The 69,239-nt window shown below is 41.5% G+C and overlaps 2 protein-coding genes across 2 annotated transcripts; one reads left to right on the forward strand and one right to left on the reverse strand.

The window, feature by feature from the left end:
• Positions 1-1,485: 1,485 nt before the first annotated feature.
• On the forward strand, positions 1,486-18,116 carry LOC104546479 (amine oxidase [flavin-containing] B-like). Its single transcript, XM_010191884.1, has 12 exons — positions 1,486-1,584; positions 2,309-2,400; positions 5,223-5,364; positions 6,664-6,813; positions 7,464-7,623; positions 9,059-9,155; positions 9,924-9,977; positions 14,129-14,186; positions 15,182-15,279; positions 16,260-16,371; positions 17,195-17,257; positions 17,667-18,116. Exons 1-12 carry the CDS (start codon positions 1,516-1,518, stop codon positions 17,820-17,822), a joined length of 1,251 nt encoding a protein of 416 aa, XP_010190186.1. The 5' UTR covers positions 1,486-1,515; the 3' UTR covers positions 17,823-18,116.
• Positions 18,117-31,475: 13,359 nt separating this feature from the next.
• Positions 31,476-60,743, reverse strand: LOC104546480 (amine oxidase [flavin-containing] A-like). The gene is made up of 16 exons (XM_010191885.1): positions 60,615-60,743; positions 58,640-58,718; positions 57,956-58,050; positions 55,299-55,436; positions 48,308-48,412; positions 46,974-47,065; positions 43,809-43,950; positions 42,219-42,368; positions 40,733-40,897; positions 39,392-39,483; positions 37,782-37,835; positions 36,337-36,394; positions 35,809-35,906; positions 33,657-33,768; positions 32,104-32,166; positions 31,476-31,631 (listed from the first exon to the last, which is right to left on the reverse strand). Exons 1-16 carry the CDS (start codon positions 60,741-60,743, stop codon positions 31,476-31,478), a joined length of 1,728 nt encoding a protein of 575 aa, XP_010190187.1.
• Between the last annotated feature and the right edge of the window lie 8,496 nt (positions 60,744-69,239).

Below are 69,239 nucleotides of genomic sequence, written 5' to 3' on the forward strand. Positions count from 1 at the left end.
GCTTGCTTTGTGACTTATTTTTCAAGATTATATCTCATTTTGCTATTTCTAGAACAAGTTTTGAGTCTTTCATGATCCCTTTTGTGCCCTTTCAGTATCTCTTCTGGTGCTTGTAAACACTAAAGTACTTTCCAGGTTTGAGCCCTAAAGATGATGTCTCCACCTGTGAGCACAGGGACTGCAGAAAGGATGAGGAGGCAGGAACAGATCTGAATAATGTGCTCTCTGTCCATTCTTTCCCATTATTAATAAAGAGGCTGAATCAAATCAAGCCTGACACTTCTTCGAGTAAGTGGTCTTTGGATACTTCTTGTCAACAAGACAAAGTGGTGGTGGTGTTGTTACTTGGTTCTAAATATTAAATCTTGACACATTATTTCTTTTGAAGCCAATGTAAATATTTTTTCTGTGATGGGTTGGTGTGGGATTGCATCAAATATCTATTAAAAGTTAGTACTTCTACCAATTGACATTCATGCTGATGCAGTGCCCACTTAAACAGATAATTTAATATAAGTTTTGAAAAATCAGCTGTGGCACACAGTATGGCCTTTATTGTTTATCTGTTTTATGGAGTCCAGAATGCATTGTGAAAAAATGAGTAAGCACATAATGCTAATTAGCATTTCTTTGTGAATTTTTTAAAGCTGTTATGCTGCCATCCATATAGTCAGCCAGGGAAATCCCATGTTAATAAAATAGCTCTACAAATTACCTGTCTTTCTTCCACTCTTAATTCGGCTAGACTTTCTGAATATCAAGTAGTGGATATATAGATATATAACTATTAACTGCATAATGATGTAATTAGGATATTACTATTGGCCACACTATCGTTGTCTGGAATTTATGGCCAGAGGCATTGGATTGGAAGAACGAGTAATTATTAGTAAATGCTACATTTTTTGTAGGGCTGGGGATTTTTAGGTTAGCTGAAATCAGTTTTTTCCAGGATGAAAATGCTATGATTTAAGTATATAATAAAGCTCATCACAACAGCTTTTGTCTGATTCTGAAAGGAAAAAAAAAACAACAGTAAATACAATTAGTATTTAGTTCAGTCTTTTCACGAGCATTTAGGAGAAAGAATGCAACATAAGTTTTTCTTTTTCAGTAACAACCCTTCTGCTCAAGCAGGGCAACCTAGAGCAGGACCGTGTCTAGGTGGCTTTTTAGTATCTTCAGGGATGGAGACTCCATCACTTCTCTGGGCAACTTCTGCCAGTGCTCGTTACCCTTACAGTGAAAAAGTGCTTATTTACATTCAGAGACTCCTGTGTTTCATTTTGTGCACATTGTTTCTTGTTCTGTGTGCACACACACACACATGACCTGTCAGGAGTTGTCACATACACTGAATAAATTTGTGCTTTCTTCTAGTGAGCACTTTGCCATCTGATGCAGCTTCCCATGCATAGATGCCATGATTATGGTTGTATTTAGTTTTTATGGTGTTTTTGTTTGGTTTTCATCTTCTAGGGTAAATCTTACCCCTTTAAAGGTCCATTCCCTCCTATGTGGAATCCATTGGCCTACCTGGACTACAACAACCTCTGGAGGACCATGGATGAAATGGGAAAGGAGGTATGGCATGAGGAATTGCAGCTGACTATCTCAGCTGAGCTTTGACTCCATGAGGGGCAGTGTGAAGATGGGACTAGGATGCAGATGGGCCACACTGTTCTAGCTCGAACAAACCTGGTACTAGCAAGAGCAGCATCGTGCCGTACATTTTGGTACGCAGAGCACATGTTATAAGTGGCATGGCATCCTGGAAAGCTTTTTCAGCAGTCATACCTTCGTGTTTCTGGATATATGAACATTCGGGTTTATGCATCTGTTTTTTAGCACTTTGCCTGATGGTTGGCTAAGTAATATTTTAAGAGGCTTGTAGACCTCAAACATAGACTCTTCTTCACCCTCAGATTCAGCTGAACTGTTTTAGTTTGTTACCAGTATTGTATGTTTTCCATTGACTGAGCTACAAGGCTTTGAAAAGAGGTTGCTGTTACTTGCATAGGTGAATGGGAGAAATATGGAATACATCAGAGACATTCCCCAGCGCTGTGCTTTACATTTCCAGGAAAAGTTCTTAACTCTAAAATTTTTTTCTATTCTTAAATCTAAAAAATAATTTTAAACCAAACATCAGAAAATTGGAAGCATCCTTTGTTAGGTTCACTGTTTTACCTTCCAGGAATTTGCAGGCTGAATTGCCATGTGAAGATGAGATTTTTGTTTATGATTGTTGTCCTTTTCTTATGCCACTCATTCATTTGCTGATGAATGCTCTTTTATGACTCTTTAGATTCCTAGTGAAGCCCCATGGAAAGCTCCACATGCAGAAGAATGGGACAAAATGACTATGCAAGATTTGCTAGATAAAATTTGCTGGACAAAGTAAGAAACTCTTTAATACAAAATATAATAGCTAATATTTATAAACCTTAGAGCTCGGAATAGGTATTACTGCTTTGCAAACAGATATAACTACCACTAGGATACTGCCTTTTTAAAGAAATGGAGTGAAAAAGCCTTGTAAGAATGGACCACAAAACCTGTCAGCACACACAGTTATATTTCCCTAACTTTTTAGACTAAAATAAAGATAAAAGGAAAATATATTCGAGGACGGTTACTTCTGAAGACATCAGTAGTGCCATCATCTGTTATGTGCACTTTCCCTCCCTTTACTGTGTGTTTAACTTTTCAGAGAAAAGTGCTATGGCTACAGCAGTTTTTTGAGTCAAACTTTTGATGGCAAAACACACATTTATTCTGTGCTGGACCAGCTGATTTTACCAAAGAGCTATAAAAATAACATTTGTCTTGAAATAGCACTAAATCACTTCAACACCCATCATTCTATTGTTTAACTGCTGCCCTATATGCCACCCAGGGAAACTGAAAATGCTTCCTGTTTTTATGTATACATCAAAGCAATTTTTCTTTGCTTGCCATTCAACAAGAGTTTGATTGGTTTTCTTTGCGCTGAAGCAAAAAAAAAAAATCTGCCTTGCTGTAAAGCAGATTGATTTCTACAGCAACCTCTTCAGAATTGCTAAGTGCCTGACATGCAACTGCAGTGAGCCTGCACGAGCTTGGTGCTTCTAGCACCCACTCAAGCTGACACTGTCCTCGACAGGGGCATGTTTTGCAGCTCCAGCCATCCTCTAGAGAGCAAGATGAGCATTGTTAATGGACAGTAGGCTCTTGTCCAAAAGCTTCTAATCTTCTGGCTGTTTTGCTTTAACTAGAGTGACAATTGCACAAGAGCATATAGAAAGCCTTTCTCATTTGTATCACCATCCATATTCAGTAAAACCAAATAGAAATGTGTGCTGACTGTTCTGCTGGCCATCTGAAGCTCTTGATTTGGTAAGGAACTATGCAAGTTAGCAAAACGCCATGCACTGGTAGTCATTCAATGTCCAGTAACTCACGTGATTACGGTCATATTTTTTCAAACTCTGATGGAATAAGACTTGACATTTTACCTGAATATTGGCATAACTGTCAGCCTCCGTAATTCCAAGATGCTTTTCAGATTTTATATGTGCATCTCAGCTTGATTTGCCCAGTTTGTTCAAGATTGAGGTAACATACTGTAGAAACTTCCCACTCTGGAAGGTGATGATCCAGAAGGGTAATCTTCCACTATTTCCTCTCATCTAACAGACTGTACAGATTTGCTTTTGGCTAGAGTTGCATGCTGGAAATGCCCCAAGTGCTCTTGGTTGAAATCATATGGCCATTCCTAGGTAAAACACCAGGAGAAGCTGGGGAACTGAAATGCTAAAAAGCAATGGGAGAAGATGGCAGAAATTGGGAGAATTTAACAGCTGCTGCTTATGAAATATTAATTTATACATATACTAATTCTCCCTTTAGACAAAATATCTTTTAGACTTGATCATATTTTACAGTATGTGTTTATACAGAGAAAAATTGATAAATATTTTCTGTATTATTTTTGCCTGTCAAGAATGAAGCCAGAATGTACCTGTGGTTCAGAAAATGGATCAGCTTTTTGCTTCAGCAGAAAATGACAGACAATGCCTTTTTTCTATGTAGATCTTCAGCTGTTTGAAGTATGTTTGAGTTACGCTTTTCAATTTTTTTTTTTTTAATGTTCGAAGATTGAAAAAAGAGGGCAGCAACTAAAAGTGGTTTCTGTAGTGGTTTTGGAAGTTATTGATTGCCTGATGCCCGGCATATGAAATACCTATAGAATCTCGGCCCCTGACAATCACAACACAGTTAAGTTGAGCATCTCATGGTCTTGTCCATGTCCCTTTAAACTCCTCCTTAGAGTGGAAGGCAGAGGAAGTATTTACTTCTAGCAGGAGAAATGTTTCCCTGAGCTTTAACTAACTCTTTCTTAGTGTACCCTGAAGTCTTGTACAGGTTGATACAGTAATTTTCAGTAGAGCTATTATGAAAGCATCAACTGGAGGACATAAAGCAGTGATCCTTTTCCAGACACAGGCCACTTTTCCACTTCTGTGCTCATCCCCACTGACTACCAAACCACTGTTTAAAGTACTGAGTTGAGCAACCAAAAATATCCTTTCCCTTTTCATTGCAGACTTCTGCATGAATGTGTATATGCTGTCTCTTCACTTATGACTTCCTACTTACGTTTCTTTCCTTGTTGTGCTCTTGCTGGAGCACCCTCTCCGAGCACAGCAGAGGAGCAGGCAGTGAGGGGACACTGACTAATCCAGAGAGTTTAGCTAATTAGTTTAGACAAGATCCCTAACTTGTTTATGACAAGTGCTGAATAATCTCTGTGCTGTGTGCTTGCGGGACAAGCATTCAGCAGGTACAAACAGAGCTGCAGATCTTGTATGTAACCCAGGACCCATGGGAAGACATGGTGGTTCTGGAGTCCAGTGAAGAAAGGAGAGCTTACTTCCCTAATCCTGAGTCTACTTTGCATTAGTAGCAAAAAGTGACAGAAGCTTTCATGGGCTCTTGTGTCTCCTGGAGTCCTAGTTTGGCTGGAATACAGCAGTGCTTGATTACCAAATTTTTTGCAGGGTTCCTTGAAAAATGTTGTGTGAAAGGTATGGATAGTTTCCCATCAGTTTTCAATTGAAATTGAGGAATCCTTTGCCCACAGTGAAAGAAAAGGTTGCCAAAGACAGTCTCTCCCCTACAAAAGAACAATCTAGTCACCCTTCTTCTGTTTTTAAATTAACTCACTTTCTTTGTTGCAGCGCTGCCAAGAGTTTTGCAACTCTGTTTGTGAATGTGGATGTCACTTCTGAACCCCACGAAGTCTCTGCTCTTTGGTTTTTGTGGTACGTGAAGCAGTGTGGGGGAACAACAAGGATATTCTCAACGACCAATGGAGGACAGGTACTGTCAGCCGTCACCTTCTGCAGCTTGTGACAGGCCCTGTTTTATCTTCATTCTCTTGCTTGCTTATTTTAGTTTGAAGGACCAACTGTGATGCCCATGATTTTGAGCCAGTAGGACATTGATAAGTAGGTCTATTTTTTTTTTGTCTGGATTTTGCAAAACCAGTGTGGAAGGTTGTTCCTGTGCTGAAGGCATTGGCCCAGGGATCAGTGGGTTTGTGTCTGTTCCTGACTGCAGCTTCCTTTTGGGCTCTAGTTAAAACATGTACTTTGCTTATCCATGTTGGAAAAAGGAAGTTTTACACGTGCTTATTTTCGTCACGAGGCTGAAGCAAGCCTTACCACTTCAGAAGCACTTAATGGAGATGGTAATGCTAGCTCCGTGAGTGTGCAAAATGCTCCAAATTAATACTGAAAATGTAGCCCAGAGCTGGGTTCCTATAGATGCAAACTTCCAAGGATTAGAACTAAGATTTTAAGACCAGTCTGAGGAAAATGTACGCCCTGCTTAAATAAGAAATTGCTCTGAAATGTTTGAACTTTGGTATATTAGTGCTGCATCTGCATTTCAAGAAAGTAAAGACTCTGTTAGTGGTCTTCTACTGAAGAAATGCAAATTTTAGTAATCATATTATAAATAATTATATTTTAGAAATGCAAACTCTTTAATCATAAAGAGCTAGAAATACAAATACATTAAAACATGTTAAAATGCATAAATATGCATGTGTAAGCAATAATTATAGATGATTTAACTGTAAATACATTGAATAAAATATTATTTGAAATCTGTATTATGTTAGAAGTGGTTTGTGTTTAAGTTAGGTTAGACTACGTACTGCAGGAGACATTTTTGGTGTGAGCTACATCACTTCTTATGCCTTGTTTATTATGAGGATCAAGGTTCCTTCTTCTGATACCAGACCTCTGCAGGGATAAGAGTGAACTCATAGAAAGGTTTAAAAGTTTAAGCACTTTTCAGAAGTCTTGCTGATTCACACAGATCTCTGGAATCTATTTGGAGACCACATGAGAGAAGATTTTCTCATGATGTTAATGATACTTCTAGTTTTGTGTGGCAGTCTAATATGGGAAGTATTTGAGGAGATCACTGAAAGAGAAAGTAATGTGGATATGTCTTCCGGGTGAGACTGCCAAATTTCTCCAAAATGTTTTGATAACAACAGAAGAATGAGGTTTGTTTTGAATGCCAAGCAAAATGTTTGTCCTGATACACACTTCACAAGCACTGCTCTGCCAAGTCCACTTTGCCAAGTTGTTGTTTTCTGTGTTTCAGGAGAGGAAGTTTGTTGGGGGCTCTGGCCAGATCAGTGAGAAATTAATGGAGCGCCTGGGAGGCCGGGTGAAGCTGAGGAAGCCAGTCATCCGCATCGATCAGTCTGGTGAAAGTGTCATAGTGGAAACCTTAGATCATGAATTATATGAGGTAATGAAACCTCTAACATTTAAACAACTGTTTGTGCTGGGATGGCTAGTAAACCTGTAGCTTTTCCTTTTTGATTTCACCAAAATCCTGTACAAAAATGTAGCAGAGATTTAAGTGACTATGACAGAAAGTCACATTTTCTGATTGTCCTGTAGCAATAGCAATGATAGAGCTTTGCAGTGATGCCTGAAAAGTGAAGAGTGTATTCAAACTCTTCCTTTGTTAGCATTTCTTCTTTGTGTTCAGTTACCTTCCAAATTAAAGGATAGTTGTAAGATGAACACAAAAATGTAGCTTAGTAATAAACTTTCTGTAAAAAACATTGCAGGCTTTGCTTCCAGGTTGTAACAGAGGAGTCCAGATGGAAGGAAGACCAATGGACTCTTATAACACAGCGCATCTTTTCAAGCACTGGGGAAAGAGCAGCTGCCCATCATTCAAACAGATGGCTGTTTATATAATGCTTGTTTGTTGTTTAACAAGCAGGATTTTGTGAGAGTTCAGTTTTGTGATTCTTATGCTAAATGCCAAAATTGCTTCACAAGATACACCCTGCAGCCTCTCCAGATGTCTGCCAAGACCATTAGAGCAGTGTACTTAGGATGAAGTAGTGGAGAATGTTTTTGGCTTATGTATAATTTCTTTTCCAGGGCAAGTATGTGATCAGTGCCATTCCCCCAGCTCTTGGTTTGAAGATTCATTTCAACCCACCTTTGCCCCCAATGCGAAACCAGCTCATCAACCGAATCCCCATGGGCTCAGTCATCAAGTGCATTGTGTACTACAAGGAAACTTTCTGGAGGAAGAAGGGTATTACATTTTAATTGAAAGGAATAGTGGTGACAGAGAGGGAGAACAGGGTACATGGTAACAGAGTAGACTTTGTATTTAGAGGATGCTGGATTTTAGAAGGAGACTTCATACACTTCTATGCCATTTTCACCTTCCCCTGCTTGAGAAGCTTGAGAGATTGGTGGGGAAGAGAGGGTGGATGGGGGAATAAAAAGAAGGAGGAAGACACGAAGGGAGAACTCGTGCTTGTTGGTTATCTCCTTGGTTGTTCTTTTTTGTCCTCTCCTTTTCCTTCAGTGGCACCTGGGTATGAGATGAGTTTTCCCCACTTGTACAGTAATGTAAAGGTACAAGTGACATGTGATGGAAAGAGGTTTTATCCCATCAGTTATCAGCCTGCAAAAATTCTGCTTGCTGGATGTGCTGGGCAGGATTAATTGAAGTTGCCTTCTCATAGAGATCTCCAGCTGGGCTAGTCATCCTGTCACTCACTTTATATGCTGAATGCTTCCATCATGATTCCTCAGCTCTCTTTTAGATTTTACTGAATCTAAGACAAACTGCAATGTAATAGCACTCATTTCTTATCACCAGTTATAGTGGATCCACATCTGTGTCTGTTTACAAATATAATCTCTCATCTTTGTGGATGATTTAAAAAGTTCTGGATCCTGGCTTATTCTGGTTATTAGGTTTGGAATGGATTGGCCAGAGGTGATTCCAGTTTTGTGATAGAACCCATAGTTTGCATATTGTGCTTTGCTATCACCGTTGTTCTTCTTTGAAAAACAATTTATTTTCTTCAAAACCTTCTTTTATGAACAGTTGTGTTTTTAAAACAATGTATGAATATGTTGGTCTATGTCTGACATAAATGTCATATATGGAAAAAACTGTGTTAGAGCTACTTAAACATCTTCAATATCTGAGAACAATCTTTTTCTGTGCAATTAATCATTACTTTGCTAACCAGCTTGCAGAATAATTTATTTTTCTATCATGAATTCAACAATAGGAGATTCCTTTATTGACTTCCTGTTTTAAAGATGCTTGAAAAGGATTATTGTGAGCACATCTCAGATCTAAACCTTTTTCTCTAAGAAAGGATCTAGCTCTGACTCAAGGCAACACTACCTTACACTGTCTTGCCAGTTAGCAAGGAACCTATATGCTAATCTTTGTCACTTGATGGAGGTGACTTGGCTTTTTTGTTGTCCTTTCCTTTGTTTTCGTATCTCCCTGTATTAGAATCACAGAATCAGAGAATGGTAGAGACTGGGAGGGACCTCTGGATGTTATCTAGTCCCATGCCTTGCTCAAAACATGTTTCATTTAGGTCAGGTTGTTTATGGCTTTTTCCAGTCAAGTTCGGAGTATTTCACAACTTCTTGGAAGCTTGTTCCTGCATCTGGATACATGGGTTCTAACTTCTTTTCCACCTTGTACTTAACAGGGTATTGTGGTACCATGATCATTGAAGATGAGGATGCTGCAATTGGTTTAACACTTGATGATACTAAGCCTGATGGCAGCTTTCCTGCCATAATAGGGTAAGAGACAAAGAAAGTGTCTAGTTAATGTCTTTTTTATTTTGTCTTAGAGGCAACTATTGAAACAGAAAACCTACTACTTTTGAAGGGAAATACTTTAAAATAGTTAAAGGATTGAGTTTCTCAGTGTGTGATGAATAAGTTCTATGATTTTTTTTCTTTCAAAAAAAGTTCTCTCTATGATTTAATTGCTAATTAAAAAAAATGAGATTTTTTTTTTCTTCTTTTTCCCTTCTTTTTCTCACTGTCATCTTTTACCTTTTTGTGGGGCAAAGTACAAAACTGGAGAAGAGGAAAATAAAGAGAAGAAAAAATAGGGTGATTGCAGAAATGTCAAGATTTCTCTAAATGTTTTGCCTTCCCAAAATCTTCCACTTCTTTAAATGAAAAATTGTTTTCTAGAATTATATTTTGGTTTTGTTCCATTTTTTTAAACAGCCAGAGAGTATGATCTGTCTTAAAAAGTTTATTAAACAATAATTTCCAGTTCAATTCCAAGCTTCACCTCTTGTTGCTATATGCCTGCACCCACTGCTGTATAAAGTGATGGTCATTGGGAAACAGCTCATACGAATATTCTAACCTGTATCTCAGAGTGGTTCCTTCCACAGTGAGGTAGCTCCACATATGCACATATCTCTCTATTGGATAGAGACCCAAAAGCTAACACTGTGAACCAGAGTATTCCATCATAAGATATTGGCATTTTAAGTAATGCAGGAGGTGTAGTAACATAATGGAAGTAAATTGTTTGTGGTCTTCCTACAGCTTCATTCTTGCTCGGAAGTGTAGAAGACTGACAGGTCTCACAAAAGAAGAAAGGTAAGTACAAACACTGAAGATCTGCATGGACTGAATTTTGTTGTAAGTGATCAGAGCAGGAAAAAAATGCCGCAATTTAAAGGAAGTTGTCTGTAACCTTGAGACAGTAGGCAGACATATCACTGTAAGGAATAAGAGATCTTACTTGGTTTTGGATGAAGGCCCCACAGTGCTCCCACAAACTGGCGGCAACTGTGGTAGCTAGTCCCTGCCCCTTGGAAACTCTCTGGTCCTGGTTGTCATTTTCCAGCAGGGCTGATCTGCTTTTGTGACCCTAGCAAAAGAACTTCTCTAAGCTGCTGAATATGAAAGCTGTGTAGATATTCTGCTGCTCTCACTGGAAAGAGTCCAGGGCCATCCACACCACTGCTACCTCTCTGGCTTCCTGCAAGTGCACCAAGCTCTTTGAAAGCTTGTCAAAAAGGCCAGATTTGGCCACTGTGCTTGATTTTTTTCTAACCACCCTGTAGAATCCTTTCAGTGTCTGTAACTTAGTGCAGCCTTGAAGCTGCTGTACCTGCCATGCATGAGACCTCAGCATCATGAAGGGGTCAAAAAATTGTCTCCAGCTCTCCACCATCAGTTATGGGAAAAAAATGCCCTTCAGGCACAGGTGAAGGTCATTTTTACTGTCTTCTTGAAACAAATCTCTGCATAGAGTAGTGCTCTTTGGTTTATTACTAAAATAGAATTTACAAATTAATGAGATTTTTCCATCACACGGCTTCACAGTGTCTGATCAAATGAAAGCTATACGTAGAGAGTGTGGATATGAGGAGAGCCTAATTTTGGTGTGGAGAAAATACATTTGTTTTTAAAGTGTGTCACAAGGAATACTGTCTCCAAGTAAATATTTTTACAGTAATAGCTAGTCTAACCAGAGAAAATGGAGTCATCTCAGATTAGCTTTGCAGGTAGTCTAGCAGCCTGTGGATAATGGGTCTGAATAGGGCAGTTAATGTCCCAGTCTTGTCAAATGACAGCCTGGTACCACAGAGCACTTTTAATTTTGTCAGTAATGGACAAAACAGCATTTTCCTCAGCACTCAGGCTTTGAGATAGATACCTAGAAGGTGACTGACAATAGAAGTAGTGTAGGTATTGTGAAATCCAGTGTGCCCAACATTTTAAGCCATCATAAACACCAAATGGTGTCTCACTCTGTGTGTCAATACACTAGATGCAACTGAGCATTCGCAGTATTTGAGAACAGCTTCTCTTTCTGTGAAATGAAGGGCTGTCCTCGCTGTTTGTAAGGCACCATTAAGGAAAGGTTGCTTTCCTCTGGGTTTTAAAAGCATTAGCACAATAATCTGACGCTGCTGCTGCCTACAACCAAGTTTTAAACGAAAGGATTTTCAACTCTTGTCTTTTGAGGAATAAACCTTATACTAGGAAGGACTCTGCTTTGGTAAAGAATGGTTATGAATTATGCTTGGGTTTGTACCTGATAGATGTACCCTGGTGTGAGGTACCTCTCTGGCTCCTGCAGTCCTGGCCACAGCCAGCCAAGACAGGAACCCACTGGCTGAGTTGCATTGCAGCTCCTCTCCTCACAGGTCTCCTCCCAGTGGAAATTTGAGTCCAGGAGAAGGCAGAGCATGAACCTGGACCTTCTCCCAGTGTACACTCAGGATGCAGCCAGTTTATGTTGTTTAGATGGGGGCTATGTTGTTTGTTTCTGAGGACAGACTTCTCATGGCACCCTACAGAGGATGTATCTTGCTGAGATGCTCTGCTCGCCTACCAACACAGGCTGGAGTCTCCCTTTATCACATTGATAACAGGGTGGAGTTTTCAGTAATTCTTGGATATGAAGAGTAAGATGTAGAGTTTATGGCAGTTATCCTAAATCATGGCTGGGAACAACGGTTGTGGGAGGGGATAGAAACCATTTTACAGCCTAAGCCGGACTAAAGGGACTCACAGCTGCCTTCTAGCTGGTCTTCCCAGGCCAAGTGACAGTGAGTAATTACAGTGGTTAAATTGTGCCCTACCTTTCACACCCATCCAATGAAGGTGATGGCATCACATGCTGCCATGGAATAAGAGACCAGGGAACAGAGCTGAGTGTCTGTGTGTGCACTTCTTCCACACCAGGCACAGTGTAACTCTACCTACCTAGGTAGCTCCAGACGTAACATTCTTTTTATTTAGTGCTGATGGCAATTTTACAGCTGAGTCCAAAGCCAAGAAATAAGGATTTAACTCGCTATATAGTCCATATGTTCCATGCTATCCTTAACCATAAAATCCATAAATAAGTATTTATTTAAACTGTTCTAGGACAGAAAGTGCAGATGTTGCAGAGAGACCAGTGCATTTGCAAGGATTGCTCTTATTAAGGGGAATGTCCTCATTGATAGAGTACTGTTGGTACAATTCTATCTGTTAGAAATGTCTTTTTCTGTAGGTTTCTTTTTTTTCTGTCAAGCAATACCTAATTATTGTTGAATGATTCCTTCCAAGGTCGAAATTTCTTGAAAGTCTCAAGATGCCCTTGACCGGAAGCTTAATATTAGTTAATTAATTAATATTTTCTTTTGCAAGACTATGTTAAACTGACTTTATCTGTATTGCAATGTAGTTATTGCAATGGCACTGAATTTGCGCCTTCGTGGAGCCCTGCAATTGGCCGTCCATGTCTCCACCAGCCTCTGGTATGCCATTTCCAGGCTTCCTGGAGGATCTGCTAGCCACCTGTGGGAAAAGGACAGGGCATGGGTAGATCTAGAGGGGTCCTTCTCATCCCTGTCATGGTGCTGGGAGGAGCAGAAGTAGATGGGTCTCAAGGTGATAACTTGCTTTCCTGCAGAGCCCTGTGGTGTTTCTGACCTGCCTCGAAAGCAGAGAGGTGATGGGCAGACCTCAGCAGAGGCTTTGCTGGATCATGTTGTTAAAATGGCTTTATTCTGTTCAGACAGTGGGTAGGTGCTGGTGGTCTGCAGGGCATGGTGGTCACCTCAGTTAGGGAGAGACAGAGAGAGAGATGAAGAAAATTATCCCTTTTGGTATGGCTTTTGCTGAATTCATGTCACTCCCTGACTGCAGAGGGATGATCAAATGTAGATCCTGCAGCTTTCTGAGACCTCCTGGGCAATCACTGTGTCACCGTGCATTTCTGCTTCTGGAGCAGGCTGACCCTTGTCCTCCACCCCGGTACACAAGAAGGGGGCTGCTCCCTTCCCTCTGGCAGCAGCAAAATCACCCCAGGGCCATGAACTGTAACAGCCTTCCCTTTCCTGCTCAAGTCCCAACCTGGACAGGAGGTCACCTTCTTCAAAGCCCTTCAGGTCTTCCTGTTTATTTTTTACTCCTCATCCCCTTTCTATAGCATTCTTTGAGTTCAGCTGCTCATGGGTATAGCTGGGCTCCTGTACAGCTGGCTTGCTTCATACAGCAGTACAGATATGGTTTCCTCATATGCTTATATAGCTGCAAGAGTAGCCCATGGAGTTACAGAGCTGGAATTGCTGGTTTTCTGTGCCCAGCTTGGTTTTCTGTGGAGCAAAGAATTTGCTTCCAGAAATAAATGTCTTTCCAGTGTTTGTTTTCCATAATTGTTAACCATTATTTCATCTTGATCTTCTTGTGTTTGGGAATTGGTGCAGTGCAGCTAACAGTAAACAGTTAGGACCCAAAAACTTGTAGGAACAAACTTAATTGCACTTGGGGTTTGCTACAGAGTGAAGTGTATTCATGGATTTATAGACTCATAAACTAAAACTGGAGGAAATTTTATAGATACAGAAATAAAGTACTGATTCCCTGAGAGCCTCAGGCTATCAATACCTGCATCTTTGTAGGAACAAGACATAAGTTAGACTATGTGCCAAGACAAAAAAGTGCAATGCCTTGCCACTTTATTTTTCTGACAGCATAGAGAACCTTTCAGGTAACATATCGATTTGGGCTGCTAGAGGTATCTGAAGGGAACAGTTTGCGTAACTGCTGGTAAAACTGGCACTTACGCAGCACAGGAGTTTGTGTGAGTTATTTCTAGTGATCCACCAGTTAGGATAGATCCCAAAAAGCTGGAACCTCAAGCTCAAGCAGATAGTAGTTCTTGTTCTCTTGAAACTAGAACATATTAGAGGTGGTTTATTTTCTCTTTCCCCACACAGAACTCCTCTGTTGCTTTTCTCTTGCAGGAAGACGAGGCTGTGTGAACTCTATGCAAAAGTTCTGGGATTAGAGGAAGCTTTACATGTAAGCACAAAATCTAAACCACGGTGTCTCTTGTCAGACTTGTTAAGGTGGGGAAGGGCAGAATGAAACCAGAATGCAGCAGTGCTCTGACACAGCACTGTGTAGCATTTTGGAAAAGGTACCTGCTATGGGAGCACTTGCTGCCCTCTGTAGAGGAGTGGAGAGAAGGTTATGAGTTGTGTTTGTCAGTGAGGAGAAGAATGAGCTTATGAAACAGTTAAAAGGCAGATATGTTCTTGTCCAGTTTCATGAGTGGCATTCACAGTGCTTATCACCATACATCTCAACTGTTTTCGGATGTGACAGGCTTGCCTTTCCCTTTCAGTCTATGTTGAGCATAATGATTCTTCTCTCTTACGGGTTGCTAAGATCAATTGCTGCATGTGGGTTATTTTGTTTTTGGGGTTTTTTTGCCTTTCTCTTGCCTTGTCTTCTCTGTGATGGTTAATAACTAATAGGCTTTGTGTGATCTCACAGTTAGTTTATGTGATCAACACTGTTTATCCTTTAAGGGCAATTTTACATGAGTTAAATGTTGTAGACACCAGACTCGAGATTACATCATTTTTAACAAAGTGATATTGTATGCAGAACTATGCAAGTGCCATACTTTGCATCTTTAACAGTATGTATTTGTATCCAATGTATATATTACAAGTATTATACCTGTGTACATAAAAGGTTAATTTTGCTTTACATGGCTCAAAGCATAAATTTGTGCTCAAAGTATAAATTTACATTGGCACACTAAGAGGATTATGTTCTACAGTGGCCAGATTAGCTATTTTTTTAAAAAAATAGCTAGCAGTGTCTAAAATTAAGGCTTCTTGTGATGGATCCATGTTGCATTAAGAGACTTGTTAAATGTGCTCGTCTTGTCAGACGTTGACATGCAACAAATCATAAGCTATTCTTCTCTGCTGTCTCCTCAGTTCTTTTATTAGCTTCCTCGGGACTTTCTCCTTTCCTTGAGTGCATTAATCTCTGTTTTACAGCCAGTGCATTATGAAGAGAAGAACTGGTGTGAAGAGCAGTATTCTGGGGGCTGCTACACAGCCTACTTCCCACCAGGCATAATGACTCAGTATGGAAGGTACAGTGTCTATTTATAGTGGGCTTCGGAATAGTAAGATAAGACCAAGTCAATAAATATCCTCAGAAAGGGTCATAAATCCTCTGTCACTGTTCGCTTTATACCTTTAAGATAACTGAGGAATATTTTAAACAGATATTATACGCCTCCACTTGTCTCAGTTGGGCTTTATGATGGATGAGTACAGGATCGTTATGGGTTTTTATTCACTTTTGTTACTCGGTGAATGCAGCTGAGTAGGTTCTTGAAAGGGAGTTGGGAAGCTTTCGCAATCTGTTTAAAAATTGACATTGGGTGTTTGAGATCAGTGTTACTGTTTCCAGCACATTTATAAATACTGGCAGAGAATTAATTCTTGCCAATGTTGACAGTAGTAAGTGATTTCTTTGGACTGTTCCTTCCTTTTAGCAGTGAATGTTTAATACAGTAATCAGTGTGCCATTGTATACAGTCCTCTCTGACATAAGTTTTTGCATGAAAATAAGGTTTACCAAAAAGAAAAAGGTTTACTGATCAGACCAGTGATTGGATTCAGCATAGCCCTACTTGTGAAGTACAAGTTTTCACAATTTGAAAAGAACTTAGAACAATAAAGCAGTTGTAATGAAGAGTGTATGGAGGCCTTAGCGTTTAAAGTAATTTTAATTATAATTATTGCAAGTTCTGGGAAAAATTAGAGTAAATTACTAGCATTATTATTTATGACACTGGCTAAAATTGTGAGACAGAATAAGTCTCATCTTGAACTAATTGTCCTTTACACTTGCGAGCAGTGTAAATATTTAGAAAATATGAACACTGATGTGTTTACTGTAAGAAATGAAATGCAACGCAGACTCCCCCTCCAGCTCAGCTCACCCAGAGTTACTACCTTTTAGTGCTCACTGTTACTGAGAACACTTTTACTCTAAAATTACCTCAAAAATTTCAGTTATCTTTCCTGATGTGTTTGATGTGACTTACTGTTCGTCTCCCTCCAGGATTATTCGGCAGCCCGTTGGCAGGATCTATTTTGCTGGCACAGAGACAGCCACAGAGTGGAGTGGATACATGGAGGGGGCTGTACAGGCTGGAGAAAGAGCGGCCAGAGAGGTACAGTTGCAAGCCTAAAACAGGAGACACTGTCAAATATCCTGTGGAAAATGAAAGATCTTCTGGCTGGAGGTGAAATGGGAACTGAGTGTTGACAGCTTCAGGTTTTCTGAAATCTTGATGCAAATCCCTGCAAAGGGGGTAGACTTCAAAAAGGATGGAGGTTTTGCACTTAGATTTGGAATGCTTAGACCTCTGGCTATTTCATCAAACTGTTCTCTGTTTCCAGGAGTGAAATCCATTCTTTAGTAGAAATCCCAAATTGGAAATTTCCCCCAAATTTCCCCCAAATGGTCGCTTTGTTAGTCATTGTACTGAAAGATCATGGCTGTTAGCATCGCTAGGAACAGCTCAGTTCTGCAGCTCTGCAAAACAAGCCAGTCCTTGCCTTAACTGTTTCCAACAATACCACTGACACAGTGATATACCATTGAGACAGCATCATTACTTTCCTACATGATGGTAAAATTTGCAAAACAAGCTACTCCTAGCTATGTAGCTTGCCCATGGACTAGTTATTGTATGCACGCCTCTCTTTGCCATGTGTGTATACTAAACTTTTACCCTGCTCCCATGGCACTAGTCAAGTTTCTATATCTTGCATGGACTAAGTAAGCACAGAGAGGTTTCTCTTCTTAAGTATCAAGCCTCTCCAGAAATGAGTTCTACAAAGGTTGAGTTTTCTTTAAAAATTTGAATACACAGCTATTTGTGTGCTCAATTGTTATCTTCATCAAGACATTTTAAAACAAAAAATGAAGCCAACTCTTTTTTCCTTTCAAAGAGCGAATGGTACTTACTAGAGAATGTTCTTTATTTTCAGATACTGTTTGCTATGAGGAAAATCCCAGACAGTGAAATTTGGAAGCCAGAACCTGAATCAATTGTAAGTCTTTCTGTAGATTAAATGTGGGGTTTTTTTCCTGTACTTTTGCTAATGAGATAAAATTTTGTTGGCTGTTTTTATTTAAGTTTACTAAATCAAAGCCATAGTAAAATTTCCATTACTCACCCAAACTGCCCTTCCCTGAACAGAAACATGATAGAAACTCAGAGAGGGCACCCATCTGACAACTCTGTAATGCAGGATCAGAAAGAACTGCACTTTTAAACTGAGCTGTGAATCCTTTCCATGTGTATCTTCTTCCCTTTAACTGAGTAGAAAATTTTGGTACACATTCTTGATAACAAGAACTCCTTCAACCCAGTTCTGTTTCTGCTGTGAGAATCTCTCGATTTAAGTCCTGCCTCTCATAGTGGAGATGTGATGTTGACAGTGGGTGCTCTCCCTGCAGGATGTTCCAGCTTTGCCCATCACCACAACCTTCTGGGAGAGGAACTTGCCGTCTGTGCCGGGACTGCTAAAGCTGATTGGATTTTCCACTGTCTTCACCTCCGTGGCTGCAGCTGGGTTATTTGCCTTCAGAAAGGGACTTCTAGTTCGAAACTGAAAAAGGTGCTAACACAAAGGCTCACACTTGAGGAATTTTCTTTTTTTCGGAGGTTTTTTTGACATGTACTTCCCTGTCTCAAAAATCAGATCAGGACTGGGGAAGAGAAGAAAACAGTAGAGAGAAGAGGCTGGAGGGGAGGGATAAAGGAAGGGGATCCATACTGAAAAAGAACCCCTTGAATCCAGGCCTACTTCTAGCAGTAGCTTTTTGGTTGTTGAATTTCTAGGATACCCTGCCAAGCGTTATCACCTTGAGGTCTTTATCCAGATCTCAGAACAGTAGTGACAAAATACCTCTGTAAAGCCTGTTCTGATGAGATTTCCAGCTGTTTTTACATTTGTATCTGAGCCAGACCCTGAACTCAAGTCTTTAGAGGCATTTCCATCTCTAGCTATAAACAAAGAATTTCTGCCTTCCTGTGTGGTAGAGTGAGAAAAGAAATTCATAGCTCGCAGAACAATTAACTAGTTCCTGCATATTGCTGGTAAGGATCCTTTTAGCGTTTTTCTTTTTCACTCAGATGTCCAGAGCCCAGGCAGCAGCTAAGGGACAAGTCAGGCTAAATTTATCCCAGCTATACAAACATGCCCATAAGTTGTTGGCATTTCTAGTGGCATATTTGTCCTACAGTGAGTTAAAGGACAGTGTTTTTACTGCCTTTGGCATTGTGGTTGAATTCCAGGCTCCCCAGCTGTGTTCACACTGCCTTGAACTGCAGAGCCTGTGTCCCCCTATGTGGCATCAGATCCCTTCTATCTAAAATCTGGCAAGCTCCAGGCTATAGCTGATGTGTAAAGCCACATGGCACGTCAGGCTGTTGGACCTGAATGTGAATGGGGAACCTTGTGCTAATGTACAGACACAGCCTTTTGAACCTTTTTCACCCTGTCTGACAACTCTTTGCCTCCAAGGTCCTCTTTTAGCTCCCTAAGTGGCTGCAGGATAGCAAGAGAACAAATTAACCGCTGCCTACTGCAGTTAAGTTGTAGAGCTGTGTGTAAGAAACTCTTATACATATATTTTCTTTTCTCCTTCCTTTCTTTTATCTACTTAAATTCATACTTTGAACACCTTGAGGCTGTCTCTTGCCCCATGGACTTAAAATGTAGTGTTACCATGAAAAAAAAAAAGCAACAAAAAACTCAAGTATTGCTCAACACTTGCTCCATGCTGAACACAGCTTAGCTGATTCAAAGCTTCAGTCTCTCCTAACAACCATATTGATGGGATTAGCACTTCTACTTCTGCCTGCTGTGCTCTGTTGTACTGGCTGTGCGCTTTTGGTAACTAATCAGTGATACAGAGATCAAAGAGAACCATGGATAGGATAGTCATATTCAAGTGCTTCTGCCCTCCCTAGCTTGGTACCTTGCAAACAATGTAAGGAAAAAAGAAAAGACAAAAAAAGAAGGAAAAAAAGTAAGAAATAAAAGAACTCCAACCACCAAAACCTTAGGTGCCTACCTGTCAACATGACAGTACCTTGTTCTAGGTATTTCTGCCATTTTACATCTGCACAACGCAAACCAGGAAGACACAGGTGTAACTGAGAACAGGATTTGGTGCACATGAAGTCTGAGATGTCAGGAATTTTTCTGAGCCTGTTTTTTTGCTGCATTTCTTCCCTCAACCAGTGCTGATTCATATGTAAAAAAATACATTGCACTAAAAAGCCATGGAGGGAAGTATAATAATATATCCAGCAACTAGTGTGAGCGGATGGTAGAGGAACTGTATCACCAGTCTCAGGCAGAGATTTTGGGCTACCATCTGATCTTGCTTATGCAGAGTAGTACTTCATTCTGCAAATAGTCCCATGGAAATCCACTGATCTACTTATAAAGCTGTAATATTTGTGAACAGCACATCAGGTTTTGGCCCTTAGGTTTCATTCTTTTTAACCTGATGTGCCAGTTAAAAATCATCTTGTAGCAGCAGATTGGATTTTATCACAAATGAATATCCTCATAAGAGCCTTTTAAAATGCATGGGGGAACTTTTCAGACGTAAAGATCTTTAAGTCAGAAGAACAGTGCAGCAGTGTACATATGGGTTTTCTCATTGTATCACATAGAGCACTAATTGGCTGAGACATTTGCCTACCACTGAGTGCTTCTACGTGGCTTTCTCTCTGTGCGATTTATTTACTAAATGAATTAGGAACTGAAAGCTGAATGGGAACTGTATAAGTTCAGAGCTTTTGCAACTCGGACAATTCTCAGGCCAGAAATAAGCATAGCAGCCTAAATTTGGGAAGACATTTTTAAAGTCTTGGCCCAATATTTGTAAGTGCTAGACGGTGAGCACATACTTAACATATAGAGAACTGCTGCATTTGCAGATGATTTCTCTGCCAAAACTGTTTGGAATTCAAGTCCTACTTCTGCCCTAGAAATATTCTGCAGGTCTCTGAAGGAGGGCAGATCTATGAGACTAACTAGGATAAATTGGTTTTATTCACATCCAAAACGTGTCTCTTCTTCACTCCTGAATCTGACAGAGGTTTTTCCCATTCTAACAGGAGAATGTTGTGTGTCACAGGGACAGAAAATCCAAGGGAAAACAGAAGTTAGGTATAGTTAGAACTGAGCTGAATCATAACCAAAGCTTTTCATGGGATTGGTCAGTTTTATTAAAAAATAAATAAATAAATCTATATAGTTACAAACTTTTCTTATTCTTAGTTTCACCGTGAAACAAAAATAGAAAAAAAAGACCTGCAAAGCATTTCTCATGTTATTCTGCCACAACTAAAAGTAGGTGCGACTTGAAATCTCAGCTTAAATTTGGATCCCCTGAGATTTCTAGCCAAATCTGATGGAGTTGGAAGGTCTGAATTGCAACGTCTTTTTTAGGACTCGAAATTCTCTGTCTTCTTCCTTCCAGGCTGCCAGAGCATTAGGAATGCTCTCTTTGTCTTTACAGCCGTGTCTTGCTACAATTATGCTATGGAGCTTATCACCACCATGGGATTAAAAAGAATGATTTGCTGCTGTTTTCTTGACATCTTTCACATAAAAGGAGTATGTGGCACTTTGCGTATGTGGATGTCACTGTGATGAGGAAATTGACAAATGTAGGTAGCGAATCAAGTTGCTTCCTCATGGGTAGAAGGAACTGTTAGCGCTGGTTTTGATTTTTAAAATTTCTTCGTGCCAACCCTTGAAAGAGAGAAATGAAGTCTGGTATAATGGGTAACCAGTCATGCTATATTCTTAATTTAACACGTTTGATGAGAAATCTGCTATCATGAAAGTTCTGGCAGTTTATCAGTTTCATAAAATATATTATAGGAACAATCTTGGAAATAATTGTGTTTGTCTCTTATGAACTGATTTGTGTTATCATGCATATTTTGTAAGGCTCTTAAGAGTTTGAAAAAAGAAAAAAAAAGAGGCTCACTTGCTTGCTCACTGTTCTGATAGCAACTGTATATTGCAAAGGATGTCTGGTCATGGCGTGAAACCTGTATTAACCAAAGTACTTGAAAGCTGATTGTATAAACTACTCAACAAGGAAGGGAGCAATCTGAGGCAGTCCCTTGTCTTTCCTTTATCTAGTGCATTTTTTCTCTCAATGCAGATCTTGATTCCAAATAGCACATCTGCTGTCAACACAACAAAGACATTAATCACAATTAAGTATACGTCTGAGCACTGTCTGTCAGTGGAACCCAGGACCTGGAGTAGAAGTTAGGGTTTTCTATTAAAATAATCTTCCTGTGTCTTCAGTAGGACTGATGTTTCACTGAGGTAGACTTTACAGAAGTACAGAAATGTTAAGTTTTTTTTTATGAGACATGAAATAAAAATATTATTGAGGAAGAAGGAATTAATTGTATGTCCTCCGAAAGTACTTGGCTGCAAAAGAGAGCCAGGATTAAATGACAGCAGATCTGCCACTGCTCTCAGGCAAGAAGCAAACCAACTTAAATTGAAGATTACAAATGCTCACAGATAAACCTGACCTGTGTTTAAATGGACTAACATTCCCTCTCCCATCTCCACCACCTTAAGATCACCTTGATCTTACAGTCTGTTCTTCAATAGAGATGAAAATGGGATGGCCAAAGCAGTCTTGCTTTCAAAGTATCTCTACAGTCAAATTGTTTAGGCATTGTCATAGACTGCCACTTATAGCGTGTCTCCTGTGGTCATGTACAGGTCAGTGTTCAGTGATGCCTGCCTCTTGTGTTTTGGAAAAAAAAGAGTGACTTCACTTTGCAGGAATATATATGCTGTGCGTGTGATGAATTTGTGCCTTTTATAACTGTAGCATTTTCTCAAGTGCCTCTGTGGTGACTGTCTCCCTTGGTTTCCTTCTTAAGTTCCTTTTCAATAGGCTCTGCAGATATTTTTATCTGACAGCTATGAACTTTTTTTAACCTTAATTAGAATCAATAAATATTGTCATGTCACATCTACTGTTTGAGATTTCTCTTTTCTGGAAGCCCCTTTTGACTTGGTTATAGTGGCGAGTACTACTTAGTGACACAACATTTTGCATTTCATACTGAAGCCAGTGAGGTATAGCAGCTTTTCTCATAAGGAAAGCCCTGTAAAGAAGAAGGAGAGAAGGATAAAAAAAACAACAAACAACCTCCAAAAAAAATCAAGTGCCAAAATAATCAAACCACATTTGGTAATAATTTTTCCCAACATATAGATGCCCAGCTGTCTTACCGTTATGAATTAGTTTTTATTGCTGTAGGTCGATGTGGAGCGTCCCCATCATGAAGATGCCTTTCTCACAGCACCTTGTTTACCCGAACACATATGGGCAGGGACACATTTTGTAGCTGCTCATGAGAGTCAAGGGCAGGTGATACACGACTGTAACTGAACATGGGAAGAAACAGACCTTGTACCAAATACTGTGTGGTGTAAACATAAAAAACCTGGAAGAAAAGAGAGACAAAAATCACTGGCTTAATGTCCTCCAGCAGCTCAGTGTCAGTGCTAGAGAGAGAATGTAACCAAAGGACAAATTTGGCCTTGGGAAGGGACCTGTGTTTCACAAAAAAGTGGTCTATGAATACTGGAAAAAGAACCATCCAAGTGAAAAACACATCAAAAGCATGCAGTGCTCTTTGTACAGGCTTAACTTTCAGTATTACTTACAAGTTATAAAGGAGTACAAATACCATGAAAGCAAATATCCTCAACTAATCCTTTGCATGCTCTAAGAAACGTATTGGAACCAGCAATGCATTTCACAGGCCCTAAAAGCAGCTCACAAGTGGTTATGACTCCTAAAAACTGCTGCCTTGGGTCAAATCTGAACTACCTCTTGGAGCCTTTGTGCACACGCAGCCTTTGGCATCCCAGGGGAGGTACTGAGATGGTAGGTTGTTTATTTATTTATTCATTACTTATTTGTTTACAAAATTTTCAGGCACTTCATTATTTCCAGCAGTCCAGTGTACAGAAAATTAATTTTGACAGATTAATACAGGAGAAATGCATTTTGTTCAGCATCTATAGAAGAGGGTAATATGATTTCCTGAGAAAATAGAAATCCCGCTCATTGTTTAGGAAAAGATAGGCTGTGTTTGCAAATTATTTTCCTAAGTAAGTCACACAAAACTTATTTTTATTATGAGAACTGAGGATCATCTTTTCCTCTAAGTTTGTATAATTATACCAATCTACTCATCTGAAGGAAATCCTGAAACATTTGAGGCACTGACGAGTTTTGCCTTCTGGCTCAAGGAAGGATAAATTCCCCTTGGGCCTGTAGAATTGCCTCAAACAAAAAAGCATCCAAGAATGAAAGGCAAAACTGGTCACAGGTTGTACAGAACCATGATAAAGCTTGGTATCTTCTGGAAACAAGGAGAGGCTTTCTGTTTAATTTAGATGTAAGCATTAAGGCCTGAGTTTTTGCCACCTCATTTGAGGTGCTTTCATCAAGAGGAGTGCCAAGACACAGCTCTTGTCTGACTGGTCCTCCCCTGTGCGGTGAGCAGAGAGAGAGGGGCTCCTCACCTGGTGGTTCAGCCCATACAGGACTGGAGGAGTACTGCTGACATGTCCTTCTCTCCTGCTCTCTGTGTAGGAGGATACCTAAATTGATGTGGTTTCTAACTACAGTATCTCAATTATGTGTTTCACATACATAAGATTAACTCATATCTAATGCCTGTGTTTCACTAGTTTTGCAAAGACATTAATAGCAAGGTTAGATGTCTTCAAAGAGTAAATGATATTTACCCACCTGGAGAGCAATTCAAGAGACGAAACAAAATTGCCTTGTTTCCTTCAGATATCTGAGGGCACCTTGTCCAGCCTCCAGCTGCTGCTCCAAAAGGTGGCAGCCATTCCAGAGTCCTTGTGTCCTAAACCAGCCCTGCGCAGGTGACCAAACTAAGCAGCTTCTACCTCCCACCAACTGCTGGTGGCAACTGGGTACTTAAACACTTTCTTGGGGTATTTAGTTTTGGAGAAAGGCAAACAGGGACAATGCACGCCCTGTGAATCTAACGTGATGAAAGACAATAAATTGCATGTTAATACGTAGCTGCACATGTAATATGTTAATGCATAGCAATACGACGGTTTTGTTGGTCATCAGAAAGAAAAACAAAGGCATGATACTCTAGTCCAATTATTAGCAGTTTGCTAGAAAAGCCTTCAGTTAGCAGCTGAGTGCCAAGTTTAGCTGTAAAAAAATTACACCTGAGTAAGAGGATTTGTAAGTTGATTTTAGTTTGCATGATTTGCACAGTCAGAAGCAACAAGATATTCTGAAGGTAGCCTAGAAGTTCAAAAATGAATTTTGAATAGCTGTGATAAGCTGTGAAACACACATTAAGGTTTTTGTCCAATGAGTCTTTACCCAGTGCCATGCTGGCTCATCCCAGTTTTCCATTCTTCCTGGCCTTGCTGAAAGAGGCAGAGTTGGTTTGAGTTTTCACATCCATTGTAGGTCAAAGATGGTCTTACTCAGTGTTTTGACAGAACGTGAGAAATACCTTTTCTAATTTACAAGTAAGGTTTATTAGCTTTCATCCAGGGTTGGTTTTTACAACTTGCACAGGGACTTTTCTGTTAGCAATTTTTACTATCCCTCCCTAGTGGAATGGCACTAACAAAATAATTAGTACCCATCCATTGCCATTTACTTAGGCATCTCCAGGCTCTGTAGACTCACTCCCCCATCCCCACAACTTCAAACGGGGTGAAAAGCCTCATCTAAATCTAACTGATCCCTTCATCTGACCTACAGCAGAAAGGATCTGGGCAAATACGGATGAGCCTCACCTGCCTGAGGCCATAAAGTCATTGAATGCCAGTAGTAAATTCGGGGGTGTCTCATTGAGTGCCATTTCCCACAGCAGCAGAGACTCACTGAAGATGTGCTCGAATAAGCAGTATCCAGCAGAAACACCAGCCTTTGGCTGATTTAGTTTGTCCAATGTCTCAGTTCGCTCCTGAACTGCTGTCTAATGGGATTCACACCGAACTCGAATATGCACTGATGCTTGGGCGGGAAGGAGGGGAGAAAAGGAACTGTATTAATAATGTGCTGAGGCATCCTTGTCAGCTCTCACGCTGTTCACTCCCAATTTGCATACGCTCCAAGTTGTAACAAAACACTCTGCACAGCAGTGTTGCATTTAGCAGAAATTACATTATAATTTCAGATGTGGAAACTTCTATTCCAGGTCTGAGGCAGCGAGATGTCCCATTGGGCTGTGCAATCATTATCTTAAACAATTGAAATGCATGCCTGCACTTAATCAAAATCAAGGAGAGATGTTACTCCAGCCTCCACTTGCCAATTCAGCCCAAAGTGGAATGAGACTATTAAACAGAATTAGAAACTATGTTATTTCCCAATCAGTTCTTTATGAGCTGGAGCTTGGCCAGAGTGCTTTTTCAGAGGCTGCGTATTTGAGCCAGAATCTCTATCTCTGTAAAGCAAACTGCCCCCAAAGAAACCCCCTTCTCAGAGGAGGGAAGTGTTTAGGTGCGTTTAGGATTTGCGTTCACACTTTTCTTTCAGGTCCTTCAAGCTGCTGAGCAGCAGAAAAGACGTATGATTTAAGACTCAAGGCTTCAGGGGAAGTCTTGCTGGCAGAGGGGTGGTGTACCAGCCATTTCGTTGCCCTGATTTCTGCCAGGGCCTGGCTAGTGCTGGGTAGCAGAGGCTGCAGGGATGGAGCCCACCTTTCTCTGCTTCCTCTAATGTGGCATATCGGCGCACAGAGATGGGTGAGAACTGGGGCTTTAAGCTGGGGATTTGTATCCCTTTCCTTTGGGGTGTTTCCATTCCAGAGTTTGATATTTTGGGTACCCGACAGGAATGGTAAGCACCAATACAGAAATATCCACTGAGGCCTTTCTGCATATCAAAGTGTTAAGCTTTTGTCACATTTTTGTTTGCGAGGCGATAAAATGCAGCTCTCACATAGCCAGGAGGTGGCAGCCTTTATTTCAGGCTGGAGCCCTCCTGCACTGTGCTGCTGTGCAGCAGCGGGGGGGCCGGCCACGCCTTGGCACAGCTGTCTGCAGCTGGAGTCTGCTAACAGCAGCCTACCCCCCATACCCCCAACTGCTGTAATTCATCTGGACATCCTGGATTTAACCAACGTTTTGATGAAAATGATGGTGCTCAGGCTATAATCCAAGGAGTTTTCAAGTGAATGGTGTGACCATCCAAAGCCAAATGCCAACACAAGCAGTAATTATGTTCTTTGCTTCGTTTTCAACCCCATCTCAAGTGGAAGCTCTCTTCTTATACTGTGAGTGGCAGCTTGATACGGTTGTAGGCAGTGCAAACTCACCTCTGTCTGATCCGTTCACGGTTATAGGCTGGGGTACATCACATCTCCCGGGACCCTGGAAGAGGAAACGGGCAGCTCGGAGGCCCTGTTGTCCTCCTCGGCACTCAGCAAGCTGCCAGCACTGCTCTGCTAAACCTTCCCTTTCCTTGCATAAATAATGCACTCTCTTTCTTTCGGAAAACTTTTTTCCTGGCTCCTCCTGTGTGTCTTCAGTTATTCTGGCTCTGCTACATGAGATGAAGTAAAAAAAAAACAAAACCCAAAGAGAGCAAGAAACAGAGAACAGAAACTGGGAAGTCAAGCGCTACAAATAAAGGGCAGAACAGGAATTGCAACTGGAGCCCAGAGCTTTGGTTGCCAAGTGCAGGAGCTGAGTGGGAAAAGAAAGTTACAGTTCACTAACAAAGAGCACATTTAATTTCCCCTTCTCGATTTTCACCAAGATGAAATTTGCTTTCTCTGTGTGTGTGGAAAGCAACTGTTGCAGGGAACATTTACAAAGCAAAACTGTTTGTTTCCAACATATCCGTGGAAAAGGAACAGTCCAAAAGGAAGGGAACTGACTAAAATCATGTTTCCACAGCAGATTTGACTTTTTTCTGTTTCTTAATGCTGCTGTCAGGAACTGGGAGCTGAGCTCTGTGCAGAGAATGCAGAAGCAGCCTCCAGCTCTTTCTTGGTGTGGTTTCTTGGCTGGGGAAAGCCCTTGCTGTCAGGCAGCAGAACCTGGTTAGTGGAACGTGGGAACTGACTGGTGGGAAACCTGCACGTTAGGGGCTGTCAAACTGCGCAACATCAGCACATCACCCTAGGTGGTATTTTTATTCAAATATATAACGCTAATTCATGCTAGTGGTTGGGGGTATGTTTGATCCTGGGAAAAGAAAACAAGTGTGAAACCATGGGCTGGATGAAACATGGACTAGAAAGTATCGCTGGTGAACAGCTATCAGAGAGACCAAGCGCAGGCTGCGACCACTTGTTTGAGTGTGCTTTGCGGCGAGATGTACCTTCAGCACCCCAGGTTAACCTGGTCAGATCTCCTTGCCCCATGCAAGGAGCAAGGCTGGAGGGACGCTGCCTGACCTGGGGGAGGTTCGCACCCACTGTGCCAAAGCATGCAGCCCCTGCAACCTGGTGCTTTGTCCTTGTGATGGTGGTCCCTTCCCAGACCTTCTGATGGTGGGTTTTCAACCAGAGGGATATGGGTTGTCAGTTCCTGTGCTGGGCAATTTGGAGGTTGTGTGATGGGCAGGCGATGAGAGAAGGAAAGCCTCGATGGTGTGAAAAAGCCAGTCAGTGGCTCTCCTCCAGCATCCCCTGTCCGCCTGTCCTGTTTTGAGGTCCCCATCCCCATGGGGCTGGTTGATGACAGCCAGGGAGCAGGCAGCCATGCTGCCCCACATGGGCAGGAGCTGCAGCTGAGCGGAGTGGGGTAGAAAGGAGGTGGGAAGTATGAGAGTCTCACATGAGTGTTTTTTCTACCCCCAGTGCCAATTTCTACGGCTTTCAAAGGTGTTAAAAGACTAATTATGTGACACGCTGCCAGGAGCTTGGCCACAGCTGCTGTAAGCAAAACCAGCAATTTAATTAGAAAAGAGGCAGGTTCTCTCACATGCATCATCTCTGCTTGCTTATTTCAGACTGCCTGATCTATCTGCTCCATGGTGCTTCTTAGTTCACTGTTAGAATGAAAGATTAGTCTATTTTATATTTCTTTTCCTCTTTCCCCTCTGCTGCTCCTTTTGCCAGTGCCTGCTCTGGTCTTTGCTTTAATTTCAAGCAGCAAACAGAAGCCTTTTTGCCTGAGGCCTTCCCATTTCCCAGCTCTGTCAATGCAAATCAGTTCCCACCCTGGTGCTGATGGACTTGGTGTGGACCTTGGCCTCTCCCATCTCACTCCTTATTTTGAGAGGACGGAGCATCTCCCACCTCTGCCAAGGGAGTGCAGGCCTCTTCCTCCAAAAACTGGGGCACTGAACACCCCCGGTTAGGGAAGGTAACCAAGGGCTTTCCCACCCCATGGCCCAGGTGAGGACTCCACTCAGTCCCCAGCAGAAAGAAGTGTTTCCACAGGGCTTCAGTCTCATGGTTTTAATAACGGCAGCAGCACGCTTGGAGAGTTGTCAGTGGTGATAAACTCAGTCCCATTCTGTTTCAAAATTGGTTTAAGAAAGATGCCTGGCTGTTTAATATTTAAGCTAGATGTTTAATGTTTAAACAGGGAAATTGTTCTGATTGTCAGAAAGGGCATTAAAGCAGGATGGAAACTGGTCTATAATGTCTGACAAACGCTGCCCTTTCTCTGCAGCAGCGTGGTGCCTGGGAGCTGCAGGAGTTTCAGAAATGCCAATTTTAATCAACCTCTTTCATTTCATTTGCTGCTTACCACTCTGACAGCAGTGAGGCGTGCTTTTTCCCTGTGAAGTGAGGAACACTGTACCTGGCTCTGTTTAACAGTTTGCGACCAGTTCAGCTGAACTGAACTTGCACTTCAAAACCTACACAAATCGCAACAGAAATGTGTGTGGATAGGGTGAAGAGTGAAGCTGGACACTGCTGGCTCACTGGTGTATTCCAGCTGATTTGGGGTCCTTTGTGTATGTGCACACAAAAGCTGTGAAATTCAGATGTTGAGTTTGAAGTCAGCACAAAAACGAATGGCTCTGCCACAAATATATGTATGGATGAATATTTTGGAACAGATATGGACAGTGTTTTTCAGGTGGTGGATATATCCCCCCAGTTCTGCACCATTTCACACCACAAAAGGCTTGTCAGGAGCGAGCCTGTGCTCCCTCCCTGAGCCCGTGGGCAGGCACCGTGGCTGTGCAGAGCTGCTTGCACAGGGCAGTCCTACCGCACAGGAATCCCTGCTAAGGAAGAGGTGGAGCTGGGGAGAAACTATTCCACAGGGAGCCCTTGAGTCAAACAACAATCTGTGTTAGTCACTTTTCCTCCCTTTAAAATGTTCTTAAGGTGAATGCTAAATTGACCTGTCAAATGAGCTGTCAAAAATCCTGTAAATATGCATTTAATACTACAGTTTAGTGTGTTTAAAATCCAACACTGCTGCTTCTTACTGAGACTATTCTTTCCCTTCCAGTGAAGGTAATTTGAAGTGCATGTGTAAGTTCAAGGGAGATGGGAAAGCTGAAGCTGAAAATGTAGATAGGCTTCTTATAAATAATGTGTTCAGGCTTTTTCCTCCCTGAGAAACTGGTAGTGGCTGACTGATCCCACACAGAATGATTGTGAACAATGAACGAAATAGCTCAGGAGACATCTTCTGTCTGTACAACCTTTTCTGTGTGGTGCTTAATGCTGGCACCATGAGCATCTGCTCACATCTGGTGACAAGGGGCTGTGTGAAGATCTCCTTCTCTCTGGAACTGGCTTCTGGTTTGGAGCCCACCAGCATCCAGGCTGAGATGGGTCTGCACTTGCGGTGTCTACAAGCCTTTTGTACAAAAAATGTGAGACGAGATATGAATGTGGAGCGAAGTCATCTTGGATAGGTAGGTATTTCTGTTGGTGTATACATATGGATCATATCAAGCAGAGCAAGGGTTTGGTGGCTGCTGCGTGTGATGTGCCCAGTGGTTTAACACACTAGAGAAACACCACCTTCCACAAACTCACAAAAAATGACTCGAGCAAGAATCTGAAGAAAAGTTTATAGAAGAGCTCCTCTTATCAAGGTTTCAGGACTATTGAAAGGCACATTTCACCCGTGATGAATGACAGTTGAGTACATGGACACATACAATGCTCATATTTTATGGCAAAAAGACCGCATAACGATGGTATGTGGCAAAACATATATTCCAGACTTCAGTTAAACACTAAAGTGATTATTTTAAGTGTGTCATGTACATAACAAAAGCAGAATAGGCAGATGCATCCAATTACTGTAATTTACAAGGCAGTAATTCAAGCCCCAGATGTATTTCTCCATATTGGAGGAAGGCGGTACAGATTACAAGCAAAACGAGGGGCAGCAAATAGGCAGGGAGCCAGGAAGCCGCCGCCATTTGGAAAATAACAACTAGCACCTGCTGCAAGCCAGAGGAGCTTTAACTTTGCTAACTCATTTCACCCCGCTCCAACAGTGACCGGCCAGGCTGGATTGGATGCGCTTGGGCCAGGAAGCGACCGAGAGCCGCACCGTGGCCATGGCCATGACGCACTGACGCAGGCACCCTGCAGAACAGATAAGCATGGATGTTTGCTCGGTAGCAGGCAGAATAAAGTCCACTCGTTCTTCCTCTCTCTCCGTTTAGTGAGCTGCTTCGTGCTAATTATCTCTTTTCAACCAGCTCGTGGTTAGGTTTCATGTTGTGACGATTAATAATTAATCAAATGCATTTGAAAATTAAGTTGGCAATTCTAGGTCTGATTGGCATGTTAATCTCTTCCGTGCAGCAGGGATGTTATAGGAATAACCTCGGATATTCTGAGCCGCTAACCGAGGTGAATACATAAAGGTATTTATTACCTTGTGTGGTTAAAAAATAAAGTAGCAAGTGGAAATGAATGCATACTCTCAGCCTCTGCCTTTCAGGAAAGATGTGAGCTGCATTTTGCCTTCCCTGTGCTAGGAATATGCTATCAATATTATTATGTCCAATCAAAATAAAAGGCAAATTTGAAAAACGCCCCCACAGTTGATTTTTTTCTGTTTTGCTAGTAGCAATGGCAGTAGATTTGATACATTAATTATGGTACTAAAAAGAAAAATCAAAAGGAGACCAACTTTTGCTCTTTCCAGCTCTCCATGCCACTTCCCTCCAAAAAATAACACTCATCTGGTAAAAGTGAAGAAGAGGGAGTACGCAGCTTCCACTGCTGTGTGGTTCCCACTAGTTTCGCATTAGTAGTCCCTTTTTATAGGCAAACAGCCCTGCAGCAGCCACAGAGGTGAAACACAGGGTAGAGCTAAGCAGGCACAGCAGTCCTGGCACGGATGGCAGGTTCCTCTCCCAGAAGCTGGTGGTGAACGGTCGGGCTGGGACATCCTAGGGGAGAGAGGAGATGGTGCCACCGCAGGGTCTCCCTCACCACAGGAGTGGGGAGGCAGCAAATGTCCCCCACTAGGCTGGGGAGATCACAGATTCTTCCCGAGAACCAGATCAGGGAAGGGAAGGAGGGCCAGGGCTGTGAAACACAGATTTTCTGTTGTCCACTGGATAGCAAAGGTGGTGTTACTTGTGACTGGAAGGAGGTTATATTTGGCTTAAAACCATGGCCTGGGACTAGGCAGAACTAGCCTGATTTCCTGCATTTTGCACTCCTCCAGGCTCCAAGATCCTTGCCCCTGGGTCTTGTCCATCCACCCCTCAGACAGAGGTAAGAATATTCCTCAGATGAGTCAAATAATAAATAAATACCATCAGCATGTGAGGTAACCAAAACCTCACCGAAACAGAGACTGCAGCCTGACTGAAGGGTGTGAGCCTGACCAGGTGACAAGAGGAAAGTCTGGCTTACCTTTGACTCTGGCTCTGGCACCCAGATTTCATTTGCTGAGATCTTCCCCATACTGTGCAATATCTGGAAGAAAAAAAATGTTCTGTACCATGTAAGAAAAAAGTTAAAACCCACAGTACTTTCAGTTTTGAAATAGCAGAGCAAGTCAGAGCAAAGTGACATTGATAAAAGGCATAACTATGATTAGCTGAAAGTGCTTTGAGACAGAAAATGTATAGTGATTTCTCTGTTTATATCAGCAAAGAGAGAAGCAGGAGGCAGTTCTGGTAGTTCATGTAAATATAGGCAGCTGGTCCTCAAACAGTCGTGTGCCTAACCAGTGTTTTAAGGATAAAAGAACAGTTTCACAGAGTCATTTGTAAAAAGTAGGACTTCACTCAGAAACACACATGAACTGCAGCTTCTCCAGATGTTTATTTTTTTTCTAAGTAGAAGTAAAAATGCCTTTTCACATGATGGTTTGAGAAATGGCAAGGTGAGGTTACTGCCACACACTCGGGATGCAAAGCCTGTAAGGAGTGATGTGGCTTGGATCACAAACTAGAAAAAGGGATACAACTCTGGGGCTTTCAAAGCATAAAATTACAAAGTCCTCTCTTGGCTACTCAGGCAGCACAAAGCTCATCAAGGACTTTTCTTGAGAATAAGCTGATTGTAACAATCACAGAGGTTCTCAGGGGCAAATGAATGTCTCCAGAAGAGACAGGTAACTTTACAAAGACAGTAGTCTTTGTAACTACTGCTCACAGGCATGGAGAAAAGCAAAGAGAAATTAGGTGACTTGAAACAGAGCAAGGAATGAGGATTACAAGGTGAATATGACACTCTGTCAAGCAGAAGCAAAGGACTGAGATACTCCCTTAAATAACAGCTCCATGGCTCTGTCATACAGCAGTTGTAGCTGTAATGTACACCCTTTAATGCTTTTTTCCCCTCCCTCCAGACTGTTGTAAAGGGCTCTCACTGTGACTGGGAACTCAGCCCAATGTGTGTCATTCTGAGGAGATTTAGACATTATCAGAGCTGCCCATTATGAATTCATAAAGCCAAGCTAACGGTACTTGCTCATGAAAGAAGCAGCAGAAGGGATAGATCAAAAATGAGAACAATGCTCAGATTTCCAGACTGCTGCATAGGAAACAGCTGTGAGCATTTGCAATTACTTAAATTACTTTTAAAACATACAGTGATTAATTTGTTAGAAAGTGTGGTAGTATATCTACAGGCAGCATCAGGTTGGAGGGTTCTTTCCTCTAGATACAGCTATACAGCATGAGCTTCGTTCTAAATTCCTAGTGCAGCAACACACTGAGTAATGTTCTGATTTGGGTGAGATTCTTGGCTTCACTTTATTCAATTACAAACTAAGTAAAGTTTAAAAAAAAAACAAGAAAAGGCTTTGGTTCATACCCTTTTCTGGGATTCTTCCCCATCAATTCTAGGAGCCTCTGCACAATTACAGGGTGTGATGAACAACATCAGACCCTTCAACCTGTACTTAATCCTTTCTAACCTTTTAATAGAGATGTTGAAAGCAAACCAACAGTCTGTACCTCTCTGGCTGCTCTCTCTCCTGCCTGTACGGCCCCCTCCATGTATCCACTCCATTGGGTAGCTGTCTCCGTGCCAGCAAAGTAGATTCTGTCAACGGGCTGGCGAATGATCCTTCAAAACAAATGGAGAATGTCAGATAACAAGTAACAGGAAGGTGATGATCCTTCTAAAAGCAATTTATGGGCTTTGATGGAGCGCTCAGCTTCAGTTCTCCAGAATAAAAAAAGGCTGGGGAGCATAGTGCAATAAACTATCCCCACAGGACCACCTACTTGCTTCTGCATGCGAAACTCAAAATCTGAGATAGAGAAAATCTAAGGGATAAATCAGCATGCCTAGTTTCTGTGCAAAATAATATGAGCCTTATTTTAGTGCTAGGATAAGGGATAATCCTAGCAGCCTCCAGAAATGCAGTCCACCTGGTAGATTTATGTCTTCTGCATGGCAGCTTTGTTGTTATCCTGCCATTAAAATGGGATGTGAATGATGTTTCTGCAGTGATGGGTCACTAATACCAGCTTCTGTTTGGAGGCTGGACTTGTTTGCAAGTCCTGCCAAAAGGGGATGGCAGCTGAAGGCCTCAGCATTCACAGAGTTGCATCTGCGCCATGGGGTCGCAGAATCACAGAATCGTAGCCGTTGGAAGGAATCTCTGAAGATCATCCAGTCCAACCCCCCTGCGAGAGCAGGATCACCTAGACTAGGTCACACAGGAACGTGTCCAGGCAGGTTTCGAATGTCTCCAGAGAAGGAGACTCCACAACCTCTCTGGGCAGTTTATTCCAGTGCTGTTATCCTCACAGTAAAGAAGATTTCCTTATATTTAGGTTGAACCACCTGTGTACCTTCTGGTGTGTCAGCCACTCCTTTGCCACAGCTTTGTATCATCAGCAAATTTGCTGAGGGTACACTCTGTCCCATCTCCAGGTCATTGACGAATATATTGAACAGAGCTGGACCCAGTACTGACCCCTGAGGAACACCTCTAGACACTGGCCTCCAACTAGACTCTGCCCCACTGACCACCACTCTCTGAGTTCTGCCTATCAGCCAGTTCCCAATCCACCTCACTATCCAACCCACACTTCTTAATTCTGGCTGGAAGGATGTCATGGGAGACTGTGCAGAAAGCCTTGCTGAAGTCAAGGTAGACCACATCCACATCCACATCATAAGAGGCTATCAGATTGGTCAAGCATGACTTCAATAAGTCATATAAGCCAGCCCTTCAGCTCTGCAAAGCTGCACAAGCATCCCGGTAAACCCAGCGACAGGTAATGAGTTCTCTTTCCCACAGAGAACTTCTTGCTCTAAGGGCTCCCATCTAACCCCAGATTAGGTTTTCTCTGTCTGCCTGACACCAGCTTCCTCAGGTCAGAGGCCTCACCCATCACTACCCAAGTGTTCAGACAAATTACTACAGCAGGGGCTGTGGAGGGGATGACTTCTTCTCGCTCACATCTTAGCACAGGGGCAGGGTGTAACTCTCTCATGGGCATGCTAAGGAGCTCACGCTATGATGTGCTACATGGTTTGTCTGGTCTTTGGCTAGGCATACAATATTTGTCTGGTTGTTCCTATTACGTGCTGAACAGCATGCTTTTCAGCAACAAACCTAGCATTAAGCAGTGTTATCTAACATGTTCCTTTGGGAATACAGCAATTCTGCATGCGGAAGGTATGGGAGGCTTTGCTGGGTGGGAGGAGAAAATGAGTTTTCATGTGAGGGTTTTGTGTCTTCCTCTCGTGATGTGACCCAACTGGCTTCACCAGAACCTGGTGCTCCACCTACACAGTCAGTGGAGACTCTTCATCTGTCCAAGATGTGTGCCCTCAAGGCTTTAGAAAGCATTAAAAGGATTTACTGCAAATACTGTGTAGCAACAAATAATATAAGTAACCTACTGGGGAAAGGTTTCCTGGCTCTAGACGATCCCTTTGTGATTATGCTTTGATTCCTTGAAAGTCACAAGAGAAATTCTGCTCCTACTAAAGTCAATAGTGATGTCCTTGGTAGCTGGGGTCAGAAAGAGGGTTGGAGTTCCCCCAGTATGCTACATATCCCATAAGTTTGTTGCATAAAGGATATCATTGTACAAGAGCTAAGAAATGTAAATTAGAGCATTCTAAGCAAAGCATTCTCTGGTTTACCTTCCATAAGAATACATTATGCCTGGTGGGAAGTAGGCTGTGTAACAACCCCCTGAATATTGCTCCATGTTCCAGTTCTTTTCTTCATAATGCACAGGCTGTAAGTATTAGCAAACATTAGAGAGTGACACAGTGGCAAAGAAATTCAAAATAAAAACCAATTTCCGTTGAAGAGGGAAAAAACAGTCTAGGGATACCTGTCAAAGGAGTGCCATGTGATCTGGCTAATGCTCTCCATCTGTACAAAACAAATCTTTGCACTTTTACAGAAGCATTAGCTTCCCATGGGGAAATGACAGGACAAATAAAATCATTCACTGCCCTCGCTTTTCTTGTAAAGAATGAGACTGGCAGCTCTTTTCTTCCTGTACTAGATGCCGCTGCCCTCCCCTTGGCAGTACAGATTGTTCGGCACAACATGCAATCTTAGGTATATATTTCAGGTACCAGGAATTTTGGTTTCATACTCCAGAATAAAGGAGAAACATAACTGTACCACAGAGGTGAAAATAGACATTAATTTCTTACATGTAAAGCCTCTTCCATGCCCATTGCCTTGGCATATGCCTCACAGATCTTCTTCTTCCTACATGAAAATAACATCAGAGTCAGAAAAAAAAGGTGGGGAAAAAAATCTCTCAGCTATTGCTTTTCTTATTAAAAAAGTCACATTTATTGCCATACATTGGAAAGAAAGTTGCGTTTGGCTTTGTCTTCAAGTCTGATTTCAAGTTCTTATCTTAAATACATATTTAAAATGCTGATGCCTAAATATGACATCCAAAACGGACCCAGGGAATGGGAAATGAAGGTTGATTTTGGCAATGAGCTCTGAAAATATAAATCTTTTTACAGTTATTTTAGGACGCAGAGTCAATTCATTCTCATGTTCACTGGTGTAGGACCAGAAGAGAAGCTATATAAATCAATGAAATTCCTACAGATTTACTACAGCAGAGAACAAAATATGAGCTGGAGAATACTCCTCACATTCCTAAGCAGAACTCGTCTTTCACTTGCATGTGTACCAAAACCCACATTTAGAAGGTACTGTTTGTTCATTTCTCTGACTAATGGAGAAACCACACTGTTGTAAACACAAAGGTTTAAAATTTTTATCAGCCAGTCTGAGTGTGAAGGAAACCCAAAACTATGCATGTCAGTGCTCCCCATATCCCCAGGGTGAAGCATCATTCAGTGGGGATACAGTATGAGAATGTCTTCAGAAAAATCATTGCAGTTCACATGGAGACACAGAGCTGGTAAGTCATAACATGGAAAAATGGGCAAGACTCGGAAACTCTGGAATATCCGTAACTGGATGGATATTAGCATTATTGTCTTGGCCTGTTTATGCTAAAAGCTCAAACTTCCCCCCAATTCCAGTATTGGTAGTTGCACCAATCATGTGTATACATGCATATCACACAGAATCACAGAATCGCTCGGTTGGAAAAGACCTCCGAGATCATCATGTCCAACCGTTCCTGTTTACCCACTTAAGTACCTTAAGTACCTCATCTACCTGCTTTTTAAATACATCCAGGGATGGTGACTCCACCACCTCCCTGGGTAGCCTGTTCCAGCTTCTGACGACCCTCTCAGTAAAGAACTTCCTCCTTATCTCTAACCTGAATCTCCCTTGGCACAGCTTGGTGCCATTTCCCCTTGTTCTATCCTCCATCACCTGGGAGAAGAGACCAGGACCCCACTCTCTACAACCTCCCTTTAGGTAGTTGTAGGTGGTGATGAGGTCTCCCCTCAGCCTTCTCTTCTCCAGGCTAAATAACCCCAGTGCCCTCAGCCGCTCCTCATAAGGCTTGTTCTTCAGACCCCTCACCATCCTTGTGGCTCTTCTCTGAACATGCTCCAGAATCAGAGAATATGCATACACCTACACACATATTCCTGTGGGGAGGCATCCCAGACAACTGACTTATTTCTGAAATACTTAAGAGTTTCCGAACTCTTACCTCTCTTGCTTACTGAGATGGGCCAGTTTAACAGCTTTTCTGGTAAGGATAAAACTGAAAAGAAAAATACGGCATATAAATATAATGCAGTGTCAGCACCCCAGCTGATTCGCAAGCTCTTGCTTGAAATGACTCTAAAAAAAGTTGAGCAAAGCACTCTATCGGTATGTAATGGGCTTGACATTTTTTCATCATACCTCATCACTTATTAATTACAGGTCACACGGGTGAAGAGGCCTGTGCAGGGTACCCTGGGGAGTTAATCGAAATGGAGAGAGCACGCATTCCCAGGAGGCAGGTGCAGAGGACTGCCTGGCAGCTATCAGATGAGAAAGCTGCAGATGGCAAGAGTGTTTTCAAAGCTGCCAGCACTGCTTTCATTTTGCTGTGCGGGAGTGAACTCTCCAACCCCACTGACTCAGAAGAGCAAAGTTATACCCAAAGTGGGAAAAAGAAATGAGCATAGCCTGCATTGGCTACCCTTTTATATCTAGGTCTTGTCCAAAAGAACTGAGGCCCCGAGTTTTCTTGAGTTTTTGAAGTCTCACTGACAGCTGGCCCTATCACTGTCCGTGTCATTTGGTGTTAGTAAGTGATGGGAGGTTGCTGCTCTGACAAGCACTGCATAGTGTCATGAATCAGTCCTGTAAGAACTGGAATTAATATTCATTCAGCTTGAAGGAAGTAGATTTGGTGATTAGCTCATCTGACCTTAGTGGAACTACCCAGGGGATTAAGTAAGTTCCCAACAAAGTTGCATAAATCCATAGGAGAGAGCAGGAAACTGTTTGCCATATGGGGTTTGGAGGAGGCTTATTTCTTTCAGGAAGGTCATGGAAGTTTTTAAGCCTTGAACATGCCCATAAACATGTGCAGTTCAGTACAAGTGGCAAGCTTTCCTTGCCAGATACTTAAGGAGTAGTTGCCTGACATTTATATTGGCCTTTTTTTGGCAGTCTCACCTCAGATTACTGAGGAAACATTTGTAAAGATTGTTTGTTCTTGTTGGCTTTAACTATTTTAAAAGCCAGTCAATGCTGTTACATATTTTCCCATCTGTTTGTCCAAACTACAACTTTTTTACTTGGCAGCTTCTTCAGAATCCAAATTTCTTCACTGCACAGCTGCTGCCCTGATCAGCTACCAGCTGATGTTTGTTATCCTGCCTCAGCTCAATGGGGAGAGGAGACAAATGAGGATTTCTTGGACAACTGCATTTTCATTTCAGCCCAGGAGCTAAATACAAGGCCCAACATTAGCCAAATACAGGGTCACAAAGCTAGGTAAGAAACGGATTTATTTCTAAACCTACTCCACAGAAAAAAACCCCCACCCACCATTAACTGAACACTTAAAATGAACTACAGCTGAATTCAGCAACTCCTTCCCAACTATCTCCTTTGTATTAGGCTATTTGTAGCGGAAGCTTCATCTAAAAGCTTATATGGACTCGAGAGGCACAAGAGGCTTGCCAGAAGTGCTCTCTTCCATCTATGAAGACTGTGGGAGCGAGCACCACTAATAACCTGGCCATTTCCCCTCTTCCTCCTCCTCCCACTCCTTAATACAAAAAGAAATACACATCTAAGTATGGGCTAGAAACTCCTAACCCCATAAGGGCAGGGAAAGATCCATCAGGTTTTGTATCATCCATGGTTATTCCAATTGGAGATTCTTCATCCTCAATGACGAAGCAACCACAATAACCTAAGGGAGGAAAAGAAAACAGAACGATTGTCAGAGAAACTTGCTGATATCCATAAAATGAAATGTACAGTAATTCCTTCATCATCAATAATACCTTCATGTCTGCAGTGTTTTTGTAACAGTCCCTCTCCTCTCTTCCCTCTGACTCTGGAAAATTTTGTACACAGACTTCTTCTAAAAGTCACATTTAATTCCATTATTACTTAGCAAAGAATTTCTGTGGACTGTTGCAAGTCCCTTTGTCTTTCCATAGTGGGGGCAACAAACACTAAAAATAAGTGGATCTAGCAGGAACTGTGATGGTTCATTTCATGAGTAACTTTGGCCAAAACAACAGCAGCAGCAGCAACAAAACCCAGTGTAATTACATCTGTTCACCGCAGGCTCAAATTTACACCCTATACTGACTTTGCTGATGATAACACTGTCAGGAATGGTGTCCTGTAACAGTAACGCAGCAGAAACATGGGCTGTCTAATCTAGTATCACATCAGTACATCTTTCAAAAGAAAACACAAAAAATCCCATACAGAGAACGATGTATAAATCTGCCTACATTTCTTTCTAATCCCAGTGGCCAGTTTATGCCTTGAAACATGCAAAAATATATTATTTTGAGTAAGAAATATTCTTGCCCAGTGCAACTCTCAGTGTCATTACACAGGAGGTGGAAACTAAACTGTTCATAAAAACGGTGCTGGAAATGCTATCAGTTAAAGCTGAGAAACACACGGTTTTGCAGCACATGGAAAAGATATCTTGAGTTAAACAAAAAGCTAAGCTACTTTTTCCAGTCCTCTGAGATATCAAGGCTGTAGAACACAGGATTAAAAACAGGGAAAGGTCTTGCTTGCACCTTAAGCTCTCCTTGACATCTGCTGTAAATTCTCTTTGGCTGCCCTACCTCCATTCCTGGCAGGGAGAAGCAGAGAGCTGCTGCTGCAGGGTTGCTGCCTCTGTGCGCTGCAGGTTTCATCAATGCCTACCAGGGAAACCTTGCTTGTTCTCTCAGTTGTCCCTCCTCATCTAGCAAGCAACAATGAGATTCAGGATCCTGTTTGGGTTTGGACTCATCTTTGGGACAAGACATGCACTCAAGCTTGAAGGAAGAGCTCTGCTTTCTAAGGAGCTTTACCTTTCACTTTTCTGTGTGTTTGGTTTGGGGGGTTTGCGCATTTAACCCTCCTATGGATTTATTCCCTGATAGGCAGCACAGCTTCAAAAGTCACGTAGCATGAGACTCCCAAGTCCTTCACTTTCCCTAAGGCTTCCTTGTAGTACATCATGCATTTTATGACACTTCCCAAAGGCAAACGCTGAATTAACTGGTTTCTCTTTGGCGGCAGTTCTGGTTTGTAATGAATCTTTGTTGTCAGGATTGGAGGGATAGCACTGATCACGTACTTGCCCTGAAATGTAAAACACAGTCAGTACCAACAAGGCACTGCCTTTCACTGAGCTCACCCCAAAGGACATATTTGAAAGACACTCTTACTAGTTGTTAACAGCTTTCCCACATCTGACTTAGGTACTTGGCTTTCCCACACAGATATTGCCAGGTGACCAAAATAATTCTACCATTTCACAGAATTACAGAATGGTAGGGATCAGAAGGGATCTCTGAGGATCATCTGGTACTAATGCCCCTGCTAGAGCAGAATAAGGAGCTGGGAAAAACATGTTGTTTTGTGGTTAGATGATTCGCATTAGCTTTCTGGATGCTATAGAACCAGAGTTGAAACTTGGCTGGAGACAGGTTGAAAAATGGGGCAAGATAGATCTTATGGCATAGGTAAAACTGCCTTTTATCATCTCCAGGAAAATATGTGCGACATTTGTCTAACTTATAAGCTGTTAAAAAACCAGAATCACTTTTGTGCATGTTCACAGGATACTACTTCAGGTCAAGCAACGCTGATGGTGATTTCAGCTTTCCTGAACATACTCCATCCCTCTCACAGGTCCTGCATCTGACTGGAGTGAAGAAGGACACTCTATTTCAGGGTTCAGGGTGACACTTTATCACACCAGAGGCTGCTGCTCTCAGGAGGTCTCGTGTTGGCGGGGCTACTGAGTGCAGGAAGGCTGTCTTCTACAACTTGGCTGTCACTCAGCCAGCATGGAGGGAGAAACCAGAAGCTTCACTCCTCCAGGACATCTTAAGACCAGTTTTCTGCCAAATAGCCTCTTCCCTTTCTGCTAGCTTTCTCTAAGTACCTTCCAAACACTGCCACCGGTGAGACAGGGGTGTTGCAGACCCTCATGGTCCTGCACAAACCCTGTGGCAGGCTGGGCTCTGTGGGTGGGTGTCATCGCGGTAATCATGTACTGATGGAGCATTTCACAGTGTCACTGAACAGAGGCAAAATCTTACTAAAGTGTTTGAAATGTCTTTTTTGTTGTTGTTCTGCAAACTACAATCAAATACAAACGGGAATGTTATTTTTCCTTTCTTTGAAATTGTCTCAATGTAGAACTAAAATGTAAAAATATATAATCACAGGAAAAGTTAAGGCAAAAAAGGCAGAGTAATGACAGAAACTAACTAGCAGAACACCAAGAAGAGACCCAGCTGTAAATAAATCTGTAAAGCAGGTTTCACAGAGTGTCAGCATAGTCTGAGAAACAGACACACACAAATGGGTACTTCCTGATTATATCTGGATGAGAGCTACAGCAGATGTATTCCCCCACTAAATGCATATTTTACTTTTATTCTGATCAAATTACCTCATATATCTCATGGTTTAGAGTCTCCACAATGACATTATCACCTGTCTGATCAATACGGACCACAGGTCTCTCCAGTTTAACTCTGCCTTTGAGGCGTTCCATTATTTTCTCTGATATCTGACCAGAACCCCCTTTAAACTTCCTCTCCTAAAAAAACAAAGAGAAAAGAAACACAAACAAAAAGATCACCAGCATTAATCACAATGACAATGAATATGACATCGAATATGACATCTGGTCATAATCAAGAAACTCCAAGCCAAATCTGCAAGTCCTAAGGGAGCATAAAGAGGCCCAGACTTTCAGAAGAGCAAAGACATAAACCTCAGCTTCAGTGGGGATTGCCACCTAAGCCACTTTTGCAATGGCTTCCTCAATTAGCTGGCTTAAAGACTCTTGAAGCCTAGAGAACAAACACACACAATGCAGGTATTTTAGATACTATAAACATATAACTTCATTTAAAAGAAGTTTTGAGTATTTTACCCACCACTGCGCCACCAAAACCCTCATGTGTGACAAATGGATCAGCTGGATCTGTACAACAAAAGCCTGCACCCAGCCCAGAAACAAGACAGATCTTTAACCGGGTCTGGCCTCAAGTGCAGCAGGCAATGTGCTTTATCTGTCCTTGGGAAGACACAGAGACACTGCTGTCTGGAAAAAAGCACAATCTGTGACACATATTTCCTTGCCATGTCTGTGCAGATGCTCAGGGGAAGCACTAATCCTCTTTTATCTAGCAGCCACCAGCATTATATCAAGCAGCTCACTTTTACATATAAGATGCTGCTACTGTCAGGGAGGTAAGGATCCACAAAGTCTTGTATTGAAAGACTGAAATGGCTGCTGGAAGAAGTTTCTGGAAGACTCGTTATGGCTGCTAAGTTAGAAACCCTTAGTGGTTTTGCTCAATTGGTTGTGACTGGAGTGAGGGGAGAAGTAAGGATGGTAGCTTGCCCCATCCAGGCACAAAGAAAAAGAAGTGCTAACAAAGGATGCTGACATAACACATCCAAATTACTTTGTCATTGTAAATCTCCCCTTTTCTGAAGCTTCATCCAGAACAATCACATGAAAACTATGATGCTCTGCAGGCAACCAGGCACCTGCCAAGGTGAGAAACAATCTGAAGTAGCTCATAAAACATGCTGCCATGTGAGCTCTCCCAAAAGGAGAGGCCCTTTGCTATCTACTTCCAACTCTTGTCATTAGAGGATTCAATGCAAAAAAAAAAAGTATTTCACTCTGAAGTACACTTGTTTTGAACTCTGGAAGACATTAAAATATGCTAAGTAACCCATAGAAAACAAATTGGCAAAAAAGCAACAAAACAGCAACAAAAGGACTGTGCTGAAGTGAATTCAGGAAAAAACAATTTATCCCAAAGCCTAGCTAATTAAATTCCTCATTGTACAGAGTTAGCCAAGAGGGCTGTTCCACCCTATGAGAACACGACTGTCTCCAGCGTCACATGCATTTGCTCTTTTGTCCTCTTTTCACTAACTGCAGGGCTTTGAGGTGTACAACACTCCACTTGTACTTCACGGTTTCAAGAGAGGAGGAAGAATGAGAGACATTTTGTACCTGGCCCCCATTGGTGATTGAGAAAATCCTGGCTGTGCCCCCACACTGCCTCACGTACCACAGGAACCAGAGCGCGGAGACTTCATGAGGCTCAGACGTGACGTTAACGTTCACAAATAAGGTGGCAAACTCTTTAGCAGCTCTGCATGAGACACAGGAGCAGACAGACAGTGAGTAAATGTGTTTCTGACAGCTTTCAGGACTTCCTTTGTTATTCTCAATAAGGACTACTTTCCCAAAGTCAGAGAAGCCGAGATGATTTATACCTGTCTCATTTTTTACTCTGTGGTGAGGCTGTTGAATGGGTTTACATCAGCACCTCCCTCCCTCCCAAAGCATTTCCCCATTCCATTTGAAATCTCACTGATTTCACCTTAGTTATTTCTTTGAATACTTTCCCAGCTGCATTCCTTTTATTAGAGCAAATATTTTTCTCAACAGAACAATGCATTCGGTAACTAGTTAGTGAAACTCTTCTGCATTTCCCCTCCATGGGGAGCTCATCAGGCACATAATTTCCAAGGTCTGGTAGGTCCCACAGGACTCACCTAGCCACACATCCAAGACACTCCCCCATCTCCCATGTAACACTGCTGCACAGACCTTTTGTGAGACCAAGAATCAGACATGTTAAATAACCCACAGAAACCAAACAGGCAATCGTTGCCATAAATATAAGGAGAGGGTCAGCTGTCTTCTGCAGTAAGTCCTGTGACCTTAGAGTTACTGCAGCAGGAAATGAGGACCTGGCTACTCGCATTTCTTTCATTTGTGGCTACAGATTGCTAAGAGAATTCAGATCATTTTGCAAAGAAGGTGAAAGGTCGTTGACTTGGATGAAGTTTCATAAAACAACATGAATTTATAATCACCTGCTAAAGGAAGGAACTTTGCAAGTTATCTGGACTAAAGTATGTAACTTTTATAACCTCATTTCCCTGGGTATGACGTCCAGTCACACCCATTTCATTAGCCAGGATACGAAAGGATCCTAAGTGCAAGAACCCTCTACCACAATCCTGAAAGCACCAAGATACTAAAGAGCTGCAGCAGGTTCAGGCTTGAGAAATGTGAAGAGAGTCTCCAAGATCAGTAGATGCTGATCTGTGACACATGACAAATGGATCTTCTTTTATAATCTCGACCCAAGTCACATAGAAAATGCTGTGGAAGAGCTTTTCTGTTTAGGGCACTATGCTTTTTAAATATGTGTAGAAAAATCTGACTTGGCTTGAAGATCTAAAATGGCTTTTTACTGAGTTTTTGAACCTGTTTCAGCTGAGCACATCCATTAAAACTGGAGTGCCACAAAACGACTGGCAGTAGAAGCAGTCTTGCAGAGAAGCGTGTTACAGGAGAGATCACTATAAACCCAGTTCTGCTTATACTCCACCAGCTTCCTGACTAAGAGAAACAGCAAAAGCTTGAATAGGAAGAGGAGTGCCCTTGCAATAGAAAGGGTAGTTCAAAGTAACTGAGTTTGCAGGCAAATGGCTCATAAAACTAATTGCAAAGAAAACTACAATGCCACAGACAGCAAGAGAAAGTCCAAATGGCCATACCTTGTATCGCATAGAGCTGGAGAAAGATTTAAGCCAGTAAAATAAATTTCAAACAGAAAGTTTTGGTCAGAAAGCTGCAGGCACAGTGCTAAACCACTGTCAGAATGAAAGGACAAAGAGAGCACAGCCGCACAAATAAAAGACGCTGAACGCATGGGAGGAGAGCGTTACAGAATAGCACTGGGGTCGGCACAGCAAGTGGGGACACAAGTGCTCATATGAGCACACTTCTCTTTGCCTTATAAAGAGAATTAATTGGAAAGGGAAAGGAAGAAAAAAGTATTTGTCGTCACCTCATATTGAACATTGTTCCTTTTTTTTTCATTCATACAGTGTGGTCCCTCATAGACATATAAAACACACTGGCCATTTTCTAGGTGATACAACACCGTGGGCTCTCTTCCTACCAACCAGGTTTGATGCTCTGTTGGACCTGCTACTCACAAACAAGGAAGACCAGTTGGATGATGCAGAGTTGAAGGGCAGCCTTGGCTGCAGTGGCTGTGAGACTGTGGAGTTTAAGATCCTGAGAGCAGTAAGACAAACAGCAGAATTGCAACCTTGGATTTTGGAAGAGCAGATTTTATCCTCCTCAAGGACCTGCTTGGCAGCATCTCATGGGAAACTACCTTGCAGGGCAAAGAGGTCCAGGAGAGCTGGCTGGAATTCAAGGACATCTTCCCAGGAGCAAAGGGAGGGTACACTGCAATGGGCAGAGCTAAGCAAGTGCAGCATCAGGCTTGCTGGGATGAACATGGAGCTCCCAAATGGGCTCAGAGACAAATCAGCCAGGGAACTGAAAGGCAATGAGAAAGGTTGCCTCAGCTGCCTGGTTTCCCTCCAAGGGTTTCAGAGCCCCAGAAGGCATAATTGCTGAAACAAGGAATAGCATTTGAACTTCTCCAGAGTTTCCAGAACCAATAGCTGCTCACTCCCCCCTTCCTGGGATCTCATGCTGCCCCATCCACTGAGAGACCACTGGAAAGCAGCTGCTTTCTGGCACGGTGTGCTTCACTCCAATGTGCCAGTGGCACCTGCCTGCTCTGTGGTAGATGCAATGCAGCTCACGCAGTAAAAGCAGATACATACGATAACTGCAGGAGTGGACACAGCCAAGAGTTAGAGGACATTGCTCCTCAACTCCTAGCCTGCTATGGGGCTGGGGAAGCCCCCTCACCTCCTTCTGCCTCCATTTCCGTGCCTACAAGTGACATTTATTCATGACTATAAAGCAGAGTTTTATTTACATGTTGCTTTTTCTAAAGACAAAGGCACTCACTCTCTAACTGAGTGAAGTGAAAGCACGGTGGGAAGAGCCCACACTGTCACTCCTGTGTGCACAGGCCCACTGAGGCAAACCCCTGGTTTCCCTAGCATCTTTAATCCCACCTGCCAGCCAACCCAAGCTCTGCAAACCACTTTAAGCTCCACAGGCCATCACCCACCATCTGACAACAGCCTACCATAAACAACAGCCTCATCTCAAACACCTCATGCTCTCTCACCACCTGTACCCTAGCTGTACTCAGCTGTACCCTAGAATTTGTCAGGGAACCACTGTCATTCTGCAGCTGAACTTAAAAGTGAATAAAGAGTTATTTACTTGGTATAGCAAATCTTATCCATCAGCTCTTTCATGGTCATTTTGTCCCATTCTTCAGCATGTGGAGCATCCCATGGTGCTTCAGGAGGAATCTGGAAAGAGAGGCAAAATAGCTAAGAAATTATTCAGTACTACATCACTGGCTGGTCATAGCTAATTAGTAGCACACAGTTGATTTATATGTTGTCCAGGAGTTGCTTTTGTTCCCTGCACATGGCTGTAAATTTGGAATAAACTCACTAAATGGAATAGTTTCCATTCATAACTTAGGGCACGAATTGCACCATGACCACTAAACCTGACTTTGTCTGACCAAAGAACTATATCCATATGTTGAGACTCATCTGGCCTTTAATCATCCGGAAGTGAGGTGTCATAATTTAGTTGTCTTGGTATCCTTTAACAGCTGAGGGAAAAATTTTTCTTCCAGTCAGAGATTCAGTCAGTCGCAAGATGGGTATCCAAAGGCTGCTATGTCTGTTAACTACAGAGGGAGCAAAAATGGCTAGATACTATTAAATTATTTTTAGACAGTTAAATTCTTAATGTACCATGACATGCAAGGACACTATCATATATTTGAATGTTTAAAAATATGTATTGTTTGACAAAAAAATGTGTAGTATCATGCACAAATTTGATTCTGCAAAACCACATAAATCTGATTAACTTTGCAGGAATACGGTTAGCTGTGCTTGAAGGTTATTGTAAGGTATGACCCCTGGTTTGTAGCCAGATTATAAGGCAACTGATAAATATTTAAAAGGCAGCACGATGCTCCAGGGGCTACTTTTTGCACACAGGAAGACCTACAGTTATACTGTGTGCACTTTGAAGCCATTTACTGTTTAAGAATTTTAGAAATAAAATTTTAGAAATTAAATTAATATGAAACCACATTGGAGCCTAGCTTAGGCAGCTACAAAAAAGAATCATCCTTACTCAAAAAGGCTGTCACAAAAGAAGGAAAAAACCCTTCTTATCTACCAGCTCATGGAATGGTTTTCCCTGGCATGAGAAAGTACATACACTGCGGTTCAACAAAATTTTTTCAGATATCGGACACCTTCAGATCACTTTGTATCCTCACAGAATCATAGGATGGTTTGGGTTGGAAGGGACCTTTAAAGGTCCTCTAGTCCAAACCCTCTCAGTGAGGAAGCCCTGTTATTGCTGATAATTCCTGTGCAACATAGATATCTTTCCTGATGAATGTTTCTTTTATATATTAAAGAAGCAGTAAAAAAGCCTGCCAGGAACAAAACAAAGCCAAACCAGATTTACTCATGGTGACATGAGTGTTGTAGGAAACAGATGCCATTCACGAAGCCTACCTCTTTTCCCATCTTGTCCATGGTCCTCCAGAAGTTATTGTAATCCAGATAAACTAAGGGATTCCATGTTGAAGGGGAAATACCCGTGAAGCAGCGTGACTTTCCCTAAAATACACATAAAAATACAAGCAACTGAAACACAACAGAGCATATCTTCCCTACTCAAGAACACAAAATTCTCAAAGTCATCACATGATTGAGCTTTACGCCCAGAAGATCTATTCTTCTTACTTTTTTTTTTCTGCATACGCACGTAAGTGATGGAATGCATAAAGCTAAGTATGAGGGGAAAAAAAACCAAAACAGTTGGGCTGACATTAAAAAGGACAATAATACATTTTTTATTTGGAGGGAATGGGGAGTGGTACATCTGTTCTGAGCAGGTTGTCAAATTCTGGGCTGAGGAGACTCAAGCAATGGCCAAGGAAGTAATATTCCTTGTTCCTAAGCATTCTTCATTATTACGTATGAACGAACCTAATGTTTGTCTGCCTGCTGAAATATATACCCTAAAATTTGCATGGGTCTGAAGTTGCATACATTTTAAACTTTAAACTGTCTACGCACCTTTAAGGTACACCTTACCCATAAAATGCAAACATACCTATTATGCAAAGTACCTTGAAAGAAACTTAGCCTGAAAAAAAAAAAAAGGAAAATTTGCCAGAAATAAACTTTTTGGCTGAAGGAAGAAAAATCTCATACGCTTGCAAAAATGGTGTCAGCACTTACATACAATGTGTATGACACATTGCTGCAACAGGAGTATGGACTGTTTCAGATCATCCTGTGATATAATGATAAGCGAAACAATCTAACAGCAGCTGGTTCTTTGTGATAACTTTAATCTGAAAGAGGACCGGATAAGCAGGCAACATTTTCTCTTACTGAATTGCTTCTAACCTTCCCCTGTGTAAGTCAACAGCAATTTTACATCAGACCTCTTAAACGATTGCTCTTCCAAGTGTGTTAAAAGTTTGCACGAGGTCACATGGCAGGATGCAGTGAACATGCTGGACCATGCCAGGTACGATCTGTAATACCAAGCTGTGTGCAATATGCTTTTCAGTGCAATGTATATATACCATACCAGCCCATTGCACCTGGCAGGTGGGAGTCACAGACCAAGCAAGAGTCCCCAGTGCCACAAATGCATGAGATGGTGACCCAGGGACAGGTGGACACAAAGCAGGAGCCAGATGCACCTTCCCCACACTCAGCCACAGAGAATTTATTGGTCTTCCCCACTGGTAAATTTTGTGCATGTGTAAATACATACAGATTTTTTATATTCTTCAGAACACTTTTCTGCAAAGATCATAACAAAAATAAAAGGCGCAAGATGAAACTCAGAGAACATAGTGAGCTTTCACACTAGGAAAAAATAGTAAAAAAGCCAAACTCTCACATTTTTGGTCAACTTCTGTCACCTTCAGGGCAGGTACAACAGAGGAGGCAAGAGTATATGGGTAGCCTTGCTATAACCAACACCGCTTGGTCCCTCTCTCCCCAGAGGTCGGCTGCAGTGGTGTCTCAACACTGTGCTTTACCTCCTCCTCATCTTCAGTGAGGGTGGCAGCAAAAACACTCTCCTGCTTAGTCTGGACAGAGTAATCTCTGCTCTGGGCTTAGCAAAGCACAAGGTTGTGATCTCAGCAATTAGTTCAGCTTGAGATTCATGTGTTTAAAGTTTTTTTTTTAAAAAACAAATGTTGAGTTTTCTTTCCAAGTCACCAGGATGACTCTGGAGGCAGTTGGTTAGCTCTGGATTTCTGGGTATGTAATGTTAATCTTGTGTATCACACACTTTCTTCCCCTCTCTTTTATCACTATTTCAGGCCAGTTTAGAGTTACACTGGAAGAAGCTGGGTGGGGGATTCTGCTCCAGCCTCCTCCAGGTGCACATGTGCATGCAAAACACACCTCTACCCTGGCAAGAGCAGAGAAAATGCTCCTATGAACTACCAGCATGGAAATCTTCTGCATGATACTGCCTTTTCCTTTTCCTTGAGCATGATTTACTGCCAGCTTGGAGCACTGTGTATTCAGCCAAAGAAAAGAGGACCAAAAAACACATGCAAGGTGATAGACTGCATGCCACAGCTTTTACTGTCATAAACCAATGCTGTATCAAACAAGGAAATCCTGATACAAAGCAGTAATACATAGATAATAATTTTTTTCTTATTGCACAACAACTTGTTTTTCAAAAAGATCATCAAATACTGCTCCTTCAAAGCTCATTTATTGCTAACCTTTTTATTCTGGTCAGGAATGCAAGTGCCATCAACGTGTCTTCCTTGATGTGCTTTAGCACCAATAATCCTGCCCTTAAGCAGAGATGAGGTGCAATGCTGTCAGGTCACTCAACAACAGGTAAAGATAAATGATTACTGAAGTTCTGTCATGTCAATATTGCAAGGGGACAAAGGGAAAAGATAAGCCTGCCGTTCAGGAGTAGCACAAAAAACTTCCCAAAGTTTTTCCACTGTTCAGTACGACCTCTTTTCATATAGCTTTTCGATAAGTGACCGCACTTTTACTGGTGTAACTTGTAAATAGCTATGCTTGGCTTATTTAATTAAACAAAAAAAGAAGCACTTATTTAAAAAGAAAGTAAAAAAATGTAATGACTTCTCCAACAACAAAATAAGGCTCCTCTCCTCCTCTTGTTTTCAGCCAAACCTCTTCCTTATATTGCTGGAAACAACAGCCCAAGAAAAGTCTCTCTCAGTAACTCTATGATGAGGTTTGCGCCAAAACAGCTTTTTCAACTCCCAGCGTTAACTCTACTGTGTCCAACAGCTACAGGCTGAGAAACTCCCAGACTATCCTGTTTGCTACAGATGGGGCAATTGTTGAGAAAACTCGCCCACTGCCTGGCTACCTAATATTTTCACCTCTGTACTAGCTGTAGACCACCATGACCACAAACTGCTAAGGACTGATCAAGACATCTTGCAATCTCAGCCGCTGGCATCGCATTGAATATTCCCTTATCTGCTATTTGAAAAATGAACCATCCTTTCATTACTGATCTGAAAATATTATCCCCATAGCTTTGGTCAATGGCATAGCCCAGGAAGATCAATGGGAAAACATATTTTATCCCCTGAGAACTATGAAATGCCAACTGATAATTAACAGGCTAAAGTTGCGTTATTTGTTGCTCTCTTCTGTGTGCAAAAAATCCCATAACTTCAGTAAGACTGAAGACCAAGGGCAGGAAAAGGTGGAAAAATAAAACAGTGCTAACAGACTTGGAAGAGGCTGAGACTGAATTCAGAGAGCCTGGAACAGTTCACAGACACGCTAACCCCTTGCACAGTGGGGCTGGACCTACAAGAAGTGGGACCTGATTGGGGGAAAGGTCAATTCTAACAAAGTCTAGGACAGAAGTTCCCATTGCCCACCAGAGAGTGCGAGCCAAACAGCCTTAACCACATCAGTTTTTTAACTCTCTTTCTTGCACAAGTATCTCCACAGCAGGGAATAAATCTAGCCCAATGACCTGGGGCTGGTAAGTTATTCATTTGTCTTTAATACTGTGTCCCTACTAGGCAGAGAAGCTCTGGCTGCATGTTTCACAGAGGAGCTCACTGCAAGCAGGCAAGGTCTTGCAATATTCCATTTTTAAACAAGTTTATAGTGTTCTTGGTGTATTATTTTGAGAACTACTGTTTTCTTAACTGAAAGGCAAATAACCTACTGGCTTCATTCCCATGTTAACACGAGGTTCTTGACTGACCCACAGAGTTTATCTAATTTTTTTTCCATTTCCTAGTGTGTCGAATGTTTTCCTGGAGACCTCAGATTTGAGTCCTGCTGCCTGCCTGGATTAGTTACCCCATGGCAATCCAAAGGAAACAACATCCCCAAGCACCGTAGATCAGTGGTTTGAAAGAAGGCAGCAGAGAGAGATGTGCTCTGCAAGGTCTGTTTTTACCCTGCCCAGGGCTAGGCTGTGGCTGGGAGCCCTAACTACAGGAATGAAGCCCAAGCCACCCTCAAGTTTCAAAGAGGAGAAGACAATTTTGCCAGTCTTGAGAAAGGCAAGTCTGGCTTCTGCCTGCTGTGATGAGGACGAGCTACACATCAGAAAGTGCAGAAGGAGCATCCTTTGTGTCCCAGGGCAGGGACTGCTATTGTCCTCAGGCCGTGCACAGCACACGCAGCCAGAGCAGCAGCTCCCTACGGTGTGAGCCTGCAGGTGGGCATCCTGCCCTGCTCTGCATCTCCAGCAAGTCTAAGCCTTGTGGACATTGCAGTGCCTCAGACTGTGATTCCAGTGTCCAAACTGCAGACTTAGAGTGCGATCTGCATGGACTTAGTTGCAGACTTACCTGCTGGACCCTAATCTCTCAATCTTGAAGCTAGAGGAAGGAAAGGAAAGACTATATGGCCAATATGAAGCACTGCAGTACAAATGCTCATCTTTTGTCAACTGCTACCTTGCTCTGAATATCATAAGCAATAAAAAATAAGCAAAACCAGTCCATATTTACTAATGTTATGTATACCAGAGCTGGGTAATACAGCCAGATATTAGAGGAGTACAGTCATATGAGAAGGTTAACACCAAACCCCTATCACTTAAACCAAGGCCCTATCACCTTTACTTTCTAGGGTCTTCTACTAAAGAGAAGGTGAAAATGGACCACAGCATGACCTTCAAGGATCTCTGTAAGAATAAAAAGCTCTCTCTCTCTTCTGGGAAGGAAGAACTCCAGCACATCTGCCTTTTCTCAGTTCGAAAGCATTCTTGATGAATTATGGGACAGTCTCCTCAGAGCAATTTGGCTGGAAAGGAAGTCTGGGTCTCTTAACAAAATCTGCACTTAGAAGCTGCAGATTTATGACGACAGGATACAAACGAATTCCTGATTGATATCAAAGCAGTCCATGTTACCATGCTAACTGATGGGAAAGTATGAACAAATAAATAACAAAAAAGGATAAACAGTAGTTACATATTTGGATTTTTCAAGTAAACTGTAACTACAAAGGAAACCTGCCCACATGAAGCAACGTGGTCTTTAAAGCCTGCAGTACATGGGATTTTTCCACGCACATATGGGAAAAATTCCTTTCAGAGCAAAGAAGCTCATGAAATCCCTCCAGGGATTTTCACTTTCCCTTGGCTGCTTCTGCTGCTAGGATAAACCATTTCCCCTATTTCAATCCAAGCAGTACCTTGGAAGTCTTCAGAAAGAGCCAAACTGAACCAATTAGTATGGTAAATATAAGACCAAAAATCTCTTAATCTGAGGATGCTGGAGGTTACATAGAGTTGAATGACTGTCATAACAAAATCTGATGCCATGTTTAGTCATTCCTCAAAACACTCTACCTCTCGCCTCTGACAAAACCGCACAGCACTGTAGACTCTGAAGAAATGCCCTTGGGAAGAGATCTTCCTGCCTGACCCCAGGTACATGCTCTCCGACAGCCATCAGCTGACAGAAACAGCAGACGAGACACAAGGAGAAAAGTTCCAGTCATATGCAAACCTGAAAGGCAGCAGCTTACCCATAGCTGACAGTGTACTAGTCCAAGAAGCTGAGCACATCCATCTTTCAGATTAATATTTAATTTCTGGGGCAATGATTCTTTAGTATCAAATCACCTCTTTGCTAACACACAAAGGTATTCACATCCCTGGAGTATCTTTAATGAATATGAGGGGTGCATCTGTAGCTAGGAAGGCACAAATCACTACCCAGCCAATTCACCATTGCAGCATGGTAACAGCGTGCAGCGAGTAGGTAAAACGTGCAAGCCCTAAGGGCCCTGAGCACTCACCAACCCAGCCAATAGCCAGGACCACACAAACGGTTTTCAATAGGCTACTGGGATGTAAGGGAGGGTTCAACAAGAGATTCCTAAAACAAAGGGCACAGTGACTACACAATGTCTCAAGGAGAGAGTAAGAAGCAGCAGTGGAGAATCAGGGAAAGGAAAGAAATCAAAAAGCCTACAATTCATGGGAAGAGGACGTGGGAGGAACAAGACCTACTGAAGAAAAAGCATCATTATTATTTATCCAATACTTAAGCCTGTCAATGCTGGGAGACCTGAAAACCCCTTTGCTGTTACCCTGGTTCAACAACAACACTTGGTTATCTTGGCAGGACCAAATCTAGAATTGATCCCCATCCTGTGATCCAGCTAAACAGCTGATAATGCTGCCTCTTGTTTAGGAGCATTCTTCCACTTCAAAGAAAACTTACGAAATTACATGGTCATTAGCAAGGAGATGCATAATGTAATGTGGAACAAAAAAGACTGCAGCTTCAGTGTCAAAATGGATTAAGGGCTCAAATTCATGTAACCCATTAGAGCCTTTTATTTAACATACAGAAGATAAGTGCCTTTTAGGATGCTAAGAGATCCATGTCTGAGCTTAAATTATATAGAGTGGTCCAAACATTCAGTTGGCACAAATCAGCCCAGCTCTTTTGCTGTAGAATACCAGGTGGTGTAAAATAACTTTTTTAGTACTATGGAGTCACTATGCAACTATTTAAGATGCGACTATTTTATGAGCACGGCATGAATCTGCCCAGTAAGGAGAGGTCGGAACCAGATGATAAAACTTTGCAGCATGAATGCATTGCTCTAATTCTTGGAAGAAAAAGTGGGAAGATGACAGAAATTAAACCAGTTAAGGATCCATCACATAGCCTTGCCTCTATCAAGTATGTCAACTGTGGCTCATACAAGCTTCAAGCCTTGTTCTGCCAGAGGCTAGGAAGTACAAAAACTAAAGGATATTAAAAAAAAATCAAAAAGTGATGGTCTTTAGAAGGTAAAGTAATTTGTGAGTTATGGAGACAGACGCTTGTACCTCATACCTATGGATTTTAGGCTTCAAACAAGTGCTTACTGGATTACTAAAAGTGGGTTTAAATGAAACCTCCTTAATGACTGTCAGTAATTCCCAAAGCTCAATTATACCTTTGTGTATCTCAACATGAAAGACAATACTTACCCCCTTATAATGCATCATATGACCTTCGACATTCACTTTATAGGTCTCAACACCCAGCTCTTTTGCCAGTCGGAGAATCCGGTTTTGTGTAGGTCCCACATATGATCCACCAACATCCACGTAATTAACTTGTTCATTCTGTCAAAGAAAGAATACAGTAATCACAAGCTATGCAGGAAGCTCCTCAGTGCAAATACCTAGAAGTAGAAAGAATTATTCTATACTGACTAGCACTGCAACTAGATGCACAGGAGAAAACGTGCACTGACTGACTTAAAAGTAGGCTGTATTGAGCTCTGTAATGACAGACACACAGACATCACAGTGTCTTCGCACCATCACGTACATGTGTACAGTTGGGTATAACCCTTTGTTTAAATTTCACTATGGTTTCCAGTATTGGCTTTTTAGTCTCACAAAAGACAAGACATATGAAGGAATATCCGACCAAATCAATACTTTGGTTAAGTCTAACCCCACTTCTTTAGAAATGATGTTACTTTTCTTGCCATTGCAAAACATTTCTCAAGTTGAAACCATCTCCAGCACCAAGGCTTGTTTTCTCTCTGTAGATATTTGCTTAGACTTAATGCTGTAGACGCTGAGCACTGCACTGCAGTATTCAAGGAGAGTAATCTCCTTTCCAGCACAGCACACCTTGGCTGTAGTCTGGTGCACTGTGGCTAGCAGTCCCCCAGCCATGCCTGCCACCAGAGGTGCTCCACATACCCCTCAGCCCAGCATTGTGCTCACTTGGGAAGCAGGAAGAAAGCAAAAAGTTTTGGGGATGTACGCTATTACAAGCAGGCTGATTTCCCAAGATAGTAACTCTTTTTAACACTGTTTATAGTGAGCATTTTAAGCTAGGCATTCTCAGTGTCACAGAAGGATGGTGTTTATGCTTCATGTTTCACTTACAATGATTTCTGCTGGAACACTACCGTTTATCTCTGGTTCCCCAGCAATGGTATCTGACATAATTTAAACCTCCTTGACTACCAGGGTGGGAAACAGAGGTAATGTCTGTATCACATTACCCTGCACCACAGGTGACTTGTAATTTCATTTTCTTTTTAATGGCAATCAAGACATGGTCCATTTTTAGAAGCAGGAGTGTTATTTCAGATAATTTGAAGCTGTGTTAAAATGTATGTGCGAGCTGTAACAATGCCTGGCCCTGCTCAGGCTGCTTCTCATAGGGTTCTTAGGTAGAGTGTGCAAGGCAAGATGGGAATGAGAGAAGGAATGCTTTGACACTCATAGTATTAGATGAGAGTTTTCCTCTGTAATGTTCAAGGCAGAGCAGATCCTGCCATGGACAGAGGGTATGGACTATGTGGGTGGAATTAAATTACCTTAATACAGATGTTTAACACCATTTTACACAACCCAAGGTATCGAAGACTTCTGTGCAAGGCTGACAAATGTGACTCACGACCCACAGAAGACTGGCAGCTGGAGGCCAGGCAAGGTATCTTAAGGCAGCTAAAATGGCACTACACACTTCTGGTTAGGCAGCAAAATCCCATTTGATGGCTCTCAGAGTTGCTTCCAGACCAATTTTAAAGCACCTCCTGTCAAGAGAAACTCACTGGCAGATATTGCAACGCAATCTGTCCAAATAGAGCTCTATTCCTTGACAAAAGTAATGGCAATGTCTTCTTTGGGAACCTTACTCTGCCCCTTCCCCTGACTAATGATGTCAAACCCAATAGAAACACCCAATGGTTGAAGTCAGAAGGGACCTCTGGTGGTCATCTGGTCCAAACCCTCCTGCTCTAGTAAGGTCACCTAGAGGCAGTTGGCCAGGACCGTGTCCAGACAGCTTCTGAATATCTCCAAGGAGGAGGACGACACAACCTCCCTGGGCAACCTGTGCCAGGGCTCAGTCACTCTCGCAGTAAAAAAATGTTTCCTAATGTTCAGATGGTTCGAACCTTTTGTGTTTCAGTTTGTACCCATGGCCTCTTGTCCTGCTACTGGGCACCACTAGAAAGAGCTTGGCTCCACCCTCTTTGCACCTTTCCTTCACTTCCTTCTATACACTGATGAGATTCCCCCTCAGTCTTCTTTCTCCAGGCTAAAAAATTCCAGGTCTCTCAGCCTTTCCTCACAGGAGAGATGCTCCAGTCCCTTCATCATCCAGATCACTAATGAAGATGCTGAACAGGATTGGACCCAGTACTGAGCCCTGGGGTACACCATAAGTTACTAGCCTTCAACTAGACTTCATACCACCAATCACCATCCTCTGGACCAGGCTGTTCAGCCAGTTTTCAGTTCATCTTGCTGCCTGCTTAACCTGCACATACTTCATCAGCTTGTCTATGATGATCTTACGCAAGACAGTGTCGAATTTCTGAAGTCTAGGTAGACAATATCCACTCTTCTTCCCTTATCTACCAAGCCAGGTTATCAGGTTGGTCAAGCAAGACTTCCTCTTGTTGAATTCATGCTGACTGATGACTTTCTTGTCCTTCATGTGCCTGGAAATGGTGTCCAGGATTAGTTGCTCTATCAACTTCCCAGGGATTGAGTTGAAGCTGATTGGTGCGTAATTCCCTGTTCTCCTTCTGGCCCTTCTTGAAGATAGGGGTGACATTTGTCATGTCATAGACCAACACAAGTGAGAGTCCAGCATCTCATGAAGGACTTACCCTGATAGTGAATGTCCTTCCTCCGACTCTGTTCCGGGCCTCAAGAACCACCACGCTGACCCCAGACTCAGACAGCAATTTGGCAGCCGACAAACCTACCAGAAAAAGAGAAAGTGCTTTAAAGCAAGTGGCAGCAATCAACCTCATCAGTAGTCAAAAACTGAACCAAAGCTTCAAGGTCAGAGATTTCAATCTTGTTTTCAAAAATTCCTGAGAGAAGTCAGAAATTTCTTATGGTGTCTTACCACAGAAATCATGTGGCTGCTGCTTCACTGCATGCTATAACCATCTCCATAAGCAGCATTCACAGACCAAAGTTTCCTCCACCAGGTTAGCATTTTAAAAACAGTAAAATCTCAATTATTAAGGGACAGATATCTTACTCTTCATTTGTGCAGTGCACAGAAAGGCAGAACGCAGCTTGTAGGGCTTGCAGCACTGAAGTGATAGAAATAATAATGTACTAAATATTCCACTACTCCAGCAAGGCAGGCTTCCGAATTCTCTCATTCATCAACTTTCCACTCTGCTGCTATCTGTTGTCCTCATTCACATGCAGAAAGAAAGTCTGCTTCAGTGTCAAGATTCATTTTAAGCAATGGAGTCTGACCATGGCAATCAAACAGGCTGCATGCAGATACTTTATAAAAGGAATTATGGTCTCAGCAAAAATTATCTAATTACAGGTCTTTGTGGTGGAGGCACTAGAGACAACTGAAAATTCAATAGGACAGGAGTCCTCTTTGCTCTTGACAAATGTGAGCTGAAATTGTAAAAAGCAATCATGAGTTTGTGAAATCAGATTACCCCATTGCCCTGAAGGCCAATGTGGCACTGAAGCGTTGTTTCTTTGGGCTTGCTTCCCCTCTTTAAGTATACGAAAGCCAGCCTTATTGATCAGAACTTCCAAGATACCCTGCAGTAAGGAATAATAATATTATATTCATGTTTATTACACTACCTTGAAATGTGATTAAAAGCAACTGTTTGTGAGTCTACAAAGAACGTATGTCTGAAAAGACCAGAGGAGAGGAATTGTTCTGGGCAGCATTAAGTGTACTCATTTATTCTGAGGAAAATACAAAATAGCCCATAAACTTCTGTGCACATAATGTTTTAATGGGGAAGTGGAACACCATTCACTGGAAATCAGAACAGAGGAAGTTCAAATGTCTTACATTGACAAAAATAATATAGATACGATTTCCATACTCATCTAAAAATAACTACATCCCTGCACCATATTCTTTAGATTGCTGCTAGAGCAGAAGTATACTTAATTCTCCCTTCTATGTAATATTCTAATTTTTTAAAATGCAAGCCCATTTGTCAGTGCACATCTTATAAATTGATCTAATTTCTTTCAGTAAGTTTGATTATTTTTTCTGCATGAAGTCTACAGAGAATATTTTACATTTTTTTATTATTAATTCTACAATCCTCTCAGTGATGGTGTTCTCTTCTTCCTCAATATAAACATAGAAGACACAAATCTGTAACACTGGAGTCACAAACTGCAGTATTTTCTTACAAATATTTATATTTTTTTATATGAGGAAAAATTATTTTTCAAAATATACAGTGCTTTTTGTCACAAACATGTGGATTTGCTACACACACAAAATAAAAGGTCAAATTCCTCTATTCTGTGTACTGTGTATTCACTGGACACTCAGGCATGAGAAAGTTTACTGTTGATATATAAGACTTGAAAAAATGCACAGTGCATTCATGTGTTACCCTATGGAATATAAAGCAGCAAAAAATCTGGCCTAGGTATGAAAAAAAATTGTATGCAAATCCTCAGTGCCTAAGACTGTCACTTAATGCTGCATACGATAGCTGTATCCATGCCACAGCAGCTTAGGAAGAATAATTGTTGCATTGGTCTGGGTTGGAAGTTAAGCTTACTACTGGTTGATAGCTTAATTATCTAACATATCCAAATAAAGAAGGACTGCTAAAGGATGAATAACATGCGGTAATGCAACTGAGGTTCTCTGATCTGTTTGCTTGTTTAACTCTACTTCTTGCACTCCAGCCTTACAGGTTTTTAGTTTCATTATTGTTAACCCACGTGTCATCATAGATATTGATCCACAAAAAAACAGAAACCAAACCAAACAAACAAAAAACAAAAAAAACCCAACCAAACAAAAGGCTTCAGAGCTACACATACTGGGAAAGGGCAAGAGATACATTGGGACAGTGATGACTTCCTGGCAATTGGGAGAGGGCCTGACTCAGAAATAAAAATAATGCAAAATATGTTGATTAAAGATTGTTAGTACACATTTATTTGTTTAAACCATGGAAACAATTTTCTTTCAAAATGGAGGACCAGCCATTCCTGTGTTCCCCCACACAGGATATCTCTATATAGGTGTCTACTGAACCCAACTCTTTAGCTCCATTTTGGTGTGACCGAAGTGTACCACAGGTGCTTCCACACCCTAAGCACCCCACAGGCCATGAAGCCTACAGGCTTTTGATACATAATTAACCTCTAAATAGATGGCATATTTTCCCTTTATCTTCTCTATAACTTGAATTTTCAAGACTTTTGTCACTCTTCCAGTACCCTCTACAGGACTGGAAACCAGAGCGGTGACCAGGTGGATATGAGCACTTCTCAGGCTGCATGGAGGTAACCTCTCACCTCCACTCCAACATCTCCACTGCTTCCCGTAAGGACATCTTGCACCTTCCAGGAGCTGCCAAGCAGGTGGGCAGGACCTTTATACCACCAAGGGCCTCCCACAACTAGAGCCATGGCCTTCAGCCACATGTGGTCTCTGACATCAGCCACAGCATCCTGTGGTTCTGTGGATATCCACAGCGTCCTGCGAGCACACTGTACCAGGCCAAACCAAGCGCTGGGCTGTGACCTCTCAGCCCACAGCCAAGGTATTTTAAAGCCGAGGTATTTTAAAACACATCTATGTATGCCCATATGACAGCAGCACAGATGTGCCTGTCACAGCCGATGCCACTGTCATGCCCCATTGCCTCCTCCACCTTCTCCAAGGGTAGCCTAGAGATAAAGCTGCAAACCACCCCAAATCACTGGCCATGCTCCTTCCAGATATCACTCTAATTCTATGAATTAGAAATACACTACTTGCCTCAGAAAGATGAAAGAAGCCTGCTAAAATCATGCCTCATTTGAAGTAATATGGTGGTAGAAATTCACTTCTTATTAGATGAGAATAAACAAGGCTAGATGACTTATACATACTCCACAAGGGTTTCTATGGCAATCTCACACCAAGCTCCCCTTGCCTGAAGATGTCATGAAAGAAAGCTCTATTCCTATTGATTTTACAGTGCTATTAAGGATTGAGAATTGCCACTATTACAGATCATACTGCTACTGCTTTCATTTCAGAAAATTGTCATAATTCTATCAAGCAAAGTAGTTTTAAGTGCATCAAAACACTGGATATATAGTTTAAAAAAATAAAAAAGAAACAAAGATTAATTTATGCCAATCTGCAGACTACCAGACATACACCATGGCTGGAACACAGAGATGCTGAGCAATACTGAATTTTGTATGTAGCCTGATGGAAAATACAACAAAGCATGCCTCTACCTCATGGGAAAGAAAGGTTCAACTCTACAGACAGTGCTCAAGACTGGGACTTCAGAAAACTGAGCTCAGTTCCCAACTGAGCATCATAATGTGGGAAATGTTTCCCTGTTTTGTAGGAAAGCATTTATAAGACTAGCATTTCTGAAACTAATTCCAAGTTGTCTCAATATTGGGGTTGATACAGGACTTATGAGCAGATATGAGTTATGTAGCGCCAATTTTTTTTTAAAGTTCCTTTACTGGAATTGTGATAGTAATTCTCTAGTAACAGTATAGTGATTCTGCTTTTCAAAAGCAAAGCTCTGTAAATCCAGTATATCAAACAGGTTCACTGATACACCATGATTGGAAGCAAATATCACCAGAGAAAGCATATCTCACATGATGCATGCTGAGCATCTCCAAAACATGCAAGGGCAGTACCCATACAGGGTAACAAAGGGCAGTAAAGGGTAGTGATGACAGTCTGATACCATTAACCCTTTAGCCTCTCAAACTGAGGCCACTATTTATGTGCCATATTGAACACATCAAAATGAAGGCAGAGAAAATTACCCGTTACTATTGAAAAGAGAGCTCTCAGCTGGTTTTCTAGATGCATTATTTGCTTACTTGATAGCTTCTCCAACAAAGTGCATTTGCCTTCTATGCATCCACTTTTGTGGTGAAAGTTTACCAAAACAAACCTAACAAAACATTATTTTGTAAAATCCTTGTAAATCTACCCTACTGTAGTAGGGATACAGTAGTGGGATAATTACATTGCGTGAATGAATACTAACGCATTATTGCAGTGTTCTAGCAGGCTTTAACAAAATAAAATAAGAAAAACAAATATTTCTAGAAGACCTCTACACTTTTCTGACATTAGCAGGAGAATAATTTTTAAACTTTTTTTCTCATAATACAACAGTAAAGTGATAAAATTGTTGATATATCCTCATTAAAGTTCCACTGTAACAGCATGCTAATGCCGTGATTATTTTTATTGTTTCCCTGGTGGAAAATGTAACTTTTCCAGACACACTTCAGTAATTAAATCTGCCAATGGTCACTTTAGAATCAGCTTTTCTTTTTAAACAATTACCTTTGCCAAGCAAACCTGTCAATAAGAGATGCAAAACATCTCTACCATGACTGTAGGGTAAAATCTCCCTTTCTTACCTCTTTCTTCTCCTTTTCTCTCCCTCCCCCATTTTATTTTTAATTTGAATTTTTGTGCATAGCGTGGTATTTAAATAAGTTTCAAAATATTGTTAAAATGTACTCTATTATGTCAGACTGACCAGAGAAATCACTAATGGCCAACAACATGCAGAAGGCTGAGAATGAAAGAACTATTTTCCTTCACAGACTAAGGATTTGAAGCTTTAAAATTGCCATTGAAAATGAAAACAAAAATAAAACTACAGCCCCTTAAATTTGCACAAAACAGAAAGAATACACAGTGCAGATCACAAGTCTACATTAATTTATTCTTCAGTATTGCCTATTGCCATAACATCACTAACTCCATTTTTCAGAAACTGTATTTTATCTTTCCATATATTTTTTTCACAATCATTATTGTAGAATACTTGATACTGGGGATGAAGTTGTGTTTATTTAATCTGTCATTTTCAGGTAAACATTTCTCATTTCTTTTTCATCAATTCTTTTTTTCCTCTCTACCAAAATCAATCCATTTGGTTCAGCAAAGATTTCAACGTAAAGAGAATAAATATTTTCTATTGTCCAACTGAGACTGAGCCACTTTAACCAGTTTCAATGGTCCTACTGTCTAAACAGTTTCAACAGATGCAAGCCTTGTTCTGAAGGGTACAAAGACATTTCTCATGGGCAGTGTTAACAGAAACACAGTGGGCAGGAACAGAGAATTGTATTCCAAGGATGAATCCACTCCTTCGTATACACCCACTGGGATTTTCAAGCCCAAAGCCCATTGCAGTAAACATCTTTCCACAGCGTAAGGCCCTCACCCAAAAAAAAGGCAGGGAAAAAAGTTAACTAGTGTAAGCATGGGGTTAGAAATGCAGCATCCTCCTTCCCCTTACATATTAAAATGAGTAGCATCAGTTAAGATGACGATAGTTTGATACTATCTAGTTTAATGGAAACATCTAAGGTAACTACACACATATTCTAACTATCGATAATTGTTTTGGTCAGTATGCAGAATAAATTAGCTAAACCGTGATCCGCAATTAAATAAGTATGTGAAAAAATGTTGCTGCTAAACTACGATCAATGTCACTGCCAAGACGGCAGCATATCAAGAGCACTGGCACTGGTATTCCCAGGAAAGATATAATGCCTGTAGTGTGCCAGTTTTGGTTCTGCTAGGATATTTAGAAATCTATCTTAACTACTTGGCTATTTCTTTTGCTCGCTGGAGTACATAACAGTCTTAAGACTTCAGACCTAGCTAGTTAACAGGAGTACTCTTCCCTACCTTTCAACACCTTTCACCTAACCCCGATGTGTGGTGCAAAATAATGGACAAACTATAAGTTACAGGGCTCTCTGAGAAGCTCTGAATTTTCTAACCTATGAATCATGCCTGTGTACATTTTGTTTTTACCAAAAACAAACCTGATACTTTCTTCATTCAGGAGCAGAACTAGCTGAGACTATTAAGGTTACTCCCTGCGTTAGACAATGTTTATAAATGATGCATTTACTGTAGAAAACCACATGAAGAATATGATGAAAGATGAAGAAAACAGTATTTCTACATCTGGTTATATAATCAACATATCACAACTATATTTTGGCCAAAACTAAACATCTGGCACTAAGCTTAACACAAAGTACTCTCTTAACCAAAACCCAAACCCAATGTCATGAGGTTTTGCATCTCTGGTAGCAAAACATTAGAACACATAATGAAGAAGGCAGCAAACGGAAACTGGTATTTCTGCTTATTTGTGAGTATTGTACATAACATCCATTACGATTTATACAGGGGTCTGATTGTTTTGTCCTTGCTATAAATTATTCTCATAACAGCAGTCAGCTTGCTAGCAGTACATAGGGAACTGAGAGCTCTGTGAAACTTTGCTATTTACTTCCGCACCCCAAAAAATGGCTTATAGGAATTTCTGGTACCAAGTGACAATATTATCATCAATTATCAGCTTTCTGGTTGGATCCAGTAAGAAAGCAGGAAGGAACTACGTAGCTGGAGCCCAGCACAGGGCAGATGTAAAGAGATAAACACAGGACACATTTTAGGAATGAGCTATTGCATTCCTACAGGTCAAATTCTGGTCAAATTTAGAAGTAACAGTAGAAAAAAATCTACTGAAACTACTCCTGATTTACACAGGTGGGACTGACTATATCTTCTACCACTAACTGTGTATTTGACAGTTTATCTGGCACTACCACCCACCAGCAACTTGGCATGCTGTCAAAACAAACAGAGCAGTATACAACATAAGTTGTGCTCCCATTATAGCAAGCAAGGAAAATCTGCATTTCCTCATTACTCAGTCTTTCACTCAGAGACCACAGCCAATGCGTAGGTAGCTCAAGTGAGCACACTGTAGAGCAGGAGATGCCAACACATAGCGGTCTTCCATAGAGAGTGGGAAAAAAAGCCTTAATAGTTTATCATATGTTTTATTTCAATATAAAGACTAATTACTACTTATTTTACAACTCAGTTCCTCCTACAATTTGTGGCCCTTGGACCCCTCCATAAGTGAAGCAATAGAAAACAGCACTGTTTCCTGTGTCCGGCTGGCAAATCTAAGCATCTGTTTTGTTGAGCCATGAGATCTCCTTGTTTTGAGCTAAGAAGAACTGTGGTTTTATTTGGGAATAAGAAACATCCATGCCAATGAATTATAATCTTCAGTGCAAGTTTCCATTATGGCTGTGTTTCCCTTGTGCTTTGTACTTGTAACACAATGTGCTGAAATTTCTTCCAAAAGGTATTCGCATACAAGTTCTCTTGGGCTTGCCCGCTTCTGGACAAACTTCTCCGTATCTGATGAGTCTCTGGTTTGCACTATGTAGACAAACTTTCTAAATTCTCCGTGCCTTCTCTTGATAAACTGGGCTTCCAGTGACTAAAATTCACACCTAAGGTGAGGCTGGCATGCAAATGTACCCCAAGCTCCCCACTGAAAACGTTGGGGTGTTTTGCTAACATTCTTTTTTTTGTCAAATTTTGAACTATTTAAGCACAGGATGACAGGTTGTGTTTTTCAGGCTGATTCTTTTTTTTTGCTGGAAAATCTTGGTCAAAATTGGCGGAGTATTTCCAAATCTCCAGGAAACAAACATTCTTTGATTTTGAAAACTGATGTTTGTTTGGTTTGTTTCCCCTTTACTATTTTGGAAGTTCTAACAGCAACTTGAAATTTGGCAAGGAGATAGCCTTTGAGTCAGCATAGCACATTTTGTTATCCATGTAAAAATATGCCCCAATAAGGTCAGTTAGAAAGTTTCGAGGAATTGCAGGTCACACATAGGCAGCAGCCATTTTCTACATCTCAAAAGCTGAAATATCTGAGGTTTCTGTCAAAACTCTCCAAGCACTTTATGCTGTACAGCTGTTAATGAGTGGTTCCCAAGGGGTGACTGAGCATCCCAGACCTCCTTATAACGCATCTCATACCTTCGGAAAATGCGTCAAGCTTGCATGCAAGCAGGTATGATCCATCCTAGGGCTATGGAGCCAAAATTTGGATTTCCCTGTAATTATGGCCTTTGCTTGGGGCGTGGATAATGGAGCTAGGATGGGGACGATGTGTCAGGAGAAGTATGGCAGTGACTTGCTGCATAAAAGGGACAATTTATGGAAGCCATCAATACAGTAGTTAGTCCACACAGAGTATGACAGTCTCCTAGTCCTCAACTAGTGCAGCCCCTTAACCCAAACACCAGGGGGCTTTCTGATGGGATGTCAGGGTTACCATCCTGCCGATTAATCAGACACAAATTCATGGCACATCATGTGCTGTCAGATTGCTCTGTTTAACAAGAGGGAATTACGTAGCCTAAACCAAAATGCAAAAGAAAAAGATCAAAATCAATCCAAACTAGAACATCCTCTTCAGTTCAGTAGAAAAACCCTATAAATAGAAAATGGGAGCAATATTCAAGGCATATAAATACGAAATCCCCATAGGTATGGGGAAATTCTTTAACTTCAGGCATCAGTTTATTTAATATGCTTCAGTATAAAATGTTATAATTAATATTAATTGCATTATGAGGGGTACTATCCATTAAGAATGATACAAACATGTGACTAGGGCCCTTTCTGGCCACCATCCACATTTTTAACATGCACACCCATGTAAAAAAGAGGAAACTAGCCCAAGCTCTGCAGGTCCCTCTCTGTAGGGGTCCAAAAGTTCTTGCTGATGCAGTCTGGGCAGTTCAAACATGGGGTACAGCAGACAAATCTCAGTGGTTGAGGCCACGAGAGCTGAGTTCATCTTCCAAGAGCTTCCCTGCTGCGAAGCACTCTTTGCAGAAGCTTCCTCCATCACAGCTTCCTACAGGCAGAGTGGATCCTGTGTCCCTGTGACTGACCACGCACAGACATGTGCATGCAGAGGTCAGGAGCATGGGCGAGAAGTATGCCTCAGGTTGTACAGAAACTGTCCCTCAAGACCATGCTTCACTTTGAAGAATTGATAACTCCAGGGGTGCCAGTCAGGATTTGAACTTCATTTTGCACATATCGTACAAGTATTTTTAAAAGCCACAATCTCACCACCGGAAAGCTCACACTTAACATAAGAAGCAGCCCTTAAATTTCCTATTCTTTCTTGCAAGCATCAGGAAATGATTCTTTAAGATATAGTAGAAGGAAAGAAGACAGTAATCTTATCAGATGAGGCAATTGCAAAGACATTGTCAGATAAATAGGCAGATACTAGTCAAGACAAGCCACAGAGATGTAGAGGGTGAAACCCTGTTCATATGGAAGCATATTTTACTATTTGTCTCACCAGAAGCAAAATTCTAGATATGTTACATTTTTTAAGACCAGAAAGTAGCACTGTCTAACCTCTCCCAGAACTAAGGTGTGGGTATACTGGCACAGAAATAGTAGCGACAGAGAAGCTGTGTGAAAAGCAAAAAAAAAACCAAGAGCTGATGGGAATTACAAATATGGATTAGTTACGAAATAAGGCATTTATTGTTCTTTTTTCTAAGGCTGCTTTCTTAAAATGATGCCTATTCTAATTCTTAACAGGTAAACACCTATTTCTACACCACTGGCATGACATGAGCCTTTCCACTGGCAAGAGAAATGTTCCTGTACCCCAAGAATGCTGTTACATGTTTGTCTCCCTAATGCCACCGACAAATTTTCAGGGACTGTGACGCCTTGAAATTTCCTGCTTGGCTCCATTTCAGACTCCACACCAGGCTTTAGTCCAAGGCACAAGTGTTTTGAAGTGACTTACTGATTCTTGTACTGGTGAGGGAAGATACCACTGAGAAATGCTCGATGCATTTTCCAAAACACTGCTACAAGTTGGAAAGTCAGAATAGGAAGGTATCCTAAAGCAAAGAAGAGCTTCTCCGAGCTCTAGAAACCATATTAAGATCATGTTGCTACCAGCTGCACACAATGCAGGTGGTAATTCACTAAGGACACCCTGTGCATTACAGGAACCTTAAGGATGAAGACCAAATGACTTGTGCTACCAGGAAAATACCCAGGCATCTGGTAAAACTAAAAAGCAAGCAAAACTAGATCCAAAGTCTTTCCTTCTGTTCAGCAATACTGCAAATTACTTACATAATTATATTATCACAAATAATTATTTAAAACAATAATAGCATTGATGCATTTTAGCAAATGAGATAATGTAATTAAGTAAATAACTGGCTGTTTCATGCACTAATTCACTGCACATTAAAGAAAGGAGAACCTCTGACTCCTTCTCAATTCTAATAAACACTGATTTTACCTATAGTAATAACGGTTGCAGTGTCACTTAAGTCACTCAGTCACATAACTCACCTTTTCTGAAACATTAGTGAAGTAAAGACTCCCTGAAAACTGAAACCTGGCCAAAGCTGCCAACACATTATTGATCAAACCAAATACTGATTTTTCTCCAACGCAGCAATGTGCGCATCTTAGGTACCATCAGGTGCCATAAGAATAATTATGTTTTGTTTTGTTTTGTTTAAAGCATGACAATTAGAGGCCACAATGCACTTGCTAATGTTAAAGCAGATCTGAATCTGAAGAGCATTTTGGGAAGTACTTTTCCAAGTCCATCGCATCAGATCTTGGCTGTCTATAGAGTATGGCTCTTCTCATAGTAACAAAACTCAACCTGTATTTACAGATATTCCCAGAGGTCTTTCTGCAGCATTTATCAAAAGAATACAATTGCCAGCACTGCAAGAGCTGCCTAAAAAAACTACGACTCCAAAATACCATCTTTTTTGGGATACAGAAATCCCAGCCTGTATCCCTGTGTTCTCCTGCACCTGTGGACATGATAAAAGTCAATTTCCTTGCAGGCTCTTCTGATGAGCACGAAGCACAAACCAACGCAAGAAGCAGCAAATACGTCCTAAAATATCGTCTTGGATATATATATATATATATTTTTTTTAAATCCCCCAAGTGCATATGAAGCCCACGGACCCCTGACACTCTCGTTAACCCTCGCCCAAGCCTTCAGGCCAGCCGTGAGGACG

Source organism: Mesitornis unicolor, unplaced genomic scaffold (genome assembly GCF_000695765.1).
Source record: "Mesitornis unicolor isolate BGI_N332 unplaced genomic scaffold, ASM69576v1 scaffold17379, whole genome shotgun sequence".
Lineage (NCBI taxonomy): Eukaryota > Metazoa > Chordata > Aves > Mesitornithiformes > Mesitornithidae > Mesitornis > Mesitornis unicolor.

What these genes read in the sequence shown, in the direction of transcription:
- LOC104546479 (XM_010191884.1), top strand. Translation starts at nt 1,516, where the DNA reads ATGTGGAATCCATTGGCCTACCTGGACTACAACAACCTCTGGAGGACC. An exon ending in CAACGACCAATGGAGGACAG is followed by an intron (nt 5,365 to 6,663) that starts GTACTGTCAGCC and finishes TCTGTGTTTCAG; the next exon opens with GAGAGGAAGTTTGTTGGGGG. An exon ending in AACTTTCTGGAGGAAGAAGG is followed by an intron (nt 7,624 to 9,058) that starts GTATTACATTTT and finishes TGTACTTAACAG; the next exon opens with GGTATTGTGGTACCATGATC.
- LOC104546480 (XM_010191885.1), bottom strand. Translation starts at nt 60,743, where the DNA reads ATGTGGCTGAAGGCCATGGCTCTAGTTGTGGGAGGCCCTTGGTGGTAT. An exon ending in TGCCTCCACCACAAAGACCT is followed by an intron (nt 58,051 to 58,639) that starts GTAATTAGATAA and finishes TTTTTCTGGTAG; the next exon opens with GTTTGTCGGCTGCCAAATTG. An exon ending in TGCCAGAGCCAGAGTCAAAG is followed by an intron (nt 31,632 to 32,103) that starts GTAAGCCAGACT and finishes TCTCTCCCCTAG; the next exon opens with GATGTCCCAGCCCGACCGTT.